The sequence below is a fragment of the Dysidea avara genome, chromosome 2 (assembly GCF_963678975.1).
Source record: "Dysidea avara chromosome 2, odDysAvar1.4, whole genome shotgun sequence".
NCBI lineage: Eukaryota > Metazoa > Porifera > Demospongiae > Dictyoceratida > Dysideidae > Dysidea > Dysidea avara.
This window is the reverse complement of record NC_089273.1, coordinates 2,266,184-2,331,815: the sequence shown is the minus strand read 5'-3', so window position 1 is coordinate 2,331,815 and position 65,632 is coordinate 2,266,184. Positions and strand designations below refer to the sequence as shown.

The window sequence follows — 65,632 nt, the reverse complement described above, 5'->3', positions numbered from 1 at the left end:
ATTGGTTAGGTAAAATTAAGCCCAAACAAGCCTTCAGATCGACCCAAAATACTTTCAACAAGTTGCTACGGAATTTTTGTAAAAAAAATTATAAACAGAATTTTCTACTGACTGACTGAGTACAACTATATCAATTAATCATTATAATTGCATCACGATACAATAATTATCACGATAGTACACCCAATAATTATTTTCTATGCATATATGTCATACCAAAATACAGCAAAGTGCAATCTCAGAGAATACATACATAATTGAGTAATCAACGAATGCTTTAATTGTTAGAGTAATTCCAGCGAGATAAGAATGTCTAATATTGGTGCTCATGATAATCACAGGCTATTATCATATCACGATAATGAACCTCTGTGATATGATTATCACACTATTGATATTATAGCACATTACTACTATGGTCCCTGCTCTAGTTTAAAATTTCAATTTTTGTGTACTCTTTTTTGTAACATAATATTATTATGACTGGTGAACCCATGCATGCTGCATCAAAGTACAGAAATGGCACCGCATGTCCCAGCTACCAATTATATATCGTCTGAAACCTTTACGCTTCATTGTCAGCTATGTTCAACCCGTTACACAGCATTACGAATCAAAAACTGTTCGAAAAGCACCTCTGCAATCAAAGTAGCCACTATGAAAAATACGGATGATTTCGGTTACAAATGGAAGCCATCATGCGTCACTACTAATTCGACACCTTTTGCTTTGCCTTTTTCTGTCAGCAAAGATAAATGGGACACAAAGGAGAACACTGGTAAGTCCATGAAGAATGCATACATACACACTGTACTATGGTATGCAAAACGGCATCTCTCAGGCTAAAGCAACATCAAATAGTGAAAAATCAAGCCCGTAGCCTTAAATTATTCTTGTCTGAAGACATCAGTCAGTCAGGCAGATTGATAAAATACTGAAACAAGTTGGAGTAGTGCATGATATTAAATCACAGTAAAACATTAAGAAGTGTTATATCCCTACTGTGCTCAAGATTCCGCAGTGGAAATTCACAGTAGGGATATAACACTTCTTATTGTTTTACACATAATTTTCTCTTAAAGTGGTTTCCAACAAATGGTAATAATGATCTAATCCAAAACAGCCAAGCTGTAAAAAAGTGTGCGGCCTTCAAAAAGGCTATGGTGAAAAAAGATGTGAAATCCAAGGTGGCGGCCAAGAAATGGCTGTGATGGTAGGTTAATGGTAAAAATTTTAATAACGACAATTCAGGTGAATTTTGTGCCAATTGACCAAGCGGCACCAAAATTCACCTGAATTGTCGTTATTAAAATTTTTACCATTAACCTATCATCACAGCCATTTCTTGGCCGCCACCTTGGATTTCACATCTTTTTTCACCATAGCCTTTTTGAGGGCCACACACTTTTTTTACAGCTTGGCTGTTTTGGATTAGATTTCACTTCTTTTTCTTTTTGCATACCCCAAAGCCGGCCTATGGCTGGCTTTGGGACTTTTTTAACCTATATTTCTTCTTTGCCACAGGAAGAAGAAAAGATGAAGCAGATGTACTTTAGATATATTTTATCAGTAAATGGACAAATTATATAATATAATACATATTATATTTATCACAGAACTCTCTATGGTGGTTTCTTTGTAACTGAACACTCTACAAGGTGACTTCTTCTAGCTGCTCTCTCTACAGGGTGAATTGTTTGTAGCTGAACGATCTACAAGGTAACTTCTTCTAGCTGATCTTTCTACAGCATGATTTGTTTGTAGCTGAATTCTGTACAGCTGATTTGTGTGCAGCTGAGCTCTTTACAGAATGGTTTCTTTGTAGCTGAACTCTCTACAAGGTAACTTCTTCTAGCTGATCTCTCTACAGGGTGATTTGTTTGTAGCTGAATTCTGAACAGGTGATTTGTTTGCAGCTGAGCTCTTTACAGAATGGTTTCTTTGTAGCTGAACTCTCTACAAGGTAACTTCTTCTAGCTTATCTCTCTACAGGGTTATTTGTTTGTAGCTGAATTCTGAACAGGTGATTTGTGTGCAGCTGAGCTCTTTACAGAATGGTTTCTTTGTAGCTGAACTCTCTACAAGGTAACTTCTTCTAGCTGATCTCTCTACAGGGTTATTTGTTTGTAGCTGAATTCTGAACAGGTCATTTGTTTGCAGCTGAGCTCTTTACAGAATGGTTTCTTTGTAGCTGAACTCTCTACAAGGTAACTTCTTCCAGCTGATCTCTCTACAGGGTGATTTGTTTGTAGCTGAATTCTGAACAGGTGATTTGTTTGCAGCTGAACTCTCTACATGATGGTTTCTTTGTAGCTGAACTCTCTACAAGGTAACGTTTTCTAGCTGATCTATCTACAGGGTGATTTGTTTGTAGCTGCACAAACTACACGATAACTTCTTCTAGATGATCTCTCAACAGGGTTATTTGTTGGTAACTGAATTCTGTATATAGGTGATTTGTTTGCAGCTGAGTTCTTTACAGAATGGTTTCTTTGTAGCTGACTCTACAAGGTGACTTCTTCTAGCTGAACTCTCTACATGGTGGTTTGTTTGTAGCTTCTCTACAAGGTGACTTCTTCTATCTGATCTTTCTAGCTACAGGGTGATTTGTTTGCAGCTGAACTACCTACAAAGTAACATCTTCTAGCTGATCTCTCTACAGGGTGATTTGTTTGTAGCTGAAATATCTACAAGATAACTTCTTCAAAATGATCTCTGTACATGGTGATTTGTTTGTAGCTGAATTCTGTATAGGTGATTTGTTTGCAGCTGAACTCTCTACAAGGTAACTTCTTCTAGCTGATCTTACTACAGGGTGATTTGTTTGTAGCTGAATTCTGTACAGGTGATTTGTTTGCAGCTGAGCTCTTTACAGAATGGTTTCTTTGTAGCTGAACTCTCTACAAGGTAACTTCTTCTAGCTGATCTCTCTACAAGGAGATTTGTTTGTAGCTGAACTCTCTACAGGTGATTTGTTTGCAGCTGAACTCTCTACATGATGGTTTCTTTTTAGCTGAACTCTCTACAAGGTAACTTCTTCTAGCTGATCTCTCTACAAGGAGATTTGTTTGTAGCTGAACTCTACAGGTGATTTGTTTGCAGCTGAACTCTTTTTATAATGGTTTCTTTTTAACTGAACTCTCTACAAGGTAACTTCTTCTATTGATCTCTCTACAGGGCGATTTGTTTGTAGCTGAACTCTCTACATGGTGATTTCTTTGTAGCTGAACTCTACAAGATGATTTCTTCTAGCTGAACTATCTCTTTCCATAGTTGCATGAGTTCCCTAATTCTAGCTGATCTCTCTACAGGGTGACTTGTTTGTAGCTGATCTCTATACACGTTACTTGTTTCTAGCTGATCTCTTGAATTCTCTTCAGGGTGACTGCTCTATTAGGATGACTGCTCTATTAGAGTATCTCGATCTCGCACTTGCTGCATCAAGTTGGATTTCGTATTATAACTTCGTGGCTTTAAGTCTGATTCTTCTATACCATTGAAGAGCCTTTCTAAGATGATTGCTCCATCTGTACAGCATTTTTCAAGGCATTAGCCCAAGCGGTTTATCTGGTAGGTGTGGCAAACAGTCGTTTTCTTATTAGCTAATCTCGATTGCGTAATTGTTACACACTGTTGGTTTTTTCGTTGTATATTCCTGGTTTTTAGCTCGATTCCTTTCAAATCACAAAAGGTTTGAGGTTTAATAGTTAACCTATTCACCCACCGATTTTCAGCTTCTTCCCATACGCGGTTTACCCTGTAGGCGTGACAACATATTGGTGTTATTTTTAGTGAATAATCGCTCATAACTCTTTGCCTGTTTATCGTATTCCAGCCAAAGTGGTGCCGAGATGCGCCTTTATACCCCCCTTCTGTGTGCCAAGTTTCAAGGCAATCGGATATGGCGTTCGCGTTTTATAGCAGTTTTTGTAAGTGTGCGAAAAGAGGAAGAAAAATAAGAAGAAGAGGAAGAAGAAGAAAAAACCAAGGAACTAAACCAATTTTTAAAGTCGCATATCTCGGGAACGCTTGAAGCGATTTCGCTCAAATTTGGAATGTGGTGTGCTGAAGTTGGAGGGAGTGACCACAGCAAAAATCGTCTTGTTTCATGGAGGCAGCACAGAGCTACGGAAGTGCGAAAGTTGCGTTTTCGTTCTTCCTGTCAATATACTCACGGGTGTTGCGCGCCGGCTTCTTGGGCCGCACGACACACTACTGTGTGTCTTGATTTATGGTATAAACATTGACTGTATCCATTTGTGTATTGGCTGTATTGTTCCCTCGCCTTAGCGACAAATCGCCTTACCTTTTACTGAATTTTTCCCACCATCCTGGACTGATCTTATCTTTCCTTAGTGTACCTTTTTCCTAGGAACACATTCTACTATGTATGTTCATAATTTCAATCCTATAACCAACAGCAGCAGAATCTTTCAGAAACTCAGCCAAATCCTTCTCTTCCTCATTATTTAAGTACTGTTTTGGCCCTGCCTTAGTACCATGTGTGACCCAATCCCTAAGTCTGTCTTTCAGTGTTGTTTTGGGAACCACAAATTGAAGAGTGTTGCCACAAGAAGCACTCAAGTGAGGTTATATACAATCACTGGACTGGACTAGTGGACTGGACTGGTGGACTGGACTGGTGGACTGGACTACTGGACTCAGTTTTTTTTGTTTGTTTTTCATTTTAGCACATATTTGGGCAACTGGTCGTAGTTATTGTTACATTGAATGTAAAATATGCAGGTGAATCTGTCTACTTGGCACTGTCTGTTATCTTAGAATTGTGTGCAATTCTCTCTCTCTTGGCATAATGTCTATTGTACGACTACCATTTGTCTTATCATGAAGTACAAACCATGCATATCGTGATGCTCCAGCTGTATAACGATACCGATACAGCTGGAGCATCACGATATTGACAAATACTTGCAACCAGTTGCCCAAATATTTGATATTAGGATGCGTTCAGCACTTTTATGTGAGCTTCCAGGCTGTCCACTATCGACGACCACAGCTACTGTGTGACTATCCAACGCTCTACCTACGCTCTCAGACTCCTTCTGCTTTTTGAAAAAGCTATCCAATCGCTGGCATGATGCAGCTGAGCGTTTCCTTTCCCGAGCTAACTGCTTTTCCCTTCCCATTACCAGATTTACCTCGAGATTTACACGAAAGACCACAATCAATTCCTCAAAACCACACAAGAAATGAAACCCACAATCAATTGCAATCTTGCAGGATCTTTCGTAATTGTGGAATTTACCCCATGTACTCATATGGAGTAACTATCGATCACTGTGGCACAACTAAACTAAGGTGAGTAGTATTTAAAAGTGGACCTCTCTGTAATGAGGGCGGTTCGTCCGAACCTACCGAACCCTCCTGGGTACGGGCCTGAATAGTATATTTTATTCTAAAAGGCTTTGCATGCTACAGTGGAACCTCAAACCTCTTGGAACGAGGAATGATCCATAGGCCTGAAAAGTCCACATCTGTGAAATTGTGTGTAAATAACCATAAACAACATTGGTCAATATATCATATAGTTTAGTGTTGTGAACTGGTAGAAAAATTAAAGCATTGCTTTACCCCCAGATACCCTGCATCTCATACGTGTTAAGCAATGTTTACATCATAAAATGAAACGTAACAACTCTGAAACAAATAGATGTAAATGGTTCATTCAAAGTCTAAACAGGACACCGTGGACTACATTTCTGCACTTCCTAATGCATATTCAGCTAATTCTAGGAAGGTCTGGGATTTTGTGAATTCAGTCAAATCATGTTGTCAATCTTCTCCCCCACTTAACTCCTCAGGGAACTGTATTTCAGATGATATTGAGAAGGCAACAATTTTTAATGAGTACTTTAACTCCGTGTTTAAAACTGTACGAGCTTGCAATTTCTGCATGAGTCTGTACAGTGTAATGAAATGCTTATTGATTCCACATCAGAGAATGTTTTTGAAGAACTTAGCAATCTACAACATGATAAACCCTGTGGTCCAGATAATCTACTGGTTCAATTGTTAACAGTCACAGCTAAATTCATCTCCTTACCTATATCTCATCTATTGCAATGGTCACTGTCCTATGGTACCCTGCCTAGGGACTGTGTGACTGCCAACATTTTGCCTGTTCACAAAAAGGGTGATAAACACTTTCCATCAAACTATCACCCATTACTTCAATTGTTGTGAAAGTTATGGAAAGAATTATTCATCGTTAACTTATATGTGCTTTGCAATCTAAACATCTTATTAGTGATTCCCAACATGGCTTTCGCCATAAATGCTCAACTGTCACTCTTTTGCTTTCAGTAATTAATGACTGGAAATTTTTTCCTCGAAGGATGGAACTCAGTTCACTGTGTATTGTTAGATCTAGTGGAGGTATTTGACTCATTGTTGCCTACTGTTTAAGCTTGAATGTCTTGGGAAATCTACTCTATTTATTTAACTCATTTCTAACTAATCGTTATCAAAGAGTTGTTGTTAATGGTAACTTCTCAGAATGGCTTCCTGTTTGTTCATGTGTCCCTCAAGGCTCTGTTCTTGGGCCCCTGTTATTTTTACTTTATATTGTCAAAATCCATCATAATATTATTTCTAAAAGTACTGCTAAGTTATTTGCTAATGACATCACCCTATACAAGCAAATTGTTACACCTCGTGATGAAGCCTTACTTCAAGGAGACTTGACCAAAATGGGCCTGCAAAAACAGGGCATGTGGGCACATGATTTTTGCCTACTTTTTCACACTTCCTTGACTCATAACGTTTTACACCATATGCTATGGCAATGAAATTTTTCACCATTAGTAAGCATTTAATTGGCTTTATGATGCAAGTTTCAGAATGCAAATATTCTGTTCCAATACTGAGATATGACCTGTAGTGTGACAGGTTGTAGTTTGTGCCCACATGCCCTATATTTGCAGCCCCGATCACATATTAATATATCAGTGGTCATGTTGTGGCAACTCAAGTTGAATCCACAGAAATGTAAGAGTATTTGTATATCTTTTTTAAGTGATCCCCACCGACTTGTTAATACCATCTTAATGACCAACCGATTCCATATAAATCAGCAGTAGGGTATTTCAGGATTAATTCTCATTAATGGAGTGATCATGTTAAACACATATCAGCGGGCTTGAGTCAAGTGTGCTCAAAAGTTTTCCCAAAATGCTTTCAGGAATTTCCCAAAATTTTCACTCATTATGCTATTTCAGTGTTCCTATTATGCTTGCATTAGTTAGCCACATTTGTTACAATTATCTTGGAACATTTTAATCAGTGAATGCTCTAAGAGTATTTCACTATAAAGTGACTGTTCTATAAGAGAGTATCAATCTAAGGAGCTATGTACAATGCATTTGAGTGCTCTATTGTAGTTTGCAGTTTCCATGGACTGCTCTATTAGGGAATATCAATCTATTTTCATGAAATTAAGCTCCATAGTTTGAAATATCCGCCTAAAATTCCAGCATTATGCTAGTATAGCACTCCAGCATATCATGCTGGCATATTTTATGCAGGCCTACATATCAGTAATAGCCTCCCATTCACTCAACATTTTAAGACACACTCTTTTTGCAAGTCCATCTACATTAATGCTGCTGCCTACAATTGCCTTGTTAGGCCCTTATTTGGAATACGCTGCACATGTATAGTATTTATATTCTGCTGGAGACACTGCTCAACTGGAAGTAATTCAGCAAAGAGCTGCATGCTGGGTGTGTGGTAGCAAATGAAATCCTCATACCCGTAATTGATCCAAATCTTCCACCTCTTGTCTACAGGACTTAATATGATGGCCTTCACTACATACCCATCGGTCATACCTTGCTATAGCTCAAGTACATGACATTCTACATAACAGGGTCTCCATCCCACCTTTTAAGTTCTCTATCAATTGTACTATATAGATCTTATTCATTGTCACTTGCCATATCATCTTCCACCATCAATGCATATCGTTACTCATTTTTTAAATAAATTCTCCATTCCTTTGGAACTTAGCATATATCCGCAGAAATTTTCCAAACCAGTCCCTTTCTGGTTCCTACTTCATCACTTTCTGTTTAAATAACTGACCTCGTTTATTTTGTCTGGTTCTTGTATACATATTTCTCTGTGTCATGTTCAGTTATAAGTTTATTTATGTCATAAATTCCTAACATTATCAGGTGTAGGGAAGAACTTTACAGCATCCAGGTTCCAGTAGTTTAATCCAGCTTGTGTAACCAGATAACCCCAATGATTATTCCACTTCTTCACAAACAAAGTTGCATTTGTGTGTACTGAGCTTCACGCCTGCATCCTTAATCAATCAAACACAGTTCTCAAGTGAACAACATTGAAATGACTTTGAAAAAAATTATCACAACATCCAAATAATCAGATACAATTTTTTTTTTATTATAACCAGATTGTAATCCATATAACACTCTCAGCATACAATGTTTGAATACTGCAAGTCCATTCATCACCCCATAAGGCATCACATTTAAACTGGTAAAATCGTTGGGTGATGAATTCAGTCTTCTCTTGGCTGTATTTGTGACCCTTAATCTGCTAATAACCAGTGGCGAGATGTAAAGTTGTAAACTACTTGGATCTTAAGAGATCATGAATCTTTGGTAAAGGGGATACATCGGGCTTGGTTATAAAATTCAGTTACAGTGTTTCATCCCTTTTTTAACAGGACTGGACTATGGACTCTAAGATGGTTTTGTCACCCTAATTCTTAGCATCTTCTCCAATTTGTCAGCCACTTTCTTCCTAACAGCGAAGGGTACTTTCCTAACAGGTTGCTTCCTTGGGGCTCAGGGGAAATGGAAAACTCAACTGCCACCGTGGATCATAATCTAAAAGAATAAACAAGACAACCCTCCTTTTCTTCTGTTGGAAGACAAACTGCAAAGGAACTACAGAAGAATCTGCTGCGGAGGAAGATCCTCCTTGTGAAGAAACTTACAATGGAAAGGATAACATCTCACAAGTGTATCTAATCAAAACTGTATGCATACCAGGTATTACTAGTGCCTGTACAAACTTCACATGCACAGGGAACAGTGCTTTTATAGCATTATATTTATTTGACCTTATTCTAGAGTCTCTTGTTAGGACCAATCCCAACTCTGTCTTCTTGCTTCCTGCCAGTGGGAAAATGTTTCCTCCACTTCGATCAAAAGCTGAAGCAGTACAACTTCTATGTGCAGCTTGTACATCAAAGTGATAGTCAACTATAACCAACCTATGACATACTGCATCAGATAACAGCAGTTGGTCAGGTGCTACTAACTTAAATGTACATAGTACCACACAATATTTTCTTACCAAAAGTAATATTCGCATCTATGGCCTGGACCATTCTTGGTACCCCTGACAATTCTGTTTGCTGGTTATTAAGAAAAAAGTTGATATAGTGTCAGAATGACTTGATATAAATGTTTACCGGTTTTCTTGGTAGATAATTGGCAAAAACCAGTGCAACAGCCAAAAGCTAGTGCAGTACTGATGTGTACTGTTCTCAGTAAGATCACAGACACTTGGCCTTATTCAAGAACTTAACCTAGCTACATATAGCTAGAAAGGTATAATGTGGATTGTCATAGCAGGTGTTTATATTATTTGTTCTATGGTGAGTGCTGTACATGAACACTTGCTTGAAGATCTTGGAAACAACACTGCAATAAAGTCATATGATTGTGATCAGATCTACACAATTATAGTAAAACTAGATATAGTAGATGCATAGAAAGTTGATTTAGCTATGTTAATTTTGTTGTAAAACAGATGGACCAGTCCACACTATAGTTTGTAACATTTGTTCAGTCTTGTCTACATTTTGGATAAACCATGCATACATCAGGAAATTCACTGGACAATTTTAAATGGTTAGTATAGTAGCTAGCTCAACGAATTATTATACTGGACTCAATATTTATCGGAACCAGTATTTTTTTAAACAGCACACATGCATGCACATCAGTGGCATCAATCACTTCTGATCTGTTAACAGTTGTCATGTCCATGTGTCCCACTGTCATTACATGATTGTGTTAACCACTTCTACATACACTCAGGACTGGACAAACCAGCAATAGCTATAATAGCTACATGTAAGATGTTTATTCCATTTAGTGATTTAGCCACTACCAAAAATCTGACAGTGGCGGTATGGATCATCCAGTATTAATTTCACCAAATTATGGCTACGGTGATTTGTGTGTGTGCATGCGTGTGTGCGTGCATGTCTGTGTGTGTGTGTGATTATTGCAATCATGTCTTACATGGTTGCTATTATATATGTACGTGTGTTGTAGCTGTATGTGTACAGTTATTAAGTTAACTTTCCTATAAAGCATTGCCATATGGTGCCAGTGTTCATTGTAATCTCTGTGTACAGAAGTGTCATTTGTGACTAGATTTACCTTTTTCACACACAACATTTAATCCATTTTTGGAACTTTGAAGCTTTGTAACTTTTTGATCATTTCATATACTTGCCTGAAATTTTCCACGACTGTGGCTACAGTATCTGTGATAATAAAAGTAAGTTAATCAGTATAAGGAGTCAAGTGTTACATCATTTTGTTTTCTGGTATGGAAAATGTGTGGAAAAGGTAATCTGGACACATTTCTAAGGTGTCATTTTCCCAGATAGCTGATCTGCAAGAGCTGGCCACAATAGACCAAAGATTCATATAACACTATATGCATTGTAGTAAGCAATTCATACCAGAACTCTTTTTCTCACTACAAATTTGAGCATATGTAGGTGAGTCATTCACATTGGTTAGCCTAGTAGTCTAGCATATCCAGAGTGAAATCATGGGCAGTACTCTGACCAGCAGCCAATACCTTCCATGTGTAGCAACGCACAGAGTAACGAAATTTCTCAGGAGCATCAGGCATCGTGGGTTCGTGCTAACATGAGAAATTCCCTGTTAAACGTCTCCATTTTCAGCCCACCCTTCGTGCAGTTGTTAATCAAGCTTCTATAGAACACTGAAAGATGTAATTCTCTTCCACTTGGACCATGACTTCTCTCTTCATCGCCAGAAGAATACTTTAAAAACGATAAACTGAGCAAACTATTACACGGTGCACCAGTGCAATGGTTCACCAAAATAATGGATGCGTAGGCAAAACTTAAAATTATGTAATGTGGATCACATGTTGAAAATGCTTTATACCCATGACTGAACATATGTATCATACTATGTGGCTTAATATGAGGTATTATTCTTGTTCAGAAATTCTGAAAACAACCTTTGTAATTGGTTACAAGGTTACACGTGCTCATACACCCTGTAATTATTTTTTGTTTGCTTTTTTTGTAACGTTATTATGACTGATGAACCCATGAATACTGCATCTTAAGAAAGAATGGTGCCTGAGCTTGAACATGCTCCAACTACCAATTTCTGACTAGAAAGTGAAGTGGCCATTATGCTTCATTTTCAGCTATGCTCAACCTGTTACACTGTGCTACTAATAAAAAACAGTAGAAGTGCCTCTACAATCAATCCAGTCTGCATGGAAAATATGGATGATTCCTATTACAAACATTGGGAAGCCATCATCCTACCGTTAATTGACACCTTGCACTGTCAGTGAAAAGAAATGCGACACAAAGGAGGATAACAGTAAGTCCATGATAATATTATGTGCATTGTATGTACTGCAGTATACCAAAAGGCATAGGTTTAGCTGAAGAGACACTGACCAATGAAAAATCAATCCGTTATCAAGGTACGCTTGTATCAAGGCATTAATTAGTCAGGAAGGCAGGCAGGCAGGCAGGCAGCATATAGAGAATTCCATTATATATATTATAATATTAAATGTAGCAACATTCTAAAAGCACATCAGAAGTACTGAAGGCACTTTTGGTTTGCTATACCTAGCCAATACTGCCAAAGCTCCATGAATGTATTGTGAGGCTGGTTATAGGGTGATGTTTTTGGCCAGAAAAGCCCTAATACAGTACTACCGTACTCTATGATACCATTATTGCCAAAGAGCCTTTTAATATCTGCACGTATCGATCACCAGTAAGCACGGTTGAATGCCAGTTCCTTGTACTACCAAACCATGACACACCAACATAATCCTTTATATAATAATTATTGTCAGTGGCGTAGCTACCATTGAGGCAACCGAGGCAGCTGCCTCGGTAAAATGCTCAACAGTTCAGGCTGAGCAGGTCTGAGTTTTGGCACCCTGAATTTTCTACTCAAACATTATAAAACAACATAACTGTACCACACTTAATAGAATGTATGGCCGTAGTACTAAGCAGGGCTGGAGCCCACCGTGACAAGGTCTGGCATTGGTTGGACCACTTTTCAGCTACTCGAATTTGTATGAAAAGATTGAGATACTCTAATACAGCAAGTCATCATAATATACTCTAATAGAGCATTCAGTATAGAGCATTCAGTACAGATTATAGCCACTGTTCTCATTACACTGCTTGGGCTATATCATCTACATTTATGTTAAATGTCTTTAATTACTTTTCAAAAGTGCCAATGAGTCAACTGCAGGGCATTACATTGAGCTAATTGATCATGCATATCATGCATTAGTTGTTACAATCATAACATAGCCTCCACATGCCAAGTCAAAGCATATTATTTCAAAATTTTCTTTAAGGGAGCATGCACCCAGACTCCTTAGCTTGAAATGCTTAGCACATGCAGTTGAAAGCGATAATCTCTGACTTAAATATCACATCAGATCAATAAAAGTATCTGACCACTCAAAATATCTAGTCAGTTATTTTTTTGTGTGTTGAGTACAATTAAACTAGTCTAATAATTGAAGCATGGTAGCATTAACCATTACTTATAACATGTAGTCTTCTGAAACAGTTTCTTCCATCCAACCAGATAGTCAACCTGCAAATGCTGTACCACACATGCTTGAAAGTATTTGTGAAGCAATCGAGTCAGAAGCAGACCCTCTCAATTAGGGTAATGTATAAACTTTGCCTCGGTAAAATTTTTTCCTGGCTACGCCACTGATTGTATATATAGCAATTAAGGGAAAACATAAAATGTTGCATTGTGACAACATTATAGTTTAAGATAAGAAAAATATTACATGCTTGACTATACTGGCTATTTTATATCTCATAGGCAGTAGCACTATTTTAGCCATGTGGTCTATCTTATTTAGACAAGTAGTGTGTTTTACTGTATAATGTACGTACTACTTATATCTCTAGAAGTTTATTTGTATAGAGAGGTGGTATCTTATCATAGGTGGCCAGTATAAAACAGGTTCCACTGTTCAATTGTGAATGGTATCAAATATCTTACTCAGCATCTAATAATTATACAATCTGTAGTGTGTATAAAAATATCAATCTGGGAAGCGTCTAATAATTATGTTGGAAATACAATCTATAATGTGTATAAGTACTAAACTATGTATATGTGTAGGCAAGTGAAAATAGGGCTATTTTTTGCTCTAACAAATGACTATGTCAAACTTTACCCGTGTATGTTTAGATGAGAGAGATGAAAAAAATGACTGTTTTAAAACAGTAAACTTGGTTGAAAGTTCACCAAAGGTCAACCCTGAGGTGGCTCCCTATCAAAAAATAACCTTTATTATGCATACAAACTGCGGTACTGCTCAAACGCAACGTCGTCTCCCAAGAGTGTGACTGTTTGAGTGATTAAAAAGCTCAAGTGATTGGCATGGCCCCCGTTTTGCTTGCGAGTACTCATCCTGTTTTATTTGGGATGATAACTCACCAGTGAATTCGACACAGGTGCCACTCCCTTTAATTACCAATTTTTTAGCACTAAAATGAGCTGATTGAGAAACTAATGTGTTCAATTAATGGCCTGCATCTTGTAATGTCATCTCTAACACTACAATGGATGGAGTTTTGTTCCCAGTCAACCCAGTGTGTTGTGTTGCATACTATAATCCCCATGACATGAAACCATTAGAGGATGTAGAATGCATGCAGCAACTTTGTCATGTAATTACGATGGAAGATAAGTCATTTTACATAATTCCATTAGTCATTATGCTAATATGTCAGTGCTTTTATGGTTTTCTGATTGTAGAGGCAAGAGATGCATGGAGCATTTAAACTGTGTTATGTTGATGTCATGTTGTCTGCAGTAACATTACTAATGTAACCAGGTGTAGGAAACTAATTGTATTTGCATGTATTTGGCTCAGCTCTGACTGTGTATGGTGCTGAGATCTAAGAAGGGATACACTGCTAGGAGTCCCATCCAAAACACCAAGCATGAGTTCTAGCAATCTGGGGGGGGGGGGGGGGGGGGGGGGGCAGAGGTGTGAGATGATTAGAAGAACATTAAAAACCAGACATTAAAATGAATTGTCACAATGACCAACCTATGTATAGTATGTTAGAATAGCTGATTGCTCTATTAGAGTTATTCCATTGACTGTTGTGACAATCAACACTATCTTCAGTCAAATTTAGTACTTGTAATTTGTCATTCTTTCATGAGTACTAGCACCTGCCTTCAACAAATACAGCAATTGATTTTGATCAACATGTTGTAAAGCTACAAACAGACTATCACACTGACTGGGCAAAATTCAAGGTGTTAAAAAGTGGTCCATAACAAAATAATCATAGAAAAAAGATAATAATGAAAGTGTGACATGAAACTTGGTACTTGTATGGAATAGTGTGGGAATGTGGTATGGACTTTGGAAATCCTATGGAAATGTGGCTTGGACTGTGTGCTAATGGTGTGGAAACTGAAAAGGTTGTAGAAATAGTACTATGGAAAGTTTATGGATTTTTATGGAAGTCAGAGATAACATGGAAATAGTGTGAAAGTGACACAGAATTAACATGGAACTTTTCTAGAACTAGCCATAGTAGGAGAGGTGAGAGGGCTATATACGTATAGTAAGTTTAGTTATAATGTACTCTGGTGAAGGCTCTAGAACACATGTGCAACAAGGGCTGTAGATCAATAGTACGATCATGGGTAAAATCCACAGTTGTTTCTGGGTTGTTTTAAGGTAGAGATTCCAACTTCTCAACAATTTTAGGAGTGAGACCTGAAACACTACCAACAATGTGGACTAGACTCAAGTGCAGGTCCAGGATTTTTGTCAGTGAAGACAAAAAAGGTCGCTGCATGCTCAAAGTACATAAATAAGCACAAGGCTGTCCAATTTTAAGCACAGGACTAATTATGAAGCAGATCAGGCATGAGAACTAAGATGAAAGAATGAGAAACAGAGGGTTAGGCATGAGATTACTAGCCAAAGAGTGAGACTCGTGCATTAGTTGGCAACAAGTTTAAAATCTCTTAAGTTGATTCTGAAAACCTTTACCAAAATTTCCAGAAATTTCAAAATCTAAAATCTTTTATTGCGGATCGGAATCCATTGGATATCTCCAGAAATTACATTCGATTTTCTGTAAAACTCCTTGGAAATCTATGCACCAATTTTCAGAAATCTTGAAATCTTTGCTAATATCTGAAATCTCGTAGGTGATTTTTGGTGCTAATTGGTTGGTTGCTGACCCCTCGGTTGCATGTCTGGTATATCCTACCAAGTACAATGGGTAAGAGAACCTATAGTTTTAGAGTACAATATTATGGTCAGCCATCACACATTTTCTGACCAAGTAATGTTGTTGACCGATCAATGTAGCCTGTTGGTCAGCCATTTGTGCCGATCAAATGTTTCACAACTGTAACTCTTCTTTATAACAATTATATTATTGTTGTCGTATCATTACCTTTCCTTACCGAAGCTATTTAATCGCTGCTCGAACTTATGATCCTGTTGAAGCATCGACTCGGTGCGCATGCATAAGCCAGAGCACTGCACTTCATGTTTACCCCAATTATCAATTGTGGGTTTAAGTCGATGTTGTGAAGAAGAGATTACCACTGACTACACAAGTGACGCTTTCCATGAGAAGAAAAGAAAGTGATATTTGTGAAGTGGAGGTAAGTATAAGATGGTCATTTTGTGGTTACAATGTGTAGAGAATGCACTGGCTGGCTAAAGAGTGGAATGAAAGTCAGGTGATAAAAAGTGCTCTGAAATTTGAGAGTAAGATTGATCTATTGCAATTCACAAGAGAAACTTTAACAATAGTTAGTTGGATAATTATAATTCAATCTGTGCTGACTCAACACCATTAATTTTGTAACAAAGCATTTAGCCCAGCTAAGTCTACAAACTGGCTGTACAATAGATTGATTCATAGTTTGTTTTGTAAATTATGTATGCAGCTATACAAATTTTGTACATGTATTACTAATTAATAAACACAATTAATTCTCTGTAAAATGTATGTGCATAAAATAAAGTTCAGTGATAAGTAGCTGACAGTGGTCTCATTCAATCTCAGAGTGATCCTTGTCAAAAAAAAATTTTTTTTTTGGAGGGGGGGGATACTCTCAGACCCCTACAAGGCTTGTGCTTTACATTGTGGGGATAGTACACCTCTATCTTATGGCCGTACAATTTCAGAAATGTCCAATCAAATTTGGCCATTCTGTCCAAGCAATAATTTCCCCTTAATAATAATAATTGTATATTTATTGTATTGTACAGTGTGACATTATCACAAGATTTTGGGTCATATACAAAAGGGTATTGTCCCTGAGAAGCAAATCAAGTAAAGTGTATGTCTAACTATGGTACCATAATTTCTATCCTGGTACTGCACACCCAACGTTGTAAGCAAACTAGCTTGAGGAGCACCAAGGAGACGTGCAAATCACTGCAGAAACAGCTTGACTATTCTTTACCAGCAGAACCTCAAGCTGAACTCTTCAGTACTGAATGTTGGAATGCTACAATGTTGAAAAGAAGAGCTTGGTATCACCACCCACACTGTGCAGCTAAAGATTTTCATTTTTTGTCAGCCTTTCCCATTGTAAAATATGTAACAAGAGTATCTCCCATTCTTGATGCTACTTCACAATGTGCTTGATCATACATACATCACAAGTAAATTTTGTTTCTTGATATCTCAGTACAGCAACATATTCAGAGTCAGAGAAGTGTTTTTGAAAATTGCTTGATACAAACTACCTTATTCTATAGTATGGAAATCTATTTCAGTAGAAATTTAAAAATATTTATCTACTCTAATAGAATGGCCACAAATAAGAAGAGTACCAATAACAAAAGGATTAGATGAGTAGTGTTCTGCGATACAGTGCATTTTGTGTATCGTGTATCACCATCAATAAACTGTTTGATACGATACTGTATCACGATACTATAATGAAGTGTAACTGGCATATTAGCAATAGTTGTAACAATATCCAATTTATCTGTACCTTGAAGAGCCAACACTGATTCTACATTCACTGTGTATACAAATTTCTTGGTTCAGTTATTCAGAGAGTGATGATAAACTACAGTGTGACAAATAGCTAGTGTGTTAATATGAAAGCACATCTCTACCTGGATACCTGCCTCTATTACACCACCAGACAATTAGCTACCACAAACATTTTAATGCATGCTCCCACCATAGATATCCCACAAAGGCTTGTCCGGATTACTCCGCATTTTAATGAGTAATCAAGATGGCTAGTATCAGTAGATTGTTTACTTCTTAGTGCATGGTGCAGTTCTTTATACTTGAAGTGCAACCATTTAGAAGACCCTGGTAAGAATATTTTAGCCATAATAGGCGTTAACAGCAGCACTAATGTACGCGCATTTGTATGGCTTTTCGTAACGTTGCATTTCTAAGCACAGGTAAATGAGAGGCTTTCTATTTTAGTATCCAGATCACTGTTACAGTAATAGAGCAATCACTGACTGTTTCTACTAGAAAACTTCGATATATCGATATTTTCTAAGTAGAGTCTACAGTATCGTATCGTGATACTTATTTGCTGTATCGATATATTGCCGTATCGATATGTATTGCAGATCTCTATAAATGAGGGTAAAAGCATAAGAAATAATACTGTATGTAAAAACCCTTGATTTAATTTAGATCTTCCATTATCAATCTTCAATTCGAGGGTCGGAGGAATTAGAATTTTGTGCACTTAGTTTTGAATTAGAAATCACCGACACAGATCAAGACACACGATAGTGTGTCGTGCGGCCCAAGAAGCCGGCGCGCCACACTGTGAGTATATTAACAGGAAGAAAGAAAATGCAATTTTCACACCTATGTATCTCTGTGATCCCTTATCGGATTGGAACCAAATTTGCTACAGACGTGCCGGCCAGTTATGGGAGTCTACATACCAAATTTGAAGAAAATCGGTCCAACCATTTCCGAGATACGAGCGAACAAAATTTTGTTTTAATTTCTACGTTTTTTTCTTCTTCTACTTCATTTCCCACACTTCGCAAAATCCGCCATAAAACACGAATGCTTGCTCCAATCGGGCTGAAATTTGGCACACTTGAAGGGCTCATTAAGGCGGATCTCAGTACCTTCTTTGGTAGGAATCCGATGGATATTCACGGAGTTATGATCGATTTTTATTATTATTATTGTTAATTAGCAAAGCCCACTAGAGGCAACACGCTAATGAGCATTACAATCACATATTATATTATATTACTTACAGCGTTCTTAAATGTTTCAAGATCTATTGTGTTGATGTTAGGAATTTGAAGGGAGTTCCATTGAATAATTGTTCGAGGGAGGAAGGAGTATTTGTACACATCAACTCTTGTTTGCAATTGAGTTATCTTGAGAGGATGTTGAGCACGGGTGGAGGACACTGGAGTTGGTGACGGTAAGCAATGATCAGGCATTGCTAGTAAGTTCCTGACAATCTTGAATAGGAAGGTGAGTCTAGCAATTGTTCTTCTGTTTTGAAGTGTAGGCCATTCAAGACTGGTTAGCATGTCTGTGATGCTATCATGGTTTTGGTTAGATCTGTGCCAGGGTTTGTTCAAAACGAAACGAGCAGCGTGGTGTTGAATCATTTCTAGTTTACTAATACCAGTGTGATGATAGGGGTCCCAGATGGTTGAGCAGTATTCTAATGATGGTAAGAACAATTGTTTGTAGACGTGTTCTTTAATTTCTGATGGTGCATTGTGGAGATTTCTTTTTAAGAATCCAAGGAGTCGATTTGCCTTGTTACAGATGTAATTGATGTGAGGATCCCATGATAATTTGTGGTGGAGATGGATTCCAAGGTAATTGTGTTCTAATGCTGTAGCCAGTGGAATGTCGGACATTTTGTATGTGAAAGTACTCTTGTTATGGTGTGTTGTTATCTGTAAAATTTTACATTTGGAGATGTTGAATTCCATCATCCACACTGTGAAAAAAGAGGGATATAAGATGGTATGTCCAGTGGCTTATTGAATACAAAAAAGCTTGGTATAACCTGTATTATACTAACAATCCCACATAAGGCTTTAGTTAATGTGTTAAACATACTGAAACCATATATGTGATGGTATAATGTGGGAATTATATCAGATATAAGCTATTTCAAGTATTGTGGTAATTAAACTGAAACCATACATGCAATAGTATAGTATGCATTATACTAAAGTATAAGATGAGTATAATACAGGATATATATTAAGGTTTATTTGTATTCAATAAGCCACTGGAAATACCATATTATATCCCACCTTTTTCACAGTGCCAGTCAGTTGCCCATCTTGTCAGTGAGTTTAAATCATCTTGAACTATTTTATGGTCTTGTGGTGTTTTAATGGTTTTGTAAATAAGGATATCATTTGCAAAAAGACGGATCTCACTTTGGATGTTGGCAATGATGTCATTGATATAAATCAAGAATAAAACTGGTCCAAGAACAGACCCTTGGGGAACACCAGATGTTACATCACAAGTGGATGATTTAGAACCTTCTACTATAACTTGCTGTGTGCGACCATGAAGAAAGGATTCAAGCCAGTGTAATGCATTCCCTCTTATTCCATAGTGCCTTAGTTTGTAGAGGAGTCTTGAGTGAGATACTTTATCAAAAGCTTTAGAAAAAATCTAGTATTGCAGCATCAACTTGTAAATTTGTGTCTATTTGTTTGGCAATGTCATTGATGGTGATAAATAATTGTGACTCACAAGAGTGCTTAGACCTAAATCCGAACTGTCTGTCAGAAAGAATATTTTGATCTTCCAGATTTGACTTACTATAATGTGTTCCATTGATTTGAATATTACTGATGTTAATGAGATGGGGTGATAGTGTTTTGGGTCAGATTTTTGGCCTTTCTTGAATATTGGACTGACATAGGCATGTTTCCATTGGGATGGTACAGTTCCAGTTTCTAGCAATTGTTTAAATATGTGAGTAAGCATAGGAGAAATTTCAGCTGCTGTTGTCTTTAGTACAAGTGGATGTATGGAGTCTGGACCAGGAGATTTTGATGGATCACAGTTGGTTAGAATGTTGTAAACTCCTTGTTCAGTGATTTCAAATGCTGGTAGAGATGGATGTAATGAAGGACCTTTGTCAGGAATGGTACTGCTGTCGTCATCAGTTGTGAATACAGATTTGAAATGATCATTTAAAACAGTTGCCTTTTCAATTGGGTGTATTAAAGCATTGCCATTTTCGGGATGTATTAATGTACCAATGCCATTGTAATCTTGCTTACGGGTTTTCAGGTAGTGCCAAAGAGATTTTCTGTTGTCTGATGATGATACAAGATTTGTCACATATGTTTTGTGCTGGTGTTTAAGTATAAAGTTTACCTCTTTCTGCAGCAATTTGTATTCGGACCAATCAGTGTCACGATGATAGCGCTTATTCGCGTAGGAGTGTCTTTTTGTGGTTTGAAAAGAATCGAGATAAAGACCATGGAGATATGACACAAAACCCAACCTGTGTCACAATTACGCAATCGATTTTTATAAATAAAAAACTATTAGTTTTCACGCGTACCAGGCAAACCGCCTAGAGCAATGAGCTGAAAATCGGTGTGTAGCTGGAATAATCATCATAGAAAGTCCTTGCAGTAGTACAGAAGAATCGGATTACAAACCACTGAGTCAGGATTCGAAAGCCAACTACGTGTTGCAAATGCGAGATAGAGATACTCTAATAGAACAGTCACCCTAATACTAGTAATAGAGCATTCGGCTACGTTTATAACTTCCTCCATTAAATAATTATATTACATTGCAAGTTATATTCTGTAGGGAATTCAGCTACAACCAGTTAATCTGATAGACAATTTAGCTACAGGCAAGTCACCCTGTTGAGAGTTCACCTAGAAACAAATCACCCTGTAGAGAGATCAGCTAGAAGAAGTCACCTTGTAGAGAGTTCAGTTACAAAGAAACTATGCACCATGTAGATAGTTCAGCTGCAAACAAATCACCCTGTAGAGAGATCAGCTAGAAGAAGTCACCTTGTAGAGAGTTCAGCTACAAAGAAACCATCATGTAGAGAGTTCAGCTAAAAAAAATCACTCTGGAGAGAGTTCAGCTACGAAAAGATCACCCTGTAGAGAGTTCAGCTAGAAGAAGTCACCTTATAGAGAGTTCAGCTACAAAGAAACCATCATGTAGAGAGTTCAGCTGCAAACAAATCACCCTGTACAGAGATCAGCTAAAGAAGTTACCTTGTAGAGAGCTCAGCTACAAACAATTCACCCTGTACAGATATCAGCTAAAGAAGTTACCTTGTAGAGAGTTCAGCTGCAAAGAAACCACCATGTAGAGAGTTCAACTATAAACAAATCACCTTGTAGAAAGATCAGCTAGAAGAAGTCACCTTGTAGAGAGTTCAGTTACAAAGAAACCACCATGTAGAAATTCAGCTACAAACTAGTGACCCTGTAGAGACATCAGCTAGAAGAAGTTACCTTGTAGAGAGTTCAGCTACAAAGAAACTATCATGTAGAGAGATCAGCTATAAACAATTCATTCTGTAGAGAGTTCAGCAAGAAGTCACCTTGTAGAGAGTTCAGCTACAAAGAATCCATCATGTAGAGAGTTCAGCTGCAAACAAATCACCCTGTAGAAAATCAGCTAGAAGAAGTTACCTTTTAGAGAATTCAGCTACAACGAAGCGATCATGTAGAGAGTTCAGCTACAACAATTCACCCTGTACAGAGATAAGTTTGAAGAAGTTCTTTGTAGAGAGTTCAGTTACAAACAAATCACCCTGTAGGAAGATCAGCTAGAAGAAGTCACCTTGTAGAGAGTTCAGTTGCAAAGAAACCACCATGTAGAGATTTCAGCTACAAACAAATCACCTGTAGAGAGTTCAGCTACAAACAAATCACCCTGTATAGAGAGATCAACTAGAAGAAGTTACCTTGTAGAGAGTTCAGCTACAAACAATTCACCCTGTACAGAGATCAGATAGAAGAAATTACCTTGTGGAAAGTTCAGCTACAAAGAAACCATCATGTAGAGAGTTCAGCTGCAAACAAATCACCTGTAGAGAGTTCAGCTACAAACAAATCACCCTGTACAGAGATCAGCTAAAGAAGTTACCTTGTAGAGAGCCCAGCTACAAACAATTCACCCTGTACAGAGGTCAGCTAAAGAAGTTACCTTGTAGAGAGTTCAGCTGCAAAGAAACCATCATGTAGAGAGTTCAGCTACAAACTAGTGACCCTTTAGAGACATCAGCTAGAAGAAGTTACTTTGTAGAGAGTTCAGCTACAAAGAAACCATCATGTAGAGTGTTCAACTATAAACAAATCACCTTGTAGAAAGATCAGCTAGAAGAAGTCACCTTGTAGAGAGTTCAGCTACAAATAAACCACCATGTAGAGAGTTCAGCTACAAACTAGTGACCCTGTAGAGACATCAGCTAGAAGAAGTTACTTTGTAGAGAGTTCAGCTACAAAGAAACCATCATGTAGAGAGTTCAACTACAAACAAATGACACTGTAGAGTCATCAGCTGGAAGAAGTTACCTTGTAGAGAGTTCAGCTGCAAAGAAACCATCATGTAGAGAGTTCAGCTATAGTACAAACAAATTCTGTAGAAATATCAGCTAGAAGAAGCCACCTTGCAGAGAGTTCAGTTGCAAAGAAACCACCATGTAGAGAGTTCAGCTGACCCTGTAGAGACATCAACTAGAAGAAGTTACTTTGTAGAGAGTTCAGCTACAAAGAAACCATAATGTAGAGAGTTCAACTACAAACAAGTGACCCTGTAGAGACATCAGCTAGAAGAAGTTACCTTGTAGAGAGTTCAGCTGCGAAGAAACCATCATGAAGAGAGTTCAGCTACAAACAAATCACCCTGTAGAAATATCAGCTAGAAGAAGTCACTTTGTAGAGTGTTCAGTTATATAGAAACCACCATGGAGAGTTCTGTAATAAATATAATATGTGACCGGATTTGCGAAAAGGTACCTTTTCCAAACATTTTATAAGCAAGCAAACAAAATGATGTAACTTTTGACTCCGTATACTGATCAACTTGCTCTTTGTTTCAAAATGTATCCAGATACTTTAGCTGTACTCGGAAAATTTCAGGCGATTGTATGCAATGACCAAAATGTTATGAAGCTTCAAGGATCAAACAATAGGTCAAATTTTGTGTTTGAAAAAGGTACCTTTTCGCAAATCCGGTCACATATTATGTATTTTATATATGTCATATATATAATTTGTATACATTTACTGATAAAATATTTAAAGTACATCTGCTTCATCTTTTTTTCTTCCTGTGGTAAAGAAAAAAAGATAGTTTTAAAAGTCTTAAAGCCGGCCATAGGCTGGCTTTGGGGTATACAAATACAAAAAGAAGTGAAATCTAATCAAAAACAGCTAAGCTGTAAAAAAAGGTGCGGCCCCAAAAAGGCCATGGTGAAAAAAGATGTGAAATCCAAGGTGGTGGCCAAGAAATGGCTGTGATGGTAGGTTAATGGTAAAAATTTTAATAACAACAATTCTGGTGAATTTGGTGCCAAGACCAAGCGGCACCAAATTCACCTGATTGTCGTTATTAAAATTTTTACTATTAACCTACCATCACAGCCATTTCTTGGACGCCACCTTGGATTTCACATCTTTTTTCACCATGGCTTTTTTGGGGCCGCACCTTTTTTTACAGCTTAGCTGTTTTTGATTAGATATCTATATCTTGTGCATATCTTGAATGGGCATCCAGAAGCCAAAGTGTAAAGTGCATACAGTACACTGAAAAAGCCTAACACCGAGTGTGCATGATGTGATCAGCTACAGTCATTTTCACACATACTTAGAGATCAATTTTCTGTTGTCTCCAGTAACAAAGCAGTAGACTGCCAAAATTTCAGCCTTTTGTATTGAATGGTCTTGGAATCAACTCCTACCACTACTCATTTTTCCCTTCAACAATTCGACAATGGAACAATCTTCCGGAATCTGTAATTAATTCATCAAGTGTAGAACATTTTAAATCCTTATTAAATTTATAACTATAGTGTGCTTTTATACTCACTTTTGAGGTCTTGCACAGTAATATAATATAATATAATAATAATTATGGCATTACATATTTGCAACACAATTTGCACAGCAACTATAATGCCAAAGAATACAAGGTACTTGATTAATCGATCATTGTACTCATGAAGCTGTGAAGGCAGTACTTTGCTAAATTTCTTCACTACTAATCCATTAAGGTATACTGTTTTCCCTATATTCCTCTGTTGTGCACAAAGAAGAAGGTAATTGCAATAAAGAAATGACTATACTAAACTTATCATAAATAACTCAGGTACACTTCACTGTACAAAAATATAACAAAGATTTCTAGCTCCCATGAATAGCAAATCTGATGGTGTATAAGTTTTATTAATTTGAGACTAGTTTCACTGCATTCTGAAACAATTATAATTTTTTTATGTTACATGTATAGTTTTACTTGGTTTCAAAATAAAATTTTGCAAAAACAGTATGTTTTTGCTCAGCCAGTCACAGTAATTATTTTTAAATGCTGATCACTCAGTTATACCATTTCAGTATAAAGTAATACACTGGTAAGATACCTACAATCTACTATTGATGTAAACCAGAAAGTACGTTTTCAATCAAGTAGCTTGCTACAGCTGTATATAACTATTTCCAGAACATTAATGTGTTATTTAGTACATGTAATAGTAGTATCATGTACCCGAGTGATTTGCCTGATATGTACACCCCAAGCTCGAGGGCCGTTAGGCCGAGAGCACATGGGTGTACATATCAGGCAAATCACGAGGGCACATGATACAACTGATATGTACCATGCCCAATGCAGGCTGATAGCCCGTGGGTGATTAACCACCCAAGATACGAGTCAGAACACTGAATTCATTATATAGACCAACTTGCGAAATTCGATTGTAGTACAAAACGTTGTGACTACGTTGTAAACATGAACGGGCAAGTCCTAAGAGTATCCTGGAAAAGTTCAATTTAGCTATTTTACGAGTATTTAAAGCTGTTGCATTGTTTTATATACAGTTTACAACATTTACTAAACATCTGTAGGGGTAAGCTTTATTGTCGAGTGTTTATATCATGTTACTCAAAAAGTGGGTATGTCCACATTCCAAAATGCGGCGGATCGCTTCTTAATGTGCTATAACACTAGTTCTCACCTTAAACCAACATTTCTCAACTCATAGGAAGGCAAGGGTGACAAATAGCTTCAGTCTGAGTATTGTAGGATGCAAAATCGAAAGTATCATTTCGTCACGTGACAAATAATAATTTCCCACAATCGATTTCAGCTAGAGTTTCTATAATTATTATTATAACGAATTCGGCAGTACTGGTCCCACATCAAGGCCATGGTTTAATTTAAATGTACCATGGCCAGCTAGGGTATATAAGACTGAAATTTCCTTTGAAGTTAGGTGGCTTCATGGTACATTTACCATTGATTTTAGTGTATCCTGTATAGTTTAGTGTATAAAGTCTGTCAGTGTACCCATATATCCATTAAGGCATCTTTTATTACCCTTTGAAATATCTCAACTTTGTTTCTTAACTGTATGCTTAATGGTTCAAATAAAATGACCACAAGGTATTGATATTGTTCATCATTTTAAGATGGTTGTTACATTGTAGCTCTGTGATTGAATAACCTTGACAATTTTAACAAGCTACAGTAACTAATGTTTTTACTTCCACTTCTCATTTAACCTACTAGCAATGTTTACTTACTATCCCTTAATTCATAACACATTACCTGCTACCTGCGCCTAATATTATCACCTAATCATATAGTATGGAAACACTAAATAGTAGGAATCATGAATATTTCTGTTTACTAGCTTAGAAATTATAATATAGCTTCAATGCATCTTGGCAGTGCAGTATGTGTAGTCAAAGTTGCTCTGATCATATTGTCAATGAAATTTTCTGCTGACTAACTAACTAACCAACTAACTGTTGTCTTTAGACAAGAGTTACACTATGGATTGGATGTTATATTAAGTATCCAAAAGATGCATTGTTGTTGCCATTAATAGTGTTTTGCAAGGGAACAGTCACTACAAGTGATACCATAAACAAGCATGATAACTAGTCAGCCTCAACTCTATACTTGTGCCTTTGTTTACAATTTTACAATTTTCTGTGATTTGAAGTATCTGATTAACTAATAAGTTATAATTATATTTGCTGAGGACAATTGTTTAGGCCTGTGTCAGATATGCCAGCATAATAAAAAGCATAATAGGCTGGAGAGCTATGCCAGCATAATGCTAGCATACACTGTACTAGGTAGATATTTCAAACTGTGGTGCTTAATTAGATTGATACTCCCTAAAAGAGCAAGCAGTCAGTGGAAACTGCAAACTGCAATAGAGCACTCAAATACATTGTACATAGCTCCTTAGATCAATACTCTCTAATAGAACAGTCACTTTGTAGTGAAATACTCTAATAAGAGCATTCACTGATTAAAATGTTTCAATATGATTGTATTAACCTAGGAGCATAATGTAAGCATAATGGGAACACTGAAGAGTATAATATAATTAATATGTAAAAATTTAGGGAAATTCCTGAAAGTATTTTGGGCAGCATATTTGACTCTGCCTACAAGTGTTAATAACTACACTATGACTTCTGTGATATAACTGGCTTATATCAAGAAAAAGACTGTCAGTGCTTTGATGCATATATATGGCTTCACACAGCCAAGGACAACTGCTAATATCTACAACTGCTGTGATATAACTGGCTTATATTCAAGTGAAAGACTGTAGGCACTTTAATGGGTATGACTTCATATTCAGCTTACATGAACACTTTACACTGACACTGCATTCTGATTGCCAACATTTTAACACCTTACTGGACAATATGGTAGATACTGCATAGGCTTTACAGTTTCAGTATAGTGTGGCTTCACATAGGTCTATATAAAAGGGTAACATGTTATTTGAATGTATAATTTGTTTTGTATAATCGTGTGTTTGAAGTAACAAATTTAACTGATTTTTTTACTTTAATTGGTAGAATCTAAATTCAGCATGTACTTGATTGTAAAGTAACAGTTAAATGGTTAATTTTATAACTGCATGTATACCTGAGTGAGTAGCAAGTATCTTAAAGATAATTCTTATGGAATATACAGTGTAAACAAACATTAACAAATGAATAACATTTAATTAACAACTTGTAATATTTTATCTTAGTCAAACATAGTGATAATATTCTCCATCACATGTTGTATAGTGTTATACTGGACTACACTATTCAGTGAAGCAGAACAAAATAAACTGTGTCAGGCTATATTTACAACTAGGAGCTGATATTACTATAAAGGATGAGGTAAGTAATTGTTGCAAATGTTTATAGGTATACACTAAACTATTACTTAGTCATGAGCCTTATGTACCAATTTGGTATTGGCTAATATAAACTTTACTATAGTGTGTTTTGCTGGTTATAGTAGTAGTAGTAGTAGTAGTCTTTCCTACACACATTAAATAATTGACTAAAATATTATAAAGTAAGGAGGTGTTCAGTAAGATAATGTACATATTTGGAATACTCAAAGGCATATTGTTTAAAATTTTTATAAACTAACTGGTACTATACATTCATCTCCATTGTCTGTTATGTATTTTTAACTCAAAGCATGTTTTAAAGACCGTATCATTTTGTGGTATAGTAAAATTGCACTTGTATATAAGTAGTAGAGAACTGCTGACCTTGCTAATCATATTAAATATTCAATTTATGTACAAGTAATAAACATGTACATTGTAGTACAGCACAGATTTAATGCTTAGGCATGTGGCTACATATTATGCTTTTAAAATTGAGCATTATACATTTGGGAAGTGCTCAAAATGTGCTTTGGATAAATTAAATTATGCCCATTTTTTTCCTGTTAAATGGTGTATATTAGACCATTTACTTTGATTTTCATTCTTAAATATTGCTCTATTCTTATAGCCGGTTAATATATTAGAGAATTTCATTATTCCAAGTGACTGCTTTAATAGAGTAGTGAAATTGTGTGACCGCTCTATTGCAATTGTTGACTGTTCTATTATAGTATATAATGTAGTTGTATAATTTGCAGATTTTCTCATTGTTAAAGCTTTACAATTGCTTTAAAATGCTGGTATAATGTCTGGTTCCCAAACATACCTATTCCCAAAATTATTCCTGCAACCCTTGCGATGTTCCTAGTCACAAAGGGTACTACTCTGTCTTCAACTGTGAGTGATTTTTAACCTAAACCCTCGGTGCATTAAGACAACAGCTGAATGATTTCCACAGGTAAATTTTTCCAGAACTGTGGATAAGGAAGCCTAAGGTGAGGAAAAAACTGTATCACAACATCAACTTGTTTGAATTATGTTTAAGAGTCCAGTACAGCAGGTTGAGGCAGAGAAACACAAGGAGAAATGATTGTGATGGCACCACTGGCAAGATATGCATAAGATAATTATTTTCCCTGCCAGGTGGATAAGTGACTCAGGAAAAGTCTAACAGTGATGCTATTGTTTGTTTCCTGGTACTGCTAACCAAGCTTTGTAAAAATTCTAAACCAATCTTGCTTCAGAGGAGCATAATGAAGTGTGGGTTTTGATAGCATGAAGCACTACATCCAACAACTCCATGCTTTTTTGAGTAGAAAGTTTTAGTATTTTTGGAATGCTACAAAGTTGATAAGGAGAGCTTGGTCTTACCACCTGCACAATAGACTTTCACTTTTTTTTGTCTACCTTTAAAGTAACAGTTCTTGCGATTCTTTGCTTTATGTCACAATGTGACATATGCAACTAAAAATTGTGGCTTAATATATGCATGTCACTATATAACAATGTATTTGATTTATTTAAAGGTGTTTTTGAACATTGCATGATGCAAGCCACCTATATATTCAGGCAAGTGAACTTACCAACCTATTATATACTGGTATAATTTTGTGCATAATACAGTAGGTGACTGATACATCAGCACTGTAGTGTAGTGGACACAATAATTATTCCTTACTTTAAGTTATAGTCCATTGTTAAGAAAATACTTACATGTTCTAATAGAACAGTCACTAACTACTTTGAAAGCTGCCAAATGTCAAATTTATATCATTGACAACAATTCTTTTCTTCTGATCATGAGTTAAAGTTAATAATGGCTAAGGCATATTTACTGTGAACATAACAAGTTTATACTTTGAACAGCAAATATTTGAAAGCATAATAGGTTGGTACCTAGTTAAACACTGTACATTAATACAGTCACTCTCACTGTATCCCAGGGGCAGAACCAGCAGCTGGAAAGGGGAGGGACACAAACAGGCTAAGTTGTAAGTGGTTGGGGAGACCCAGATTATCTTGTTAGTTGCTGTATTTTTTGAATTTTGAAGCAGCAAAAAAAATCACCTCTTAATAGTATCTCAGTGTTGATTTTGCCATTTTTACCTTTGCAGATGGTTGTGAAGTCTTAAAAGCTGTTTAAAAGGCTATTAATGTCTTTAAAAGCAATGCAACACAATAATTATTTTAGGGCTGCTTAGTATGCCCGAAGGTGTTGAGTGACAATTTTACGGCTAGTTTGACTGATTTGCTTTGATTACTAGTGAATTTGTAACAATAAATGCTGTGCATATTTTCATGCATTATAAATTGATCTTGGCCTGACATAAAGTTCAGTATTTTAGTCAAAAATATAGCTAGCTATATGGCTACTCCTCAAGGTAAGAGGCGAGATTAGGGATGGGGGGAGGTGGGGGAGTCATTTGCCCCAAATGTCCCATCGTGGATCTGCCATTGTATCCTGTTTCGTACAACTTGGCAGATGCATCTCTAGCAACACAAATATACATACGGATAATGAAGCAACGAAAAAATTGAAATATAGGTTCAACATACAGTTATTGCACTACTGAATCTAGCCTGATGGTGTGGATTTGGTGATGAAGTTACTGTATATACCTGAAGGCTGCTATAGTTGATGCATGTATGAATATTAGTTATAGTAGTCACATTATTCTATGCTGTAGAAGCAAAATCATTCACAATTCCTAAATAAAAAAATACTCAACTACACTAGACTCTTATTGGAGACTCATAGAATATGCCATTATAATTTTGGGTAAAAATAAGTAGTAATAGGCCTCTGTCATTTGCCAGAATAATTAAGAGCATAATAGGGTGCTATTCCAGCATAATTCTAGCATATTAGGTGGATGTTTCAAATTCTGGAGGTTAACTTCTGTAAATGGATTGATACTATGTAATAGAGCAGTCAGTGAAATTGCAATAGAGCACTTAAATGCATGATACATAGCTCTTTAGATAGATAATCTCTAATAGAACAGTCACTTTGTAATACTGTAGAATACTCTAATGGAGCATTTACTGATTATAATATTCCAAGATGGTTGTAAGCAATGTTGTTAACCCACAGTAGAAGTATAATGCAAGTATAATGGAAGCATTGAAGAGCATAATTAAGGCCTGAGTCAAATATACATTTACCTAAACTGCTTTCTGGAATTTTCCAAAATTTTCACATATTAGAGGGTGCTCCTTAAAGAGTGGTAGAGTAGTGCTGCACTACTATATCTTGTAAAATACCTTTGATGTGGTTAAAGGAATGTATATAATAAACAAAATCTAATGGCTTTGATGTTGTTAGCAAATTGACACTTTCTGGGAAAGGCTCTGTAGGTAGTATAGGAGAGTGGCTAAGCAAAACAAGTTGGTGTTGTGCTGCTTCTAAAAATCAGGTGCCATCCATCTAGTTAACTCATCTGGAAATAACCAACTATGTAATACTGATTTATTACTTTAAGGTTACGGGATAGTGAGCGACTGTCGAACAAAATATTTATGATGTAATTAAGATGGGCTTGATGTTGTTGTGTTGTGTATCAGCTGATAACAGGCTTAAATTGTTGGGAGAATAATAGGGTGCTGACTGGACAGTTACAATGTACAAGAAAACACACGTAACAGTACAAGATAATATAGAAACAACACACTTAGCAACTGACACACCTGTAAGCTCATGCATAGTTTTGCTCAATAATGCCCTGAACCAAAAATCAGGACTGTCAAACAAGTTGTTAACATTTTGTATAAACATACTACTAGTTTGCCTTCTTGTCTAGGTCCTGGTGGAGCCATTTCTAAGAAATAATGTTTCTAGTGCTTGTGACATGAATTTAAAATTTTATTTTGTGACCACAGTGTCTTGTTTAAAACCACTTCGTTGCCATATTTCAGCAACTACACACATTATTCTTCTTGTCAGTCCCTCACAAGTGATGTTCTTCAAACCTTAGAATCATCATGGTTCTTCATTGGTCTGAGTTTTGGTTCATAGTTTTAACTATTTGGCATGGGGATAACTCATACTTCTATGACAACATTTGAATTCCATTTCAATTAATGAGAAGTTAAGAATGCATAAATATTTAGTAACGTTGGATTAAGAACAAGTTGATGTAATGCTACTTCTAAAAACCAGGTGCTGATGCAGTTAATACTATCCCATTCTAACCATATAGTAATCAACCATGTATATATTTGTACTATATATTCATGCTACTGTTATTATTAATTCAGCTAGACAATTAGATTTGTAATTACTGTCACAGTAATTTAGCACATTTCATAATTCATGAATTATTGTGTAATGCGGTAATTATGTTGCTCTACACTGTTAGCTAAGGAAGCGTAACTATAACAAACCACTTTAAACAGCAAATTATGTACAAAAGTATCTTCTTAACTGTTTTATAGTGTGTCTATCATGTTTTCTCACACAAATTGTTTAGAGAAAGCCTCGAGGATTCCTATCATTTTTGTTCTCGTAAGTATGGGTAACACCCCATTTCTACCCAAAGGATACACTATCTCTGGTATCCTAAGAGGCCTTTAATGTTGTTTTAAAGATGTTAAACATCTATAACACTGAAAGGGAAGACCATTCACCAAGTATATGAATAGTCGCCATACTTGTTTTTCAGACCACCGAGAAGAAACCAACTTAGAGCAAAGTTTACCTGTGCGGAAATTTAAACAGACTTCATTTCGCCTTCACTTCTTATGTGCAAGCTGCTATTACCATTTATGATTTTGCTCACGTTGGTGCATACGGACAAACATAGGTAGATAGGTACACACGCAAGCACGCACGCACGAATGCACGCAAGAACGCACGCATGTACGCACGCACACACGCACACACATACACACACATAACACACACACACTTTTCTGAAAACAATTTCAGTAAACCAGGGGTGCACCCAACCTGGTTTAAAAAATCAAAACCCCAAATCATGAAAAAAAATGATATATAGTGTACACATGATCCTGTGAACTTAAACAATATGTTTTTGGTTGTGCAATAATACATAATTAATTTATTGTAATTCTTGGACTTAGTAATTCAAGAATTTTTTGATTGTGCCTTGTTATAAACAAACCACTCATTATGCATACATGTATCTTCTATAGTTTAACTATGTCGTTTTTTTCTCACAAATTCTCTAGACAAAGCCCCAAAGCTGCTCTTAATTTTTTTTCATGTACATAGGGATATGCCCCCTTTTAGCCACTGTAAGGGATAGGGTAGTTTACAACCTGCACCATTGTTTTTCAGTTGATAAATGCCTATAAAACCTGAAGGGAAAGTAATTCACAAAGTCCGAGGAGAGTCACCACGCCTGTATTTCAGACTGCCAAAAACAGTCACCTCAGAGCAAAGTTTACCTATGCGGAAGTTTAATACAGACTTCATTTTGCTTTTACCTCTTATGTAAAATCTGTTTTATCATTTAGCACATATAAAATATTACATCTTTATTGCCAAGCAACAGATGATCAGCTCTAAAAGCTGATCAAGAGACGTGTCCATCCATGCAGGTCAGTAGGTCATATTCTTATGAGGCACTTTTGTAAAGCCATGGTTATGCAGCATGCTATTTCTATTGGATTGTGTTTGTACTATTATAATGAAATATTGGCACCTTCAGAAGAGCAACTAAAACAGTTTGTGTTATCATAATTCAGTGGCAGGTCTAGGATTTTTAAAAGGGAGTTTCTGAAAGTTAGTGTAGCTGAATAAAGCATTTGATGACATTTCTCCAGAAAATGTTGCAATTTAGAAGCTCTAAGATCAGAATTTAGGCTACTTTTAGTTAGTAATTACAATAAATCCAATGCTTTAAACTGTAAGTACTATAGCTAACTATAGGCAATTGGTGACTATAAGCTGTAGCTTTGATTACTTGACTGCTCCATTAGACTACCTCGGTCGTTTTTAATGCAGTGGGAAATGAAAAGTGAAGTGTTGCTAAGGATTTAATAGCTATAAATGGTTTCAGTTAAGTGCAGCTGTATGCATGCTACTGAAATGCAGTGGTATATAGCTGTTTGATATGATAAATTGTCAGTACAGCAATGTGTATGTATTTAGACTGCCACCGAGCTAAATTTAAAAGGGGATTTCTTTTGAAACCCCAGAAACCCATCATATAGATCCACCACTGTAATTTGAAAGATATTCTGACTGCACCTGTAATTTTGGAATAAATTCATGTTATGTAAGACCAAAAGACCAAGTTTGTAATTACTATCATAGCTTCTATATAGATCAGCTAGAAATGGTTTAATAGTTTTAAAGATTTCAAATATTACTTTCCTTTATAGTTAAAATAGGCTGTTTTCGCTTTAAAATTTTCTCAATCATTATTGGTTCATGGTGTGTGTATTTGCTATGGTTTGGCTGCAAGACCACAAAATTAATGGTTCTAGAAAGTTAATATAAATCAATAAGTTATGATAGGCAGTGGAATTTTGTGGTCTGTTGCTGTTGTATGTGGTGTAAACCTCCAATACTCACTCTTGACCAGGCCATGCGAAGGATTGTACAATAATAAAGTATCCTAGTACAATGCGATGTAACCATCTGTACAAAATTACTGCAGTTACTGTTTTTTGGACTCATGGATAATAATCCATTAACTCAGTAGGTGGCATGGCTACTATACAAAGTACAGTAGGGCATTGATGGGGCAAACACTTGCTACTATTCATTTACACCATCCATGTTACATGTAACGTGCATAACAATGGCCAACAGTACACTGCATTTCTACCCCAGTCAACCCTCCAGTCTGCCGGTTTATACCATTAGTTTTTAGAAAAGGTGCTTTAAAGTGTCTTGTAAGTGAAATGGAGATCTGCGGAGTTAGCTAGTATGCAAAGAATGTACCATATATGCACGTACAAATTTTTTAATATTTACCCATTCATATACATGCCTGATAACCAGAATAAAAAAGGCCATGTGGGTATGATTTACAATCTCAAGATCTATACACAGTAAGTAGATTTGTACCTGTTGTGCCAGCTTAACTAATTTAAAATAATCATTTTTTATGAGAATACTGCAATAAGCCATTTACAGACATAGTTTTGGAATTATTGGGCATCCAAGTGAATAATCAGTGGAATTTGATGGCTATCTCTTTTTAATATGATTAAACTGAAAGTTGAACCAGAATTATTAACTATGAATATAGACGGAAAAGTTTCTAAAAGATCAACATACACTAAGAGAACATTCGAATACTATAATGGAGCAAGTCATGCTATGTCATGTTAAAATCTGCTATCATTAATTGAAACCAAACACGTGATCACCTCTCATTCTGAGCCTTGTATATCTTATACCACTGCAAGTCACTGAGCACATTATTGTCTAAGTCTCTATTATGTACATAAATGCTCTAGTCTGCTGTAATATATAGGAACTTACCTAAATGCTAATATTTGACCTCTTTGGTTTTTTGACCTGTTTGGTTTTTAATCAGAAACTTGCAAATGTGCAGTGAGAACAGGAAGGTCATTACCATTATCCGTTATCTCTAGTACTCTCAACAGTGTGGCTAGCTATAATAGTCCAGGTTAATGTAGCTACGTATAGTCACACTTTAGTTCAACTTCTTTAATATCTTGTGAAGACCAATATCAAAGAGTCCACTACACATTTCTTCCAATTCAATGAGAATATTTTGGTTACAATACACAAGGTGGCTACTCTATGTATGCAGCAATCTTGAAAACTGAAATACACGTGCTCAAGAATTTACTGTTTAGACAAGTAGTAGAGCAGCATAGTGCGATAGTTGTGTACTTTTTGATACAATTATGAAACTTTCCATATAAGTTGTGACATAATTTTTTTGATATAATGCCATTGCATATTTGACCTTTGGTGACCTTCACAACCATTTTTGTATTGAAAATTGACTTTATCTCCCTGAGGTATCATTTTGCACAGTTTCAAATTAATTGTGTTGCTAAAATGGACTGCTCGGCTTTTATTTGAAGTCAATAGGTGATTGCATTCCAAAGTTATGATCATTAATATTAGCCATGAAATTCTATGAATTACTTGCTCATTAGTAATTTACACCCCAAGGGCAAAGAATTTTTTTTAAATGATGATAATTTGTAGTGGAATGAGATATTAACTTCAAATCAAAGTCAATAACAGTTCTTAGATTAACACCTGTAATTTAATACCATGTATTAACAGTGTAAAATAATGCCTCAGGGAGATAACGACAAAATAATAATATTACTAATTTTCAATGAAAAATGGCTATAAAGGTAACCAAAGGTCAAATCCATGATGGCTCTATATTAAAATAAAATGTCATGAGTAGTACAATTTGTGTAGAAAGTTTCACAATATTATTGTATCACAAAGTGCACAAAATGCTTATTTTTTGGTGCTGTACACTCTACTAATTTTAATGGTTCAATCTTAAATAATGGCGAAATACAAGCAGCAGTGGCATGTAGGCTCTGATGAAATAACAGAAAATCATTGAAATAATGTGACCAGGCCTGCGAAAATAGGGAATGTGAACACATACAGGTAGGCCTGCATCAAATATGCCAGCATAATAAAAAGCATAATAGGCTGAAGTATTATACCAGCATAATGCTGGCATATTAGGTTGATGTTTCAAACTATGGAGCTTAATTCCATGAAAATAGATCGATACTCCCTAATAGAGTAGTCAGTGAAAACTGCAAACTGCAATAGAGCACTCAAATGCATTGTACATAACACCTTAGATCAATACTCTCTAATAGAGTAGTCAGTGAAAACTGCAAACTGCAATAGAGCACTCAAATGCATTGTACATAACACCTTAGATCAATACTCTCTAATAGAGTAGTCAGTGAAAACTGCAAACTGTAATAGAGCACTCAAAATCATTGTACATAACACCTTAGATCGATACTCTCTAATAAAACAGCCACTTCATAGTAACATACTCTAATAGAGCATTCACTGATTAAAATTTTCATGACTAATGTTGCTAACCTAGGAGCATAATGCAAGCATAATGGGAACACCTGAAAAGTGTAATAGGTGAAAATTTTTGGGAAATTCCTGAAAGGATCTGGGCAAAATTTTGAGCATATTTTAATCAGGCCTACATACAGGGTAAATCTCGATGCTAGAACAGATTATCTGTATTATGTAACTTGCAGTATATAGCCAGTTTAATGCTGAATTGACATTGAAAATTGTGTGGCTATAGCTTAGTGACATAAAAAGTTAAAACATAGGAAACTTTATGTGTCCACAAGCCGTATTTTTGCAAGACTTATCACAAACAATACTTTGCTTCACTACATGAAGATAGTCTAACTAACTTTGTTTCAACTAGTTGTGGCTGGAAAGCTAATTAGCTGATGTTTATGTCAAAATATGCTTCTTATATGCCCATAAATTACTTCTGGAGAAATTTATCAGAATGGAGTCTTGAGAACTGAAACAACTAGCTCCAGTATTGATGGGTATTAATTAAACACGTGGAAATAGTACTGTAGGTTAGATACTGTGTGACAATATAAGGGAGACATTTTTCAGAAGTACCGGAAGGAGTTATCAATATATAGATGTGACCAGATTTGTGACGGAATTTTGGATATCACCCATAGGGGTGCGTGACACCAAAAATATTTGTGACTGGATTTTGGAAAAGGAGTCTTAATGTCACATTTTACAAATGGAATATTTATGATTAAAATAAGACATTACAAGCATCTACTCAGCTTTACAATGATTAGATCAGTAGTGAGCACCCTAAATTACACAAAATCCTTTAAATATTGTACTAGGTGCATAAGTGTTTTAGTGGTGACTCATATAAGTGTGGATTTCTGTGTATTTCAAGTGTGCATTAAGACTGATTTTCCAAAATTGGGTCACATTTAATGATCAAATCACAAACTTTATAGTGCAAATTTACTTGTTATTGGTTGTAAGTCATTGTCAATACATTACATTACAAGAAAAGTCTTGAAATTATTTAAAACTGTCCCCTGCTCTTATTAGTAACCCACTAAACATGAAAATTCTAATTATTTCACGAGTGCCCATATGGGCAATTTTCCAAAATTCTGTCACATTTGTGGCTAAACATTTTACATGTGAGTAAACAACATGTTGTAACAGTTGTCACCTTACACCGATTAAGCTGCTGTTTCTATCAAACTATAGCCAGTTACTGAAGTTACACTCATGGAAAATTTCAGACAGTTATATGTTGTGAGACCAAAATTATGAAGTCTCAAAATATGGGTCAAATTTTGTGCATGAAAAATTGCATTTTGCAAATCCAGTCACAAATTTCAAGCATAGTAGGCCCAAGCCTATGTAGTCATAAGGATAGATGAATGGATGGATGATGCATTTAGTGCATATGTATGCATTGTGCACCCAGTGTGATCCAGTACCGTTGGATTACAATGGCAACAGAAAATTGTTGGTAGCATTTTTTATCAAGAATGTATGCTTGCCATACCATTAACATGTCTACTGCAAGCACAAAATTAACAAGGTTTGAGATTTTTACTGTAAGACATTACTTTGTCCCGACTGATACCTTTTGGCGTAAAGCAATATGTATGATGCACTCAGCATGGACTTGCCTTTGTCCTCCTTTATGTTTCATATCGTTTTACTAACAATGAACGTTATGGTAGTGCACCAATTGTTTGTGCTCCTATTTCAAAAGAATATTGTCCATGATTTTAGCATCACTCCTCCAGCAGTTGAAGTAAACAGATTGGTTGTAGAGTACATGTAGCTTCATGTATTGTTAGTGTGTAGGTCAGTGAAAAGGGAAGCTCATAGTCAAAAACTATATGAAATGACTGTATTTCTTATTAATAACTATTATAGAAGTGTACGTTGTAAGGTACAATTGTAGTCTCATACATCTGGCACTATTCTATCCTTTGATGTAGTTTTATAGTAGTTCACTAGTGATGAATAAAGTCTACAAAAAGTATAACAAATACTAAGGAATTTTACAGGCTAGAAGGAATAGTTACAATAATAAAGTCAACAAGGGGAATCATAAACTAAAGTACAAATTTAATCCTTACTTTAGTCATGCTTATCATATGGGCTAATCCAGGAATTACATTTACACTTCAGCTGATAACTCACCTCAGAGGTGGATCCAGGGTTTGACAAGAGGGATGCACCATAATCAGGGTAGTAGGTATAGTAGCTTTATAAGCTGTACCTAGATGAGTTAAGTGCTTTACATATTTCAGGACTGAAACTTTTGGTTAAAATTTTTGAAATTTTTCAATCTTTCTAAATGTTGTACATTGATCAATAGGTGCATGTAGAGATCAGTGTCAGTCACAAGTTGCACTATAGAATCTAATGTAAATTGTCATATTACACGTAAAGGACTGAGCCACAAAAAAAATCCTTGCAGGTTACACAGCTAGGTGTGCCCATCGGTTGGTGTTACAGTGTTCATACTCAGTGGAGGATTCTAAATATTGTTACACACAGTGAGTCTGACTATTTTATTAGACTATTTTACTGACTGCTCTATTAGAGTATCTCCATCTTGTGTATAGATTATTTTGAGTGAGGGGGACACATGCCTCTTGTGTCTCTCCTCTGGATTTGCCACTGCACCTTGTTTAAGCACTTTTCATTGCAATAAGCCATTACTAATAAACAGCTTGTAAAATTTTCAAATGTTTCCTTAACATTGTAATACAGTGCAATAGTACTGGTACATAAACAAAAATAGATTTCAATATATAATTCAGATTTTTCTCATAAATTACACTCAAAGTTTTATTTCTTTAATAAAGACCTGTAGTAGTGTGTATTCTTTGCATACTTGTTGAAATAGTTTTTTGTTGCAGGCAACAAATTGAATGTGCATATTGTAAACACCAAGTATTCTCACTGTAGTCAAGACATTCTACGCACCTGGTGCATGTTAAACTGTACAGTACTTCTACCTTAACACATATCTGATTGTAGACATCACACTTTAATACAGCTAAACCACAATGAAATAAAGGTTTAATTTATTGCTATGAACTAGTTACATTTTTGGTGCTTCCAGCTAGTGTGTGTACTGTGCATCTGATTATGGAAATCATTCCTCCCCCACCCCCAACATTATTAGAATTATCTTTAATAAGTAGTAGTAGCTGCACTGCTCTCAATGATCAATGATAATATAGTTATATTGACCAGTAGTAGCTACATACTATCACAACTACTCTCAATGATCAATGATAATATAGTTATATTGACCAGTAGTAGCTACATACTATCACAACTACTCTCAATGATCAATGATAATATAGTTATGTACCACTCTGCGTGGGCAGTTCAAAGGCACCGCAAGTGCCATAATTTGTATATTGCACTGCTGCAGACCGCAGCGAGTGCATTATAACTTATAACGCACTGGTTGCGGTTTTGTAGACCACAACGAGTGCATTATAAGTTATAATGCACCGACCGCAGTGCAATATACAGATATTGCACTGGCTGCGGTTTTGTGCAACATAGCACAAGTGCCGGTGGTGAAGACCACTACGACACCTCACCTAATAGGTGGAAAGACACTTCACCGATCACTCGAATTCTTTTATAGCCTGACATGTAAAGGTCGATTGTGGGCCATAACGTCACCAATACGTATAATGTTTACAAGCAGCCAATGGCGATCGAAAAAGCCAACGCGGGTGGTCACAACTCTAGTCTACATATATATAAACGTACTTATACACCTTACTAGTCTGGTGCCATCTTAGCCCAGATTAAACTGTAGTCCACTTCGACAATGACTCAATAAAACAAATATATTCTAAATAATACTAACTTTTAAGTTCGATTGTGGGAACTAGTTTTGTCATGCCACCAGATTCAAGTTTAGCCAGTGTGAATGGTAAGAATTAGACTAGTATCGTTTAGTAGTTGGGTTTTGTTTACTTAAAACCTCTATTTAGCTACTTTTTTTCGCTCGAGGGAATCACTATGGCGATTAGTCTGGCGCTTAGTCTATATGGCGATTGAGTGATCACGCTGGCATGTTGAGCACTACATAATGAGAGTCGAACAGCGAATGCAGGTTAGTGATATAACCCATAGCGTACTAGCTTTCAATATCTCAGGTGGCTGCAGTACTGCAGGGGGAACGTCATCGCAACGTCCGGCTTGGTTACCCACAATCGATGTTAGAAACCTGGCCTTTATAACTGTTACAGCTGTCTTGTGAGACTCTCCCCACCTATTAGGTGAGTAGTACATAACAGTTATACAACGTGCACTCGTGCTCTGCTTGTATAAATGCACTTGCCTTTGGGCCTAACGGCCCTCAGGCTCATGCGTTTATATCAGGCAGAGCACTCGTGGCCGTTGTATAACTATATAATATTGACCAGTAGTAGCTACATACTATCACAACTACTCTCAATGATCAATGATAATATAGTTATATTGACCAGTAGTAGCTACATACTATCCCAACTACTCTCAATGATCAATGATTATAGTTATATTGACCAGTGGTAGCTACATACTATCACAACTACTCTCAATGATCAATGATAATATAGTTATATTGACCAGTAGTAGCTACATACTATCACAACTACTCTCAATGATCAATGATAATATAGTTATATTGACCAGTAGTAGCTACATACTATCACAACTACTCTCAATGATCAATGATAATATAGTTATATTGACCAGTAGTAGCTATACTGATTTTCCTGATTGCATTTGCTACTGTGATCATCAATCTCTTTGAGAGATATTTTGACATGATTAACTGCTGGTTAACTAAATTCTATATGAAAGTTATGTACCAATACATCAGATGCCTCTAGACTTATGACCTTATACTGTTTTTCAATTAAGAATTATTGTAATGACATTACATGCATTACAAGTCAAGCTCCTGGAGTACTTTATAGTAGTAGATATTATTATAATATAGATAGCAATATTTGTTGACTGTACAGTAATCCACAGTCTTGTTGTGCATGGCATCCAACCAATATTCTGCAGCACAACACATTTAGTGGATCCTATACAGTAGAATTAATAGATGACTTATGAAAAATTCAATACTCATGGTTACTGTTGCTTGTTTATCACATTAACTATTTGATATATCAAAACATAAGTAAAATTAACCGATACTTTAAAGTTTTCCAATATTATTATGCATCAAATAATAATATACGCAGCAGCTTAAAAAGGTAAGTTACGTTATTCACCATAACTCTTGTTCTGAAGGCAGTATCAATTTTGTTCAGCTGCCATTACACATGCATAAGCCTCCTCTATCCAATGATATCAAAATTTAATTGATGCCAAAGTGTTTACAGGTTGCAAATTTACAATAAATGGTAGTAAGTAGCAACTTACTGTGATTCAACACAAAATCAATTGGAGAGTCAATCATGAAGTATGCGTTCTAATCAAAATAATAGTGGCATCACACCATAACCATGATATCGATGATCAAGAATTTTGTTCGGCCTGAATTGGACAGAGCAATTCATAAGGAGTTGGATGGTACTAAAGTTAATGATATTAAATGATCATGTCTAGTGCTTGCAAAAATTGAAAATATGAAACAATGCAAAATGTATGGAGTTTGTATTGGAGAAATTGAAGAAGTGGTCCATCCAGCATGAGATTTTTCAGACAATCTGAGTTTAATTAATCAGTCCAATTCATGATCTAAGAACAAAAAAACAAAGGACACTGGTAATACACAGTACTGCTAATAAAATTATTACTGGCAATATCATTTTTGCCATTCTGACGTTACAATAGCATGTTTTGATATGACCACACAAATCAGTAACTGAATTGATGTTATCTCTTAGTTATGATGTGTTTGGTTTTGCAATAACCTTCTCATTTTACTAATGTAGATACTAGGTAAAGGTGGTTGGACCAAAAAGACACCACTAGAAAGAGCAGTTGATGACAACAAGGTGGACATTATCTACTGTATGATCAAAGAGTTCAATAAAGATGTTTCCAGTGTTGATCAGGTATAAACAGTAGTAGTCCTTATTACATCATCATGTAGCTACATAATTATACTGATTGTAGTATGTGTGTGATGTTCCTATGTAACTACCTGTTATTCCATCATGTATACTTGAACTAACTTAATATCCTATGATATGTATGTATATAATATGTAAAAGCTAACAGCTACAGTTCTATGATATGTCACACAGTGACCCCAAAATAGTTTATTCCATTCCATTCTGTGGATTACTTGAGGCCTCATTAATAACTGAAAATGATAAACTTCATTTCTACTGCATTATAATAAGTGCCTATTAAGAATATATTATGATGTACAAACTATTTCTACTACTCTCACTTCTACTGCATTTGCTTATGTTGCATGAACCAGTAAATATTATGGTGTGTTGATGTGAGCTTTGTTTCATTGTGTATTGAAGCGACTAAAACATGCATAAAGTTTTGTGTGACATACGTACATAGTTATTCCAGTACAAAACAGAATTTTGTGCAAAAGACTCATTAGCTCAGTTAGGCATGCTTAATGTTTAACACTAAGCAGATTTAGGTATTTTTATATGTTGTGTTTAATAATTATAAAATATTGGTGGTGCTGTGACAGAAATTTATCTGCTCAGCTTGAACATTTTAATTGCACAAAGTAGAGAAGGAAACTAGCTTTGTAGTATTAGTTTTACTGTACTCCGTGTTATTATTATCAATGTGGTCATGGAGGTATTATAGTTATGAGATGGCTCAGACAGAAGAGGATAGAAGACAACTGATGTGTGAATTGTGATTTGATAGTGGCAAATCACTGCTGAATTGTAAAAGACAGTTTTGACCTAAATATGACAGGCTCTTTCATGATAATTTTTAAGCACTGCAATATCTAGATTGTTAATATAGTTACTGTATGTTCACAAGTATCAGTTTGTGGTAGTTACAGATGTAGTGAAAGTGTTTTGCGTTAAAAGTGTTTAGGGTGTACACTATTCTACTACATTGCAGGCATACCAAAAGAAAGTCCGGGAAGTGATATCTCAAGGTAATGCAATGGAAAACACTTAAGTAATGGTTATGTTATTCATGTACTCACATAATTATCTGTGTATTGATTTATGTAATTAGTTAAGAATGGGTGAACATACACATATAAAAATAAACAATATTTATCAATGATAGCTACCGAATAGCCAAATGGTAGCAATGTCCATTGTACAGAGATTTGCCTAACCATGATTATGAAGAACAAAATGCATTTGTATACATATGTGACTAGGACTGTAAATTGAACTGGGCATGTGGGCAGAAAAATTCATCCTATCGTAGAATGACTATCAGTAAGATGTGCCTTTTGGGATACTAAACGAGTTCTTGCCCACTGTGTCCTGCTTTTTCTGTTATCTTCAATCAAGCTGGTCATCTTCTTCTTGATGCTTGGAAACCGTACCAAGACATAAACTTTTGATATCAGCACTTTCTATACTACAGTAGCTAGGAGCCACAAATTCATTTAAGGGCTCACACTGTTTTAAGAGATAATAGTTGGTAGACAGTTGGTCGACTGTATTTATAGCAATTGATTATAAAATACATGCCTCTTATTTGTAGCACAGTGAAAAACAAGATATGATAACCACATTCCTTATAAATATTGATTATAGTCCAATTGGCTGAGGCCCACTCCAGATATTCTAATAAAACAGTCACCCTAATATGTGACTGGATTTAGCAAAATCAACCATATGGGCGCAAGACCCAAAAATGAGATAACAGCAGCATGAAGTTGCTGCACTATCAGGCTAATAATTTCCATATCAAGTTCTCCTTCAACTTGTCGGGTCTGCTTTTGGTAGACTGTTTTCTGACGGCCTGTATATCCATGCCAGACTTCTGTACAGGTCTGTGAACAACAGGTATGTGCTGTGGGGGGTTCACACACTCTGGACAGACAAACAGGGAGCTGAATGTGTAATGTATGTCTGTTGTTTTTTGAGATTTCAGTATATTTCAGGGCTGTTTTGTGGTCTGGTGCCTCCAATTACCATCCTCATCCATTTTTTAGTCTATCTCTTGCCCACCCTACCACCCCCCACCCTCCACCCCTTTTTGAGGACTTGTGATACAACAACACAGATGAAAAACCTATCTAAAATGATAGGAAACTCTACCAGGATTATCCTGGCCACCAGGTGCTCTTAAAAGTTGTGAATTGCTTCATCTGTGGTGAAAAATCCATACATGTAGCTGCCAGGCTGGTGAGTAACAATATTTTAAATTATTAAAATACATTTTCTCTGAATCAACAATGCACCCATAAAGGTGATTTTCCAAATTCCAGTCACAAATAATAGCCATTTTGATATTCTAAAAGAACAGTTACATGTGTATTGTAGCTTAGCTATGTCAAAAAATGCTAAACAAACTGTATATAAAAATTAATAGGATCCGCAATGTGAAATTTCTACTTTTGAAAATCTATTGTCAAATCACTTACAAATGTTATACAAATTGGCCAGTATGTTTTTACAAATGCTGTGAACTCCACAAAGGAAATGTCTTTTCAAGTTGTGATACAAACTCTCAACCTTTCTTACTCTAAACCTAAATAGTAATTGGTTGCATTGTCAGGAAAAATTTCTAGCTGCAGCATTTCAAGAACAAAATGTGCACTGAAAAAAGTTTCGATGCTGCAAGAGCATACAGCAGTATCTCTCCCAGATCAACTGACTTTGCTACCACACCAAATTTCAAAATTGTTTGCCATCTGGCTGAACTTACCAGCATTCAAAAATCTGTAAAAATGTTGATGTTGTCAATGCATGTATGGCAACTTTTGGAAGCCCAATGTGCTAATTTGCTTCTCAAAACCCTTACTATACCCATGGTTAGCCACCTTATTCCATAGGCCTGGTCTGGCAGTTTTCCTAGCAAGCTTAAAATCTGCAGAACACTGATCTTGATCAATCTTCACCACATATGAGAATTTTAGCATATAACATGTGATACTTTTACCTTTGCTGTACCCTGAATTAGTTACATTCATCTGCAGGCCAGCTCTGGTGGCTCTGGTAGTGAGGTTAAAATCTGTCAAAATAATGTTGATTTCACTGGGCATATATAGGAACTAGTACAAGTCAAGTATGTTGGGCTGACATACAAATTCTTGCTGGATCCTTCAGTTGCTTTCATCTGTATAGGGCTGATCTACATGGCATTGTTTTTTAGTCTCTTGACAATGCCAGAACACAGAAAGTAGGCACCACTTACTGTGTATCATACAATATGGTAGTGCTGTATAATTATTAGGGATTATGAAGAACTGGACTTTCCCATCCAAAAACATCACCCTGAAATTTTAACCAGCTTCCATTTTCCTTTCATGACAGTTTGGCAGGCCATAAAAGTCTTCAGACCAAACCTAAGCCCTTTCAAAAAATTCTACTAAACAGATTATTTACTGATGAGACTGACTAACTGATGCCTCCTGCCAAGCAGAATCCAACAATGGATAAGGCTATGGGCCTGTTTCTTCACTGTTTGACATTGCTTCATCATGAGATGTGGCTTTTTGCCAACTGCATTATGTACAATACACACATTATGAACTTGCCATTGTCCTCCTTTGTGTTTCAGTTATTTTTGCTGACAACACAAGGTGTCAATTTGCGATACCGTATAGCTGGTAATTTTCAATAGGTTTTTATTTTGGGATATTTTGAAGAGGCCTTTCTCTTTGAAAATAAATTCCCACATCTGGTTGTTCTTCGAAAATAAATTCCCACAAGTGAAAGCAACGATCCAACTTTTGGCAATTCGCTTGTGTATTCCTCGAATATTAGCTCAGTATTACTGATGTAAACTGTATTATTGCTGTGCCAATAACCAGAAAACAAGTAATCCAGAATTGGAATTGATGCTGTCGGCTCTTTATGGTAGATAGCTAGCTTCTAGCTATGATTAAGTGCGATCAAGCCAATGAATTTACTTCACTTGAGGCTTTTTCAGTCTTCTCTCCAGTGCACAGGGATGGGGATTGTTCCATCAGTAAATTAGTTTTTGGCAAACATTTACGTATCTTCATAATTTGTGACACAAATTTCTGTTTATTTCAAATCCATCTACACTTCGAATTGTGCACTCTGCTTCAAAATTAAAATGCTTCAAAATTCAGATTTTGCATCTTGTGCAAAATTTTCTGTTTTGAAAATAACCCACTATACGATAGCATGGTGTGGCTTACCTGTGCCTGTGTTGGCTGAGGCATTGGCTTATGCTTATCACCCACATTTTCTGTAGTGACTGGATAGATTACAGAGACACTTCTCATACTGTTCTCAGTCTGTATCACTGTGTACGGGTGGATTATAGCCAAAAGCAAAGCATAATGTCAATCTCCCTTACATTACACAATTGATTGTTTGGGCACGCATTCACAAGCAAAATTACTATGTGGCATTTCTGGTGCTATTCTTTCTTTTAATGTGGCATATGCTTGTCCATTTGTCATAATTAATTATGTTATGAAAGAAAAGTAGAAATTTTAAGTTTGATTAGGGATCAAAGAAAAAGTTGTGAAACAAGGGAATAGCTGAAAATGGTGAAACAAGGAAGGTTGCCTATACCTGCAGATATACTAGTGGACATTAAATTGTAATCCCTAATTCAGTAATGGTTATGGACTGAAGTTTAGGGATTGAATGTCTATATACTAGTATATCTGCAGATATATGCAGCCTTCACAACTTTATATATAGCTATTCCCATGTTTCACTACTTTTCTTTTCTTTGATCCCATTTCAACTTAAAAATTTTAATTTTCCTTCTACTTGTTTTATTACATAGAACTTGTTAATTGCATGAAAGAATCACAAAAATACATAGAAATCAATTACAATTAATTAAAAATACCAATTGGACTTAGAATTGTTTTAAATATCAAGACACACGGTAGTGTGTCGTGCGGCCCAAGAAGCCAGCGTGCCACCCGTGAGTATATTAACAGGAAGAAAGAAAACGCAATTTGCACACCTATGTAGCTCTGTGATCCCTTATCCGATTGGAACCAAATTTGCTAGAGAGGTGCCGGCCAGTAAGGGGAGTCTACACACCAACTTTGAAGAAAATCGCTCCAGCCATTTCCGAGATACGAGCGAACAAAATTTCGTTTTAATTTCTTCGTTTTTTTCTTCTTCTACTTCTTCATTTCTCACATTCGCAAAATCCGCCATAAAACACGAATTCGTGCTCGGATCGGGCTGAAATTTGGCACACGTAAAGGGCTCATTAAGGCGGATCTGTGTACCAACTTTGGTAGGAATCCGATGAGCATTCACGGAGTTATGACCGATTATTTGCGTAAAATAAGGTCGAAGGTCTGTCACGCCTACAGGGTAAACTCCTTTGAGGAATCAGTTGAAAATTGATATGTAGATGGAGCAACCATCGTAGGAGTGCCTTTTTGTGGTTTGAAAGGAATCGGCATAAAGACCACGGAGATATGACACAAAACCCGACCTGTGTCAAAATTACGCAATCGATTTTTATGAATAAAAAAACTATTAGTTTTTGTATCTACCAGGCAAACCGCTTAGAGCAATGAGCTGAAAATCAGTATGTAGCTGGAATAATCATCATAGAAAGTCCTTGCAGTAGTACAGAAGAATCGGATTACAAACCACTGAGTTATGATTCGAAAGGCAACTACGTGTAGCAAATGCGAGATCGAGATACTCTAATAGAACAGTCACCCTAATAAAGCATTCAGCTGCATTTATAATTTACTCAATTATAATTTATTACATTGCAAATTATTCTGTAGGGAATTCAGTTACAAACAAGTCACCCTGTAGTCAGATCAGCCTGAAGAAGGTACCTAATAGAGAGTTCAGCTACAAAGAAACCATCATGTAGAGAGTTCAGCTCAAACAAATTGCCCTGTAGAGAGATCAGCTAGAAGAAGTTACCTTGTAGAGAGTTCAGTTACAAAGAAACAATCATGCAAAGTGTTCAGCTACAAACAAATCACCCAGTAGAAAGTTCCACTATGAACAGATCACACTGTAGAGAGTTCAGTTAGAAGCAAGTCATGTTGTAGAGAGATCAGCTAGAAGAAGTAACCTTGTAGAGAGTTCAGCTACAAAGAAACCACCATGTAAGAGAGTTCAGCTGCAAACAAATCACCTGTAGAGAGTTCAGCAGGAACAAGTCACCCTGTACAGAGATCAGCTAGAAAAAAGTCACCCTGTAGAGAATTCAGCTACAAACAAATCACCCAGTAGAAAGATCAGGTAGAAGAAGTTACCTTGTAGAGAGTTCAGCTGCAAACAAATCCACTGTAGAGAGTTCAGCTAGAAACAAGTCACCCTGTAGAGAGATCAGCTAGAAACAAGTTACCCTGTAGAGAGTTCAGCTAGAAGAAGTCACATTGTAGAGAGTTCAGTTACAATGAAACTCCCATGTAGAGAGTTCAGCTGCAAACAAAATCACCCTGTAGAGAACTCAGCTACAAACAAATATGCCCTGTAAAAAGATCAGCTAGAAAACAAGTCACCTTGTAGAGAGTTCAGCTAGAAGAAGTCACATTGTAGAGAATTCAGCTACAAAGAAATCACCTGTAGAGAGATCAGCTAGAAAACAAGTCACCTTGTAGAGAGTTCAGCTAGAAGAAGTCACATTGTAGAGAATTCAGCTACAAAGAAACTACCATGTATAGAGAGTTCAGCTGCAAACAAATCACCCCGTAGAAAGTTCAGCTATGAACAGATCACCCTGCAGAGAGATCAGCTAGAAACAAGTCACCCTGTAGAAAGATCAGCTATAAGAAGTTACCTTGTAGAGAGTTCAGCTACAAAGAAACCAGAGTTCAGCTGCAAAGAAATCACCTGCAGAGAGTTCAGCTAGAAGAAGTCACATTGTAGAGAGTTCAGTTACAATGAAACTCCCATGTAGAGAGTTCAGCTGCAAACAAATCACCCTGTAGAGAACTCAGCTACAAACAAATATGCCCTGTAAAAAGATCAGCTAGAAGAAGTTACCTTGTAGAGAGTTCAGCTACAACAAAACCATCATGTAGAGAGTTCAGCTACAAAGAAATCACCTGTAGAGAGTTCAGCTAGAAACAAGTCACCCTGTAGAGAGATCAGCTAGAAAACAAGTCACCTTGTAGAGAGTTCAGCTAGAAGAAGTCACATTGTAGAGAATTCAGCTACAAAGAAACTACCATGTATAGAGAGTTCAGCTGCAAACAAATCACCCCGTAGAAAGTTCAGCTATGAACAGATCACCCTGCAGAGAGATCAGCTAGAAACAAGTCACCCTGTAGAAAGATCAGCTATAAGAAGTTACCTTGTAGAGAGTTCAGCTACAAAGAAACCAGAGTTCAGCTGCAAAGAAATCACCTGCAGAGAGTTCAGCTAGAAGAAGTCACATTGTAGAGAGTTCAGTTACAATGAAACTCCCATGTAGAGAGTTCAGCTGCAAACAAATCACCCTGTAGAGAACTCAGCTACAAACAAATATGCCCTGTAAAAAGATCAGCTAGAAGAAGTTACCTTGTAGAGAGTTCAGCTACAACAAAACCATCATGTAGAGAGTTCAGCTACAAAGAAATCACCTGTAGAGAGTTCAGCTAGAAACAAGTCACCCTGTAGAGAGATCAGCTAGAAAACAAGTCACCTTGTAGAGAGTTCAGCTAGAAGAAGTCACATTGTAGAGAATTCAGCTACAAAGAAACTACCATGTATAGAGAGTTCAGCTGCAAACAAATCACCCCGTAGAAAGTTCAGCTATGAACAGATCACCCTGCAGAGAGATCAGCTAGAAACAAGTCACCCTATAGAGAGTTCAGCTAGAAGAAATTACCTTGTAGAGAGTTCAGCTACAAAGAAACCACCATGTAGAGAGTTCAGCTGCAAACAAATCACCCAGTAGAAAGTTCAGCTATGAACAGATCACCCTGTTGAGAGTTCAGTTAGAAACAAGTCATCCTGTAGAGATATCACCTAGAAGTATCACCTTGTAGAGAGTTCAGCTACAAACAAATCACCTGTAGAAAGTTCAGCTACAAACAAATCACCCTGTAGAGAGATCAGCTAGAAGAAGTCCCCTTGTAGAGAGTTCAGCTATAAAGAAACCACCATGTAGCGAATTCAGCTGCAAACGAACACCCTGTAGAGAACTCAGCTACAAACAAATCGCCCTGTAGAAAGATTAGCTAGAAGAAGTTACCTTGTAGGGATTTCAGCTACAAACAAATCACCCTGTAGAGAGTTCAGCTACAAAGAAATCATGAAGTAGAGAGTTCAGCTGCAAACAAATCATCCTGTAGAGAGTTCAGCTATGAAAAGATCACCCTGTAGAGAGTTCAGCTAGAAGAAGTCACTTATTAGAGAGTTTAGCTACAAAGCAACCACCATGTAGAGAGTTCAGCTGCAAACACATCACCCTGTAGAGAATTCTGCTACAAACAAATCGCCCTGTAGAGAGACCAGCTAGAAACAAGTCACCCTGTAGACAGATCAGCTAGAAGAAGTTACCTTGTAGAGAGTTCATCAGCTGCAAACAAATCACCCTGTAGAGAATTCAACTACAAACAGATAACCCTGCAGAGGGTTCAGCTAGAGTCAAGTCACCCTGTAGAGAGAATCCTGTAAAGAGTTCATCTACATACAAGCAGATCACCCTGTAGAGAGTTCAGCTACATTTCAAGTCACCCAGTAGAGAAATCAGCTGCAAATTATCCTGTGGGGATTAATTGACATGTAATAAATATATTCTCTCTTTTTATATTATGAACTCTTGATATATGCATTATATATATATAATTTGTACATTTACTGATAAAATCAGAATGAGTTAAAGTATTTATAAAATCTGATTCATCTTTTTCTTTTTCCTGTGGTAAAGAAAAATATATAGGTTAAAAAGCCCCAAAGCTGGCCATAGGCCGGCTTTGGGGTATACAAATACAAAAAGAAGTGAAATCTAATCAAAAACAGCCAAGCTGTAAAAAAAGGAGTGCGGCCCTTGAAAAGGCTATGGTGAAAAAAGATGTGAAATCCAAGGTGGCGGCCAAGAAATGGCTGTGATGGTAGGTTAATGGTAAAAATTTTAATAACAACAATTCAGGTGAATTTTGTGCCAATTGACCAAGCGGCACCAAATTCACCTGAATTGTCGTTATTAAAATTTTTACCATTAACCTACCATCACAGCCATTTCTTGGCCGCCACCTTGGATTTCACATCTTTTTTCACCATAGCCTTTTCAAGGGCCGCACTCCTTTTTTTACAGCTTGGCTGTTTTTGATTAGATTGTACTTAACATGAATGGAAATACCGATTGTGGATTTTGGTAATCATTTGCATTGAGATAGTAAAATTTCTGTTATCTTGACATGAATCATCTCATCTCATAATTTTGGCAAACTTTATATCACCAGAATGTCTAGAGTGCCTCTACACAGTAGTCTGGTTAAAAGTGCATGCCTTTAGGTATTTTAAAGTACTGACATGGTTTTCAATTATCAGCACTTATACCATTATTGTCGTCACTTCGTTAGCCTTACAAAACTTCCCAATGATCTACCACGTTTTGTTAACCATGCCCATTATTCACTAAGCCTGAAGACGTACACACACTTTTTATCAGTATCAATATCATTAGTGTCTACAGTGTCATCATTGTGTACCTGAATGGGTGGAAAGATGCAACAGGGGACACTTTGCAGCTTCCTTCTTTTCACTGTCTCTTATTTTTGTGCTGTTTCTTGCTTTCATTTCTCACTTCCTTCTGCTAATAGTTTAGCAACTTCATCTCTCTTTTTTCTTCTAACAGTTTTCCTCTGCTTTTTCTTCAGATTTTTCAGTTCTCCTATTCATGCTCAAAGATCATTTTAGAACATTCTTCACTTGTAAGTATTCAAGCACCAGTAGCATGCACAGCAGGGGCTTTCTTTCGCTTAATAGGGACATACTGCATCAAGTACTTACTAATGTATGTTAATTCGCCTTCATGATCAGGAGGAATAACATCCGGTACACTTCCACCATTTGCTGAAACTATTGGAGATGATTGGGGAGGTTCTCTAGCACTAGAAGTGTCAGATATCTCATCTCATGTGGTGTGAGAAACATCAACACGATATGGCTCAACTGTTGTGGCAATGTCAAGTGTATTATCTTACACAGTGGGTGACTCATCAATATGATATGGCTCAACAACAGTGGCAATGTAAAATATCTCATCAGGTACAGTGGGTGACACACCAACAACTCAACAGCAGTGGAATGTTCCAAGTCAATGATTTCCTCTTCGTGGCTCAAACTAAATATAGCAGACAGCATGGTATCACCTTGTGTGGCATGAAGACAATTTTTTTGGTCTTGTTGGATGAGTTTCCTTCAGCCATTAAAATACTCTGGATCTGGGATATCATAGTTATTTGCAAAATGCCTATGAAACAGTTAAGTATGTTCTGATGTAAACTCTTTCCTTCTAACACACATCATAGTGCCGTTACTTGCAAACAGCCAACATTTACATTACTGCTACTATTTACACCATAGTTGAAAGCATCAGTATTCAATTGATATATATATATATATAATAGTCAAATCGCACTCCTCCTGAATCCAGAAAGTATATTTTTGGCAATACAGGATTCCTCCATGCTTTATAAAGAAGTAAAGAGAAGTAATCACTCTTCTTTCTGTGCAAGCTTGTGGCTAATGCTCTGCCAATTCTGCTTGAATGACTTGAAGACACAAGAATCCAACAACTGGTTTTCATGAGTTGAGGCACATTTCTGACTGGTAATGTATGCTATAACTATCCAGTACTGAAAGCTAACATGTACTTCCAACAGCATGCTTCAGAAAATGCTTATTCCAAGCAATTCTATATGTCAACCCAGCCTGTACTGCTGAGATCATATTGTGTACCTGGAATTTTCCCCTGGTCCATTCATAATAAGGCCCTTGCATCAAGTGATATGAAAAAATTAATGATGGAATTGCATGTCCCGTAGCACTTACACAAACGATGACAGTCAGCTGGCTCCTATTATCATAGGTTATGCTAAATACCTTCTTCTGACTTCTCCTTGTCCCATACAAGTCTGTGGTCTAACAGTATTCCAGTCTTGTTGACATTATAAGCCTGACTCAGGCTATTCATCAGCTTAATCCCCTGCAGAACATACTTTAACTTTTCAAAATAATCAGTCATCATTGTTTCCTTGTTCATGCAATCCATTCTTATTTTGACTATGGGAACACCTTTACACAATGTCAGATGACTCTGTCTTCCCACAACAGCCATTTGATTCTCTTCTGCTTGATGATAACCTTTGCTTGTCATGCACTACATTTATTGCAATCATCTGTACCTGCTTTCTGTTCTTGTCTTAATTGTGCAGTATTTTCCAGTTCAGTCTCTTTCCCATATGTTATGAATATGATTTTGACCCAGGATTCATACCAGGTCGGTAATTCTATCTTGTAGCATTTGTCTTGGGTGTTTTGCCACTCTCCAGGATGTTTGCCCACCCTTAACAGCATCAATGGTGAAGTGCTTGCTTTCATCTGTCCATTGCTTTCAATTTTGGGGAAGTATTTTGATGGTAGAACGGTTGGTCCTGAAGTAGAGTGTGAGCATGGGTTTTCCTCCATCACTTGATTGGTTCATAAATGACTATATGAGACCAGTGTTTAGGCCATCATTATTAAATTCCTTGTTTCCCATCACAGCTCACATCAACTTTTAGGTAGCCACACCAAATTTTAATTGTTTGATTATAGATTATGTGAATGAACTATTTCGTGATAAAGAAAGCACAGAGTAACCAAGTTGCAAGATAAATGTATTAGCTGTGCATATAAACATAACAAAAGGGTGGAAGTCCCTCCACTCTTCTTCAACAGGGTGCATGAGTGTTACAATCCTGGCAGCTTTCAAGATTGAGATACTCTAATATAGCTGTCAGAGACTGAGATAACTAGGGCCAAGTGTATAATTAATAATCAATAGTCACCTCCCTCCCACATCAGTTTTTAGTTCCATTGGGTGATGGGAAGCAAGCAATATAATATTAATAGTGGCTTATATACCTGATCAGCATTCACGAGTCTTCATATCTTGATGTTGTATTCTACTGGACTCTCCTGGACTCTCCTTAATGTTTCCCTCATCAAATTTCAGATTTAAGTTTGAAAGGAACTCTATAAAATGTTCTTCACTTCATCGTTTATAACACCACCCAGAATTGTTAAAAATAATGACTGCATGCACTAGATGTTTATTTGAGACACAGCATTTATTTTTGTTATGATGCTGTATGCCCTGGCAACCAAATGGGACCAGGCGTTTATGCAAGGCCGGCTGTAATTCAAGGTAATTTGGTAAATAACTTACAACTTTTAGCTAATAGACATTGTACTATTTATGTTCATAAGTAAATAAGCTGTAATTCTGCACACAACAACCTAGCTGTACATTGGTTTATGCAATTATTTAATATTTTCAACATTTTTTGGTACTTCCTTTGTAGTGGATAGAGATGTCACCAAATCTAGCAAATGGCCTGTTGTTGAAAAAGTTGCTAAAGCCTTGTTCACATCTCCTCTGCCTAGTCATTTAGAATGTGAAATCTGTCTTGATGTCCTTGATGATCCAGTTATGACTACTTGTTGCGGTCAAAGCTATTGCAAGGAATGTATTGGGAAAGTACATAACAAGGTTTGCCCTCATTGTCGAGGGAAAATTGAAACTTTCCCAGACAAGAAGAGTGTGAGGTTTATCAATGAGCTTAAAATCTGCTGCCCTTATCACATTGATGATAAGTGTCAATGGAAGGGTGCACCATCAGAGCTACTAAATCATCTGAAAGTTTGCAAGATAAAGCCAATAATGTGTCAACATGGATGTGGTAAACAGCTTGAAAAGAATAACATGATTATTCATGTTGGATGCCTCTGCAGCCTACGTGTGGTCTTCTGTTCTTACTGCTACAAAAAGTTTAAAGATAAAGATTTGGTGAAACACACTGGTGGCTGCCCTAAGATGCCCTTACCTTGTCCTAACAAGTGTCCAGTTACTAAAGTGATTACTCGAGAAGAAATGAAACAACATCTTGAAGTTTGTCCTGACCAGGTTGTTGCATGTAAATATTCTGAGCTTGGATGTCACCAGAATATGAAGCGTAAGGAACTTGATCAGCACATGTCTTCTGTCATGCAAGATCACCTTGATTTGGTTGCCAAGAAAGCGATTAGTGAGGAAAATGCTAGGAAACAACTAGAAAGGGAAGTAGCATCTCTAAAAGCAATAGTGATGAAACTAACAAATAAGTAAAAAAGGAACTACTGTTTACTATTGTTTAGTTGTAGTATTTTTTGTAGGCCAAATAAAGACGTCTTTATTATTTTTATAAGTAGATTTCAGTTGTAATGCTGCTGCTCTGTATGTGCATACTTAATTGACATTTTAATGTGCACACTACACTTGTCACAGATATGGTTTTAGTGGTTACTTCAGCTATTGGAATCAGTCAGCATGGTGCAAATGAGTACATAATGAGCCTGCACAACACCAGAAATGAGACAGATCATGAAGAAACCAGTTGTGCAATGTTTAAAGTTAATTCAAAAACTGAATGTGTTACAGTATAATACTCTCAATAGCAGCTTGACATATTATTTGAAATACGTCAAGCGATTAACCAATAGAATTAGTATTTCACTTGTTTGTCAAGCTCCCTTGACAAAAATCTGTAATACTAATTTGATTGGCTAAAATAATATGGTGTGTTCCTATTGAAAGTAAATGTCCAACTTGACAACTAGAGTTACCATAGTGATAGATACCCATGACATATGGTTGCTTAGCAACGGTTGCTAGATAGCCATTGTTATGGTAAATGTCACTTTGAGATGTTACTAAGTGTGACTGGTCTATTACAGTGGCTATAATGAATTGTCAGATTAATTTGCAATAGAACGGATGGCTGTGGTTGTTGAGATTAATAGTTCTCGCATTGTAAACAGTGCTTGGCTTCGCCTCGCACCATTTTACTCCTTCCTATATACAATGCTCGCACTATTAATCCCAAATACCACAGCCATCCATCCTATTACATATACTGATACCGTACCTGTTTAATTTCCATACAAAAGTCCCAATAGCAACAGTAAAATTTAACCTGAATTTCACTGGTAGCAGTGAAAAGTTGTAATTGCAATTTCATTAGCTAGATTATGCAGTGCAGTTGCTTTGCAATGGTTGCAATGGCCCCAAATGTTTGCTACCTTAGAAACGATCTCCATGGCAATAGTTGCTAAGGTTACCACATTGGTGGTTTCCTAGCAACATTTGCTATGAGCTATTTTGATTTGTTTCTCCATTTGAGCCATAACAACTAGACCTTAACAACTGTTGCTTGGCAACTAAAGTATGATTATGATATTAGCGCTAGTAATAGCATGGATAGCAGTGAAATTTGGGATAAATACCATGAGTATTGCATTGAGAATAGGTAAAACTTCAACGCAACAAGAGTGGTATTAGTACTAGTAATAGCATGGGTAGCAGTGAAATTTGGGATAAATATCACGAGTGTTGTATTGGAAATGGGGATAAATTTCACGAGGCGAAGCCGAGTGAAATTTACCATTTCAAATACAACAAGAGTGGTATTTATCCCAAATTTCACTGCTACCCATGCTATTCCCAGTTAATACCATACTCGCTGCATATATGCATGCTGTGCATTAGCATTGCCATGTACGCAATTTGTCACTATGTACTAAACGCGCGTCGACACTAATTGGCGCTACATTGTTAACATAAATTCTAGCCAATGAAATTGCAATTACAACTTTTTCACTGCTGTCAGTGAAATACGGGATAAATTTCACTGCTACTATTGAGACTTTTGTATGGGCAGTGAAACGGGTATGGTATTATTATCGTAAATTTCACAGCTACCCAAGCTATTCTGAGTTATTACCATACCTGTTTCACTGCCCATGCAAAAGTCTCAATAGTAGCAGTGAAACTTATCCTGTATTTCACTGGTAGCAGTGAAAAAGTTGTAATTGCAATTTCATTGGCTAGAATTTATGTTAAAAAATAGTGCCAATTAGTGTTGACACGTGTTTAGTACATAGTGATGAATTGTGTACATAGCAATGCTAATACACAGCATGAGTATATGCAGCTAGTATGGTATTAACTGGGAATAGCATGGGTATAGCAGTTAAATTTGGGATAAATACCACTCTTGTTACATTGAAAATGGAAATTTCACTTGGCTTCGCCTCATGAAAATGGGTAAAACTTCACTGCTACCCATGCTATTACTAGTACAAATTGAATAATATTAGAGATGTAATATTGCACCTTTGTAGACAGCAGTTAGTTAAGATTCCGTTACATAAAAATTACTACCACCACTGAAGCATATGTATACATACAGTATTATTAATTAACCTATTGACAGCTGAATTCCTCGTGACTACTCACTGAATCATGTCATACCTTACACGGAACTACTGTACTTAGTAACAATACATCTAAACACTATTGTAAATTAAGAAACTTGACTGTGTTGTTTACATAATTTTAACCACAGTAAAGTTATTACATAGCAAAGTCTAAACTTTATCTCCATGTATTGAGTTCAGCGCTGTAATAATAGTACCAGTCTCCCTATAGAGAGTTACAAGTTTTCCTGCCTAGAGTTAAATATAGTTAATGGAGAGTTTAGCTACATGCATTACAAATCTCTTAGTAAAGAATTCATATTGCAAGTCACCCAGTAAAGAGTTTATTATGATCTACGTACAAACAAGCCACTCTGTAGAGGAGTTATATAATAAGTTGCCTTTTGGTACATGACAATAATATTTCATCTCAAATATGTAGCATCTAGCTAATGTTCAAATCAAAATTTTCTATGGTAAAAAGTTAGTCAGTCCCAAAGCTGGTTTATGGCCAGTTTTGGACAAACACAAAAAGGGATGCCATTTTGAAGAAACAGGTTTTCAATTGTTACACAAAGTAGGTAGAACTTACTTTTAAAAACACCTTCTCTGTAACTTTGGAGAATAAAATGTACCTGGACCAACATAGCTGTAAATTTACAGTACATCATGTAGCACAGGCAGGCCATTTTTTCAACTCCATGAAAAAGCATAAGTAACTCTTAGATTGATAGCTGAATATTTACCAGCAGATCCCGCTGCAGAGCATGGGGACCTATTGAGTAAATGTATTAGCAAACTACACTATGTCCACATCAATTTTCAAGTTAAAGTCAGAATTTCCTTTGGCTTAACTTAAAAAATATAAACTAACTTCGTAAACACTAAATGCAATAGTAGACTTGTTTAGCATCGTAGACTTGTTTTAGTTACATAGCTGTAACAATGAAAGTAATTTGTAGTATATATACTTTTCACGTTGAACAATTGTGACAGCTGCTGTACCAAAAAACAACCTTGTTGTGAAAACAGTGTTCAGCCTGCAAAATGATTGACAATAATATCATTGCATCCATTTCCTTTCTTTTTTCACCTATAAAGTTTTAATGAATTACCACAATAAAGTTCTGAAGAATATTTATACAACTTGGTCTTGAATTGAGCCAGTAATTTACAGATCTGTGGTCAGAAATTTGTAACACCTATTTTTGTGCCTCACAAAACTGTAGAAACTAGGCTATGCTGTCTGTCTCTTTGTAGTGGATAGAGATATCACCAACTCTATTAAATGGCCTGGTGCTGAAGTTTTTCTAAAGCTTAGTTCACATTCCCTCAGCCTACAGTATATAGACATTTGGAGTTGGAAATCCGTCTTGATGTCATTGATGATCTAGTAATAGCTATTTGTTATGGCGAAGGAATCTGTTGGGAAAGTACTTAGCAAAGTTTGCTCTCATTGTTGGGGGAACATTGAAACTTTCCCAAACAAGAAGAGTGTAAGGCTTATCAATGAGCTAAAAATCTGTTATCCTCTGGAAGGTGATGTAATTAAAACATGCATTTTGTGTACACATACATTATAAAAGTAAATTAGACTTCAGACCAAGGGGTCTAAATAATTTAGTAACCCAATGGCCTTGTGTTGTGGCGCCTGAGTGAAGCAAGGACACTACTAAAGGACCTTAGGGTTACTAAATTACTTAGACCATTATGATCTGAAGTCTAACTTATTTATAACCACCAGCCGATTATGCTTTTAATTTTACCTATTATGCTATGCTGCAGTGCTCAAAATTTTTACCCATTATGCTCATAATTACGCTCAAAATTTATGCCTTATACAATACATAGCCCTTATTTCTGATGTCTTGCCCTTTCTGAACGGACAGCAATACTTTTGGCTTGCATCGGACTTTTAAAAGTAAAAAGTATGATATTGTTGTAAATAAATCTTGGCTGCTTTATGTATTACAAGCATATAAAACAGTTGAGTTGAATGGCGGCTGCCTGCCTGCTCTATAATATAGAGTTACTGACTTTTGCCTTAAAATAGATTAAAAGTTTCATGGTGAGCTGATGCATTTCAATGAGAGGGTTTATAGTTTAGCATCATCATTCTGCCTATTATGCTACCATTATGCTTGATGTTTCAAAGTACCTATTATGCTAAAAATTATGCCAGCATAATAGGCTGGTGCCTACTTATTTAGATCCTTTTTGTAGTTGTTATATACCTTAACGCTGTTGACAGCTGCTTGTAACAGAGAAATGTATAATAGCATTAATTAGTAGAAACAAACTATTACTCCACCCATAACAATAGTTACACATTTAAAATTAATTTTCAGAAATACACATTGCCAGCGCTACCAGTGCAGGTGCATGTAATAAACATGAAAAGAGTCTAAGTAACTTAGACACCTCCAAAATCCATCAAAAAAGGATCTAATTGTAGCTTTAACCATTGGTGAGCTACAACACGCTAAATACTTAAACCAGCTAACATTTCTCAATAGGTAATTATATAAGACTGGTTTTCCCAAACACAGTCATATAATATTGCCGTAGCACATGTACACTTAACTAATAACAGGAAACATTACACATGTACACTTAATTATGTAGTCATCATAATAGCTACTTCTAGAGTAAATGTGTAATTTGCTTTATATAACCGTGTTTGTTATATAACATTGTTGAGTACAGAAGAACATTTTAGAGATTTGTAACATATTACTTACATGGCATGTGTATAGATAGATCTAGCTTAGCATAGACACTGTGCACTTGATGTGTATGTACAGTATAAGACATAATAATATAATAGCATATATATAATAGGCCTACATCAAATGCCAGCATATTAGAGGCATAATAGGCTGGAGTGCTATGCTGGTATAATGCTGGCATATTAGGCAGCGGCGGAGGAAGTAGTTGATCTGAGGGGGGGCTGGGCTTACCCAGACTTATTTGTATAGTTTGGTAAGGTGAGACCAAAAAAAAAAGGTCACAACCAACTGACAAGAGCTTTCCACCTCACCAGCTACCATTTCTAGCTGATAAACTACATAAAAATCCTTACATAGCTCGCTACACACTGACTACTTTATTAGAGTGACTGCTCTATTAGAGTATCTCGATCTTTATCACGGTTTTCAGCCCCACTCCAAGAAAGATAATTTCGTTGTGATATCATTCACAACGTGAGTATATTAACAGGAAGTAATGTGATTTTCATACCTTTGTAGCTCCGTGATTCCTTATCCTATTGACAGAAAAGATGCTACAGAAGTGCCGGATAGGTAGGGGAGCCCACATTCCAAATTTGAAGAAAATCGCTTAAGCCATTTCCGAGATACGAGTGGCCAAAGTTTGGGGGTCTGTGTCACAATTACGCAATTGATTTTTATGAATAAAAAAAGTGTTAGTTTTCACGTCTACCAGGCAAACCACTTAGAAAATCGGTGTGTAGCTGGAATAATTATCATAGGAAGTCCTTGCAGTAGTACAGAAGAATCGGATTACGAACCACTGAGTTATGATTCCAACCAGGGGCGTAGCTAGCCAGAAGGTGATGGAGGGGCAGGCATACCCCCACGAAACACTCAAAATCATTCATGATTGCAAAAAAGGCTAATGACCCAATGGTGGGCTAGCCAACATACGGTGTTGTATTATTACAGCTTAAAGAACTAGCTACGTAAGTATTTCAGTACACTGACTGCTTCCAATCGAGGTAGCTATATTCGTCGAGCATCATCGCACGTGCCACAACTGTACTGCAACAAATTCATCCACAGTCCGGTAGAGCTAATACTTTAGTGCAAATACAGGTTACTTTACGTTAGCCACAGCCTGTGCTGCAGTCCTAGCACACTGCTGACAGGATGACGTATTCACTCACTTCACTCGGCGAAATTGAAATGCCATGTATTGCACGAAATCCCACCTGTCTTGCTAGCAGAACTTGTAAGCTTGACTGATCCACCTGACTGACTGACTGACTGACTGACTGACAAAGTAAAAACAGACTGCACTGCCGTACGTACAAAGGTCCAGTGTGATCGACTAGGTACAATAAACTTGGTACATTTATTTAGCTAACACTTTATCACCTCGTAGGCAGTAGGTTCTTGGCATCATCTGGTCTTCTTTGTCACTTGTGACTCCTGCCGCGGAGAAGCGGATCACTCTTTTTAGATTCAAAAATGTTCTATCACGCGAGTAATCTAGGCTAAATATAGAAGTATGTCTCTAATATTTTCGTTCGATGGATTCACGAGCAAGTTGAATGTTGTGTGTGCGCATTCACTAGCAACCCCTGGTGATACTGCGTAGTAGTGTACATAATTTACAGTCATTTGCGTGTCAGTTTAATACTGGTAAACATGTGACGAAGGTTTTTAAAAAATCATTTAGTGTTGGGGGGGGAAAATGCCCCCCCTTGCCCCCCCTTAGCTACGCCTCTGATTCCAACGCCAACTACGTGTAGCATATGCGAGATCGAGATACTCTAATAGAACAGTCACCCTAATAAAGCATTCAGCTACGTTTATAACTTACTCCATTATAGAATTATATGACATTGCAAGTTATTCTGTAGGAGTTCAGCTACAAACAGTTAATCTTATAGACAATTCAGCTACAAGCAAGTCACCCTGTAGAGAGTTCAGCTAGAAATAAATCATCCTGTAGAGAGTTTAGCTAGAAACAAATCACCCTAAAAAGAGTTCAGCTACAAACAATGAGAGTTTCAGCTACTGTTCAGTTATGTAAGAAGTCACCTTATTAACTACAGTATGTGATAATCATCATTGGATGTTAAATATACAAATATTTCATCAGAAAAAAGCTTAGAGCTACTTCCTTTGTTTCAAAATTCCTGCAGTAAAGAAAAAAAAACAAGTTAAAAGGAAGCATCAAAGCCATATGGCCAGCTTTGTGGCTTGCAATACAAAAAGAAGTGGTATCTAAACCAAAACAGCCAAGCTGTAAAAAAAGAATGAGGCCCCCAAAAGGCCAAGGTGAAAAAAGATGTGAAATCCAAGGTGGCGGCCAAGAAATGGCTGTTATTGTAGGTTAATGGCAATAATTTTAATTACAACAATTCAGGTGAATTTGGTGCCGAATCCTAGTGGAGGAGGCAACGCAAATTCACCTGAATTGTCGTAATTAAAATTGTTGCCATTAACCTACCATCACAGCCATTTCTTGGCCGCCACCTTGAATTTCACATCTTTTTTCACATTGGCCTTTTGGGGGGCTGCACTCTTTTTTTACAGCTTGGCTGTTTTGGTTTAGATATTCATTTTGCTGACTACAATTATGGCAAAATCCACTCATTGTGCTAGCATTATGGGTGGTACTGAGAGGAGTAGCTCAAAACAATAATAGGTTGATGGTTAAATGCTCTCAATATTGTCTACCTACAGTATGTCTATTTTGTAGAGCGCCTTTTGATGAAATTGTTTGCTTCTTAATAAAAGCACATTTTTTTGTGAAAGTCAAGTAAGGTAATCATTTGAGATATGACAGGGGGGATTTAGGGGGGGGGGGGGGGGCTAAGGGGCTATAGCCCCCATTTCTCTATTGACCCAGTTCTCGGCCATCATAACTCAAAATCCTCTATGTCCATCAAAAGCAGACTTAATTCAGAACTACACAATACTAGCAACACAAATGATACCTATAAAACTATGCATATTGGTTAATATTGTTCCAGAAGAAGGTGGACTCTATTCTGCAAGAGTTCTCCGAGAAATACTTTCAATTGTGGGTTGCATTTCATAGTTACAAAATATTCGATTGTGGGTTTTGTTTTATTTAGATAGTGGGCAGTGTTTTCCACTATGGATAAGAGGTAATCTTTTAATCAAAGGATTTGGTTGACACTTTTCAAAAGTGAGTTATATGGTTGGTTTAGAGTCATAATATTAGTCTAGTAGCTTTTATCAGTACCAACTCAAGCCATCTAGCAAAAGTATTCAGCTACTATATACTGATGTTAAAACTGCACCAAGTGTGATGACCCCAGTATATTGTATATGTAACTAGCTAGATTCATCTGGCAGATCTAGGCTAGCTAGCTGTCATAACAACTCCAAAAACAGAAAGCTCATAACTGCATGAGCTTTCTGTTTTTGGAGTACCAAACAAAAAGCCAGAGAATACAGTGAACCACAAAATATTAGTAACCGATGGTCCACCATGATCCCTTATACAGTAAGGTGCCATTGCCGCAGTTATGCCCTTAGGTCGTTAAAAGCTGAGTAGCCCTAAGCAAGGGAGGATATATTGACTGTGATGTTAAACGATTGTTCTAATCTCAACACCACCTTTTAGCTAACCACTACACCATCTTTTATCCCACAGATTTAAATAGAAAAGGAGCTGATTCATTAGTGCTGATCCACCTACTGGCTAGCTACAGTATGCAAATGAAATTTATCATGGTGTTCAGCCTTGAAATTAAAGTACTGAAAACCCATAAAAATGTTCTCAGATTCAATATAAGAGAACCTATTTTTCAAAAAGTTCCTAGGGGGCATACCCCCAGACCCACCTAGTTTAGCATTCTACACATGCTGGTGTGTATATTTCTTTTATTACAGACATAACATGAATCTTATCAGTAAATCTCTGCATTATAATACCCATTAGAATCTAAAGAATTATCTTGGTAACTACCTATGTTCTTAGCCCCACCCTTCAAAAAATCCTAGATCCATCCCTGTATGGTGCCATGTTAAAATGATTGAATGCCTTAGGATTGGATGAGAAACTTTTATAATCAACTTCTAGCTGGTCAGGAAACCATATGTTTGCATTCAAAATCCTTTTTGACTAAAATTAATAGCATGACTGCATTTCAAATTAAATTACAGGTGTAATCAGAAAATCTCTGAATATATAATAAAAAAAATTGTTTTATACACTTGCAATGGAGCTAATACTTATTTTATTCAGTGTGTAAATGTTGCACATCTATGGCTTCATATACCTAGAACTGCTGTACTACTTAACATTGCAAGCTAATGACCTGAATATACACCTCAGCTGTACTACTTAACATTGCAAGCTAATGACCTGAATATACACCTCAGCTTTTGGATATGACTATTCCTTGTTTGTCTATGTAGATGCAAAGTTATGGCATACTTACTGTTATGGCTTCCCAATACATTTCTATTAGTTTTATTTATCAGTTGTTTTAATATCATATGATTGATAGTTTTAGCTAATGGCACCATACTGTATCTAATATAAAAAGCAATGAATCACCGAGTTTGGTGCCTTTATTAAAAGGTGTATAATATTTTATGCTAAGCCACTCTACTCATCAAGATTGT

The 65,632-nt window shown here is 36.5% G+C and overlaps 1 protein-coding gene across 3 annotated transcripts; it reads left to right on the top strand.

Moving 5' to 3' along the window:
- The first annotated feature begins 18,615 nt into the window (after positions 1-18,615).
- Positions 18,616-56,322, top strand: LOC136246433 (TNF receptor-associated factor 5-like). 3 transcript variants are annotated; one of them, XM_066037871.1, is made up of 6 exons: positions 18,616-18,770; positions 18,820-19,179; positions 27,643-27,738; positions 42,693-42,815; positions 43,810-43,846; positions 55,352-56,322. In XM_066037871.1, exons 2-6 carry the CDS (start codon positions 19,168-19,170, stop codon positions 56,152-56,154), a joined length of 1,071 nt encoding a protein of 356 aa, XP_065893943.1. In that variant the 5' UTR covers positions 18,616-18,770; positions 18,820-19,167; the 3' UTR covers positions 56,155-56,322. The 3 variants fall into 3 exon arrangements, with proteins under 3 accessions (XP_065893943.1, XP_065893946.1, XP_065893945.1); XM_066037874.1 differs by having other exon boundaries at positions 18,616-19,028; positions 19,097-19,179; XM_066037873.1 differs by having other exon boundaries at positions 18,616-19,028; positions 19,084-19,179.
- The last annotated feature ends 9,310 nt before the right edge of the window (positions 56,323-65,632 follow it).

Bases quoted from the DNA above. Each gene is read 5' to 3' on its own strand.
- LOC136246433 (XM_066037871.1), top strand. The intron at 27,739-42,692 runs GTAAGTAATTGT...TTACTAATGTAG, and splicing joins ATATTACTATAAAGGATGAG to ATACTAGGTAAAGGTGGTTG. The intron at 43,847-55,351 runs GTAATGCAATGG...CTTCCTTTGTAG, and splicing joins CCGGGAAGTGATATCTCAAG to TGGATAGAGATGTCACCAAA.